This window comes from Medicago truncatula, chromosome 2 (assembly GCF_003473485.1).
Source record: "Medicago truncatula cultivar Jemalong A17 chromosome 2, MtrunA17r5.0-ANR, whole genome shotgun sequence".
NCBI lineage: Eukaryota > Viridiplantae > Streptophyta > Magnoliopsida > Fabales > Fabaceae > Medicago > Medicago truncatula.
In genome coordinates, this window is record NC_053043.1 from 12,474 (window position 1) to 84,562 (window position 72,089).

General features: G+C 34.7%; 2 protein-coding genes, 1 long non-coding RNA gene, 1 other non-coding gene and 1 pseudogene across 9 annotated transcripts; 3 read left to right on the top strand and 2 right to left on the bottom strand.

The window, feature by feature from the left end:
- Positions 1 to 12,167: 12,167 nt before the first annotated feature.
- Positions 12,168 to 12,249, top strand: LOC112419587 (uncharacterized; annotated as a pseudogene).
- A 4,048-nt stretch (positions 12,250 to 16,297) lies between these two features.
- On the top strand, positions 16,298 to 16,404 carry LOC112419576 (small nucleolar RNA R71). Its single transcript, XR_003009703.1, has one exon. It is a non-coding gene; the product is annotated as a small nucleolar RNA R71 (small nucleolar RNA).
- Positions 16,405 to 17,778: 1,374 nt separating this feature from the next.
- On the bottom strand, positions 17,779 to 27,743 carry LOC11430746 (uncharacterized). 5 transcript variants are annotated; one of them, XR_003009490.2, is made up of 8 exons: positions 27,627 to 27,743; positions 26,355 to 26,475; positions 25,441 to 25,493; positions 25,190 to 25,318; positions 22,729 to 22,879; positions 20,781 to 20,879; positions 18,341 to 19,163; positions 17,779 to 18,182 (listed from the first exon to the last, which is right to left on the bottom strand). It is a non-coding gene; the product is annotated as an uncharacterized lncRNA (long non-coding RNA). The 5 variants fall into 5 exon arrangements; XR_003009488.2 differs by having other exon boundaries at positions 18,324 to 19,163; XR_003009492.2 differs by lacking the exon at positions 17,779 to 18,182 and having other exon boundaries at positions 18,323 to 18,538; positions 18,851 to 19,163.
- Positions 27,744 to 37,643: 9,900 nt separating this feature from the next.
- On the top strand, positions 37,644 to 47,922 carry LOC11434316 (methionine S-methyltransferase). Of its 2 annotated transcripts, none has more exons than XM_024777352.2 (12): positions 37,644 to 38,067; positions 38,140 to 38,333; positions 38,412 to 38,618; positions 39,432 to 39,527; positions 39,810 to 39,998; positions 40,074 to 40,262; positions 40,352 to 40,588; positions 41,918 to 42,052; positions 42,880 to 43,203; positions 43,316 to 43,495; positions 46,162 to 47,130; positions 47,254 to 47,922. In XM_024777352.2, exons 1-12 carry the CDS (start codon positions 37,830 to 37,832, stop codon positions 47,575 to 47,577), a joined length of 3,282 nt encoding a protein of 1,093 aa, XP_024633120.1. In that variant the 5' UTR covers positions 37,644 to 37,829; the 3' UTR covers positions 47,578 to 47,922. The 2 variants fall into 2 exon arrangements, with proteins under 2 accessions (XP_024633120.1, XP_003592868.1); XM_003592820.4 differs by having other exon boundaries at positions 37,646 to 38,067; positions 42,883 to 43,203.
- A 3,343-nt stretch (positions 47,923 to 51,265) lies between these two features.
- LOC11424190 (protein NRT1/ PTR FAMILY 4.3) lies at positions 51,266 to 53,696 on the bottom strand. The gene is made up of 4 exons (XM_003592821.4): positions 53,335 to 53,696; positions 53,033 to 53,250; positions 52,516 to 52,944; positions 51,266 to 52,422 (listed from the first exon to the last, which is right to left on the bottom strand). The coding sequence occupies exons 1-4, from the start codon at positions 53,486 to 53,488 to the stop codon at positions 51,445 to 51,447; spliced, it is 1,779 nt and encodes a 592-aa protein (XP_003592869.1). The 5' UTR covers positions 53,489 to 53,696; the 3' UTR covers positions 51,266 to 51,444.
- Between the last annotated feature and the right edge of the window lie 18,393 nt (positions 53,697 to 72,089).

Genomic DNA, 72,089 nt, shown 5'->3' on the forward strand with positions numbered 1-72,089 from the left:
TTTTTGGTAAAAAGGGGTTGAAACCCGCAACATTTTCTGCATAACTATTAACGTTCGCTTAAGGGGTCGCTTAAGCGAACCTTCATAGTGTGTTCTGGGTTCAGTTCGCTTAAGCGTCCTGCAAGCGAACCGGTAAGCGTGCCTTTTTGGTAGCTACTGGAACTCGTTCGCTTAAGCGAACCATGTGGTCGCTTAAGCGAACTGATGAGCGACCAGTAAGCGACCAGCAAGCGTACCCTTCAAGTGGCTACTGGAACTCGTTCGCTTAAGCGAACCAGGTGGTCGCTTAAGCGAGCTAGCCCAGTTTCAGCCACTTTAATCTTTTGTTCCAAGTCTTAGGGGGCCAATCCGAGCTTTGTAAAATGATTCTCTCAACTTTTTTAACTACTGTTTGAACCCCTAAACCTACTAGAATATGCTTAGCTTACCTAAACTTAAAATTTTCCGTTTTGGGCTATAAATTGTACATTTGTGGGAAACTCCAATTTTGTCGAAAACAAACTTTTGCAAACTATTTGAGATTACAAGTTGAACCTACAACTCATATAGACTTAGGTAAGACTTGTAAGGCTGGTCAAACATCTTAATCATGTTAAATGTGAATTTCGGGTGGGAATGTGAAAAAGGTTAACTTGGGTTTTATCATATGAACTTAAGTTATTCTTTGACTAATGTTCAATGGTTTGTAAGCGGCTTAAGCTCTTGATTACATGAATGATTAAGATTGTGTGGTGAGTTTTTAAACTTTATATTGTTACCTTACTTGAGATTTATCAAGGTTGGTCGTTTGCCACTTGATGCGGTTTTATCGGAAATGATTTCTTAAGTTAAATAATTTATGATCTTTGGTGACTAGTTTCATATAGCTACATGAAGATGTGTGAATGACTTGTTATGTGGAGATATGGTATTTATCATGTGATATTGAACGATGTTAATGATTGTCGAGGATTATGGTGATAATGTGATGTTGACTCTTATTTGAATTATGATTTGAATGTTGTGTGGACGTAATTTCTTGATAATGCAATGTTGTGGAGATGATCAATATATTTGGAAGTTGTCCTTTATATTGTTGTGAAAATTGAGGTGATTGCATTGTTGAGTCCTTACTTGTACGTCCATCCATCATAGTCATGATGAGTCTTGTAGTTGTAAAAGGGTTGAGCTCTTTTACTTCGGAGATTATGTAAGACGGGGGTGAAATCTTACATACAATGTTTTTGTTGCATCGAAGGTGACGACCTTGAGGTGATTCGGTACCACATGCATTTATGTGTCATGGTTAGGAACATAACATTTTGTTGCATGAGTCCTAAATGTAGAATGATTGACATACTTGTGGTTGTGAGTGATTGGTTGTGATATTTGGATGTATCATTATGTATTATTGTTGAGATTAATTATCCATGTCAATTATTTGGAACTTGAATTGTTTTATTCATGTCTAACTGCTATGTGGATTATGATGATGTAATACTTACCCCCAGTGGTTTTGACCGCCTACCTGCCTGTATGGATGGGTAGACGCTGTGCAGGATTAGTTGCTCTGGTGAGTTGATTGATGCTTCGTGGATATCGGGAGCTATCTCCGGTATCGGTTTAGTTGAGTCTAGGATGGCTCTGATCTAGGTGTCTGTTAGATTTCATAGATTTATCTGTTTGGATTTTATTCATATTTGGAGATTTCCTATTTGTCGGGACTTGGAGAACTTTCATGATTATGTATTTTCGTTATCATGGCATGTATGCTTGATTTATATGGTTTATATATCCGCTGCGACTGTTGAGATTTTTATGCATGCATGTGAATTTGAATTTTGTATGATGACGTAGCGTCTATTTCTTGAATAAATGTCTTATTCGCGTGTTTTACCGTTTAAATAGAAATAGGGCGTTACAATAACACGTAAGGAGTATTTAAGGACATTAGGACACAAATGACTCATTATTTCTGTTGTTTTCTCTCTCTAAAGTTTAGAATGTTGAACTTCCTCCCCTCTCTCTAGAAGTAGCGCTCCTCTCCCTCTCATTCACTATCTATCCATTCCAAATCCTTCCTTCATGAATCAAGATGCATGTTAGCTTTAAATGCAATGCTAGTAGAGTTTGTTGGCAAGAACTAAGCATTGGTTCCATTCCTTCTCCTTGAGACAAGATTGAAGCTAGGGTTTGGTGGTGTGAAGTAGAATTTGTAGCTTGAAGCTGTGATGTGCAAGATCAATAATGTGAGTTCTTTAGATAGAATTATCCACCCTTGGGTTTATGTGTTTTGATTATGTGAGATGATTGCATGAACTTATGATTTTTACCCCTTTGTTGCCATTGATTGTCGAAGTTGTGTAATTGTTGCCATGCACATGTTCCATATTGTTTTCCATGTGTTCTGGGTGTAATATGAACATTAGAGACTCGATTTTGAGGTTTTTGGATCAAAAATTCGAATTATGCAGGTCTGGACTGATGAATGTTCACTTAAGCGAAGGAATGGCAGAACCAAACCAGATTTGTTCGCTTAGAGCTCGCTTAGAGCTCGCTTAGGATTCGCTTAAGTGAACTGGGTCAGCACAGCATGTGTTGACCTTGTTCTGAAATCCAATTGTGGCCGTTCGAGGCCCGTTTCTTGCGGTTCCTTTCTAATGTTTAAACCCCTCAATATTGAGAGCCTAATGTGCATTAATACTTAGAGTTTTATCAATAGAAATGCATGGGAATTATTAACAAGTTCAACGGTGAATGGCATATGAGAGAAACATAAATTATGCGGGTAGCAATTAAGTCTAAGAATGGGATAAATCCTAGAGCCTCGACTTAGGTAGTCGAGAATTAGTATGTTACCATGTAACCTAAGTACGTTAGGTATATGTCATGTATGATCAAGATTATGCACGAAATGGTTCGCCGGTAAACGAGTAGGTTACGGACTCGTGGTGACCATTTAAGTAACGTATAAGCTCTTTATGTATGAACAAGACTTTAAGCAAGATGTAGGTGTCGTGTCTCTTGCTATCCACGCCAGGGGGATACAAGGGATTCACGCCAGGGGAACGGGATAAGCTTCGCAAGGGGGGCCCGCACGACACTGAGGGAGTCTGATGTGCCTTAGCTAGGAATTCATAGGTCATGTATGGGATTGTACTCAGGGTTACTCCACCCGATACACTCCATAAAATGAACTCAGATAATATTGTTTGTTCAACGCTAACCTCTAACATAATGAATGAACACGATTATGATATGTTTACGTTTATGATATAAGACATGTGCAAGCTTATGAATCAGGATAAGACTATGAAATTACGTCGTTGACGATCCTAGTCTACCGAATTAGGGTTAAGATGAGAATTTGAGGATTAATTGATGTAGAATGGTTAGATTGAAGTAGAAACTATTTACAGACCTTAGATAATCCATAGAATGATTACAGAAATTAGTTTTGAGCTTTAAACCATGTGAATAGGTGAATTTTCGTGAAAACTGCACTTCTTCCCGAGCCAACATTCATCGCTCGCCTCCTGAGTGATGATCCTCGCCATAGCGAGTGATGAACTTCATCGCTCGCCTCACGAGCAACTTCTTCTCGCCTCGCGAGTCATACCCTGCAGCTCGCCATAGCGAGAACTTCACTCGCCATAGCAAGTGTGACCAGTGAGTAAACATGATTTTGTAGTTTTGACCCTTAAGTTGATCTTTAGATGATTCTGAGTGCCTGAACAAGTATAATAATGATTCGGCAAGTTTTTAGATTGTGATTGAACCTAGGAAAGTTTAAAAAATGGATTTTTGGGTGAAAAATGACAAATTCCCGAGAGCACCCAGTTCCTAGTTCGCCAAGGCGAATGCCTTTTTCTTGAACTCGCCATAGCGAGTAGAGGCTCTCGCCTCACGAGCTCATGAGAGACAGAATACTTGGTTAGGTTTAATGTGACCTTTGTCGCACGAGTTGATGTGAGTTGATCTTGGAGGTAGGAAACTAAGTTGTTTATCATGTTGTTGTTGTTTCAGTAAGCCTGAATTATATGATTTAATGTTGTTGTTAATGTGATATAATTGTATATACATTACTTGAATTATATATGAATGTTTGAGATGTTGATGACTTGCATTTGATATTGTTATATCATGTTGTTTTGCATACTGCCTATGTTGCTGTTTGTTTATTAACTAAGCTGCATGATTCAGTCTAAGATGAAAGAAGATGTTCCAAATTATTGGATTTATATAAGAGGTCGTTGTTTCTAAGAGGTTGAGTTGTTGAGTCCATGCATTAGCATTCATTGTTGGGGGCTTGATGCCCTGGAGCCTATGCTCACCACGTTGGGGGTTTGATGCCTTGGAGCTTTAGCTCAACTAAGTTGAGGGCTTGATGCCCTTGAAGTATATTAATACTTATTACGTTGAGGGCTTAATGCCCTGGATTGGTACCACATGCATATAAGAGGTTTAAGTTGCATAGTCGAGTTGAAGTCGCATTGTCGAGTCAAAGTTGTTAAGTTGCCAAGATGTTAAGTTGTGATTCTTTATATGAACTGTTAATGAAGTAATATATGATATATTATTAGCTATGATGATATTACGATGTTTTCATGTTGTTAAATATAATTGTTGAATTATATGTTTAATATTATTGTTTTGTGAAATCTCACCCCTTCTGCTTGGAAATGTTGCTCTTCGTATGAGTAACTTGCAGGTGATCGAGAGTAGGCTACTGTTGTGAGTGGCTATCCCTCACTGATTCGTTTAGGTGCTCTGATACGTAACGGGATGGGATCTTTTGTGGCTATTTTCTATTCCTTACGTATTTGATTTAAGATGTTAATTGATTAAGTTGTTTAACTGAATTTTATGAGATGTTTTGATGAGGCCTACGTGCCAACACTTATTTATGTTGATGAATTAAATCCGCTGCGAAGTTTTGAATTAATATGTTGAAGGATAAATTGTTATTTATCTCATTTATGATTTTAAGAAGTGTAGCATTCCGTTTATGTGTTGATTACTCTAATAAATGTTATGAAATTTTTATGTTGGGAAAACGGGGTGTTACAGGTAATCCCTCAGGGATGGTGATATGTGTATGAAGCCAAGGACTTGAATGCTCACAGTGGACAAGGTTCTATCTTTTGGAATATTAATGAGTCGGCAGAGAAACAAGTTAAGTTGCTGGGAAGCAGATGAAGTTAAGATCTTATGAGATAACCTTGTAACGAGTGTTGTGATGATTATGAAATTAGTTACCGTCGTTGTAACACCCCGTTTCCCAAAATCAATTAAAATAATAATATTACATCAATAATCAGAGTAATCACAACGGGCATGCCACATTTCTTCATTTAAAATCTTCTAAATAGAGTGTATATAAAAATCTATTTAATCAAACGTCATTCATAAAATTGTCATTAAACTCGCAGCGGATTTATTTGCAACATCAATAAGTCTTCAATAAATATTCTTGGCATAAGAGCCATTTCAACATAAAATTCAATCACCAAAGGGCTACATCATCAATATTTCAAAATTGATACATAGGAAAGAATTCAAACAATAAAATCCCATCCCACGTATCAGAGCCCTAGACACTGTGAGCCACCACCTACTACTCAGGATCACCTGCAAGTTACCCATAGGAAGGGCAACATTTTCAAGCAGAAGGGGTGAGATTCTCAAACAATAATAATAATATATAATAACACAAATGAGTCTAACACCCTATCATCTTAATCATTCATCAAATATAGTATAGCATCATTAGCAACTTCAACATCCAACAGTAATAAAAACAGTAAACAAACGACTCATGCAACAACCCAACTCCACCTCTAAGACTCATGCAGGACATGACAACTCCACTAAGACTCCTCAAAAAATGCAACTATGCATGTGGTACCATAACAGAGCCGAAGCCCTCATCGTTATAGAATGGTTAAAGCATTCTTTTATCAGGACATGAGTCCTCATCGTTAACATCATTTTGAACAACATAGTGTTCCATCGTTTTGAACGACAAAGCGTTCCAGGACCGAAGTCCTCATCGTTTTTATGCTTATGCAACTGACTCCACTTGTGTATATCTGCATACAACTCAACGACAAATGCATATGTACTTATATGACTCACCACCTTTTTCATGCAACATGTACATTCACTGGATTCAAATACATCAACATCTTCAAATTCATAAAAATACCCAACTAATTAACATCGTGAATTTTAAGTAGGATTTCATGTCTATACAAAGTTACACAAGATAAGAGAAACACCTAGAAGTACTCAAAAGGGTCCCCTAGTGTACGAAGCGAGATTCAGAAAAGGCTGTCTAACACTCAGTTTGCTTAAGCGACGGCTAGTTCGCTTAAGCGACCAGCTTACAGTAGGTCTGGGTTCAGTTCGCTTACGGGTCGCTCACGGCTCGCTTAAGCGAATTCTTGGCAGAATCAAACTTAATTTTCGCTTACCAGTTCGCTCACTGTTCGCTTAAGCGAACGGGTAAAATCACATTCTGGGTAGTTCACGTGAATGTTCGCTTAAGCGACGGATGCTTCGCTTAAGCGACCAATCATCTGGGCAGGGTAAAAGCTACGATTTTCAGACTTCTCCTCACTCCAAAAACCCAATTTTAATCCCCTGATCACCCAAAACGTTTTCCTGAAATGTTTACGAGTCCTATACACAACCAGACATTAAGGAACGGAAAAACTAAACATCAACAACATCAATTCGGTTCATTCAAGCATTCATGCAAAGCTTCCAAAATTCATCCATCATATTCTATTTTCATTCCAATTACGATCAGCATCAACAACATAGATTAAGAAATCATACTAAACATCAAAGTACAACAATATAAACCTTATCCCTATACCTTTTCTTTCAAAATCATCCTTAACCCTAAATTTCCCAATTTTACCTTAAGAACAATTCAATTGATTAATTTTCAGAAATTATATATTATGACTATTGAAAGATAATCCCACCCTTACCTTAGAATTTCAAAGACAAAAAGCACAGCAAATCAGTTCCTAAGTCCTTCTCAAACCAAACTATTAAACTTATAACTTTATGTTAGACCTAATTTCTCAAGACAGTTTCTCTTTTGTTCCTCTAGCAACCAAGCCTATTTCGCTGACTTGATTGTTATTAGTTCCCTTGAAGATCGAAACTATATGTCTCAAAGATTGCAAAGCCTATTTCGCTGACTTTGCAATCCTTGTCTAAATTCACTTTTTCGAATATCAAAGCTCCACTTTCGTTTTATGAATTGATATTTGAGATGATGGATAAACAATTATCAAACCCTCCACTTTCGTTTCCACAGTTTGATAATGGTTGATCCATGTTAAAGCGGTGAATTTAGATAAGGAATTAGGGTTACATAAGATTAAGGTTTAAAGCTTGGTTTGATTAGGATTATGTCATTAGACTTATCCAACAATCGCAAGACAAGAGAAGTCTACTCACTGACGTTCATCGTAGACAAGGGGAAGAAGAGAGAAAGCATAAAGATAAATAACAAGAAAGTAAAATGAACTTTTATTAGAAAGACAATTGTCACATATTGTATTCCCAGAAAAGATGAATATTTGTGATGGATGGCTACTCTATTTATAGCATTCAATCGACTTAAAATCTAAGCTATTACATCTGGGCTAAAAATAGAGTAGCTTAAAATCTAACCAAAAGCAGCAAAAGCGACTCGGGAGGGTGGCACGGCCGTGCCAAGGCTAGCACGGGCCGTGCCAAGCTTCTGACTTGGGGGAGACATATTTTTGTCTCTCAATCTTTATATTTTTGCATCCAATCGGCTCCAAGTCCCTTTCTTTTGCTCCAAGACTCAATCCATCCAATATTCATTCCTGAAATATAATAAAATGCAATTTAAAGTAAAATATCCTAAAAAGGAAATAATACTAATATAAAATCAAATAAAACTAAACTAAAAAGCATATTAAAATAGTCAATAAATGACTCATCAAACTCCCCCACACTTGCCTCTTTGCTTGTCCTCAAGCAAAAGGCATAAACGTAGTAGCTCAAACAATTTTATCAAATGACAATTCGATTAAAGCACATATCTCCTCAAGGGCTTAAATCCCAAATGTACACTAATCACAAACTCAAGCATTTCTTGTAATTTTTATTCAACCCAACGATCAAGTTTTAAGTGAGTGTGTGTGTGTGAAGTCCAACCCTTTTCTTGCTCCTGTATAAGATAGGCATTATGAGGAAACATGGTCTAATCCTAGCACTAAACCAACCAAGAAAGATTCCTTCTATAATTCATATAAGAAAGATGGGAGTATTTGAGAATCTTTGTTCTTTGCCATTTGCACATTTAAGTTCTTTATTTAAGGAACAACATCTTCACCTAGGAAGTCGGAGGGCCTACCCCCTTCCCCAATCTAGATTCAATGGTATCCCTTAAAACATCATCTTCACGTAGGAAGTCGGAGGGCCTACCTCCTTCCCCAATCTAGATTCAATGATGCTTTTTAAAGTTTTTCCTCAAGATAACAATCATCTTCACGTAGGAAGTCGGAGGGCCTACCTCCTTCCCCAATCTAGATTCAATGATGAGATCTTGGAATTAATTTGGCTTTCTGGCTTTTTATGAACTCCCTTATACTAATTTATACTACTGGCACTTTGAGAATCTTTAAAGGTTAATGCACCACTAAGATTAAAACGCGTTTCCTTAAAATACCTATTCATACATTTACTCAAGGGAAGCAACTTTGTGTTTTTCTCATTGGAGAATTTTATTCACTTTAAAACAAGATGTGGGTATATCAAGAAGACTTAAAAACAAGAGTTTGCTTTCATGTACAAGAATCAACCAAATAAGAGGAGACAATGAAAATTTTGTGTCATGATATTTTCAATAAAAATTAGCTACTTAACCATGCCTTTTACAATAAAACAAAACAAAAGAATAAAGTTCAAGGGAGTTTGGAAACACTACGACTAAAGACACTTTATTAGACTCCCCCCACACTTAGGAGAAGCACTGTCCTCAATGATTCAAGATAAAAGAAAAATAAAAGAGAATGAGAGGTAGAAGAGTGAGATAGAGATTGAAGAGATAAGGAGAAAAAGAGGAAGAGGAAAGCTCACATTTTTATTGAGGTCCATAGGGAGGGCCTTGGAGGTTGAAGTGTTGCATCATGTTCCGAAGCATTTGGTTATTTTCTTTGGATATGCGGTTGCCCCTTAGGACATCATTTATTAGCCCGGATAATTCAACACCTTGTCTTTGTTGCTCGGTGCTTATTCTTTGTACCTCGGTTTGCATCCATGCCCATCTTTCATTGTTGTCGTTATGGTCATGGGGCTCCTCTTCATGGTGCATGTGTGCACCTTCTTCGTCACCTTGATTATGCTCTTCATGTACCTGTAATCCATCACCAACATACAACAAATTTTCCTCCACCTCGGGGTTAGTCCGAGATGGGTTAGGAAGTAGAAATAAAAGAGGTATGCGAAGTTGAAGTGCATAAGTCATGGGTGGGTGAATCTTAATGAAATTCATAGCAACAAGGGTTTCAATATTAAGCCTATTGTTTCCCTCAATTGGATTTATCCCATCTTCCTCACCCACTCCAAACTTCCTAGCGATGAAGGTAATGATACCACCGACTACTATCTCAGGTCTAGCTCCTATGGAGGAAAGGTAATCAAGTAGGTAGAAACAAGTATTAACGGGATTGTTACTAAGCATTGCCCAAAGCATAAAAAGTTCATCCGTCCTAGTTGTTCCTACCTCTTTTCTACCCCAAATGGTACAAGCCATGACTCTCTGGAGGTATCTAAGTACTGGGTTGTGAATGTTACTAGCCTTATTGTTGCGAGGATTATATTGCCTTAACCCGGTAATGCGTTTCCAAAAGAGAGCGGGGTCATAGTTTTCCGACTTTAAATTTGGATTCCAAGAGTCATGGATGAACCCCGCATTTGCGAAGTCCATCTCTAAACATAAATTTTCAAGAGACATCTCATAATCCATATTCAAAAGTCGGAAAGAGACTCTATGGTCGGGGTTGTCAAAATTCACTTTATCCTTCGTAAATTCAATAGAACTTAAGAATTCATAAGTGAAATTTTCGAAACCTTTCATAGGTCTAAGCATATCAACCCATCCTAAATTTCTTAGTAAGCTAAACACATTATCCCTTAGTCCTAGCACACTCAAAGTATAAGGATCTGGATATCGACAAGGATGCAAAGGTTTAGAGAGAAGAATTTTATACCTATCCCTTTGCTTGGTGTCCTTGAAGATTATGCCATGATTCTTGGCTTGCGTTTTCTTCTTTGATTGTGGTCCTCCGGAAGAGCTTGCTCCGCCTTTCCTAGATGCCATTATCCTTAACCTTGGTTGACCTTTTGTGATGGTGGTAGAAGTTGGTTTAGTGATGGGGTTAAGGCTTAAGTTAGTTTTAAGAGTTGGGTTGTGGATTTGGATGATGAATTTGTGGGTTTTGGGTTAGGTTAATGGGGGTGACGGATTTGGGTGATTTTGGTTTGGATGGATGAAAGTTGTTTTTGAATGGTGTGTTATGATTGGGATGGTGTTTGTGATTGATGGGGCAAAGAAATGGTGTGAATTGGTGAAGTTTTGAGGGAGATATGGAGTTGTTGAGGTTTTGTGGTTATGGAGGTTTTAGAGAAAAATGGAAGGATGAGAGATGTTTGTGGTTGAAAATGGGGGATGAAGAAGATGAAAGGTGAGATAAAATTAAACCTGGGATCGGGCACGGCCGTGCCAACCTTAGCACGGGCCGTGCCAACTTTCTGAATGTGAACTAGTTTTTTGGAAGGCAAGGTCTGGCACGGCCGTGCCAGTGTGAGCACGGGCCGTGCCAAGGTTCTGGATGAATTGGCTTCAAAATTTCTCCGTTTTCTCGAATCATACTCGGACAATTACCTACAAAACAATTAAAAACAAACAACAAAACAAAACAAAAGCGGTTAAATGTGTGGGTTGCCTCCCACGAAGCGCTCGTTTAAAGTCATTAGCTTGACAATCAAGAGGTTTCTCTACCCGATACCCAATCTTTCCCAAAGGGATAACGGCGTCAACCTGGCATTCTCTCCCAAATTACACATGGCTTTCTCAATGCTTTCGGATCCTATGACACAAGGTATGGGAAAACTTTCTAGGTTCATAAGTTTAGATGGCAATTTGTTTGGAAGTATTTCAATAAAAATTCTAAATTGGTCATCTAACTTGGATTTGACAAAACCTTGTGTTAATGGATTTTTAGGCTCATGAGGTGGTGAAACAAATGGCTTTTCATTCTCTCCTATAGTTTTCTCACTTTGAGGCTCATCACTTCCTATCTCTCCCTCATTGTTCTTAATTTTCACAACGGGGTTCTTTAATTGGTTACCATCACTAAGAGTAATAGAACTTATATGGCCTTTGGGGTTGGTTTCAGTTTGACCTGGAAAGATCCCGGTGGTTTGAGAGGAAGCAGTCACGTGTTGGGCCACTTGAGAGATTTGGGTTTCAAGTATCTCATTGTGAGTTGCTATGGAGTCTACCTTGGATGTGATTTTGGCAAGAGAGTCATTCAAAAATTCAGCTTGGTTTTTAAGTTCTTGGAGTTGCTTGGATTGATCTATAACATAATTTTCCATTAAAAGTTCCAAGCTGGATTTTTGAGGGACTCTTTGGTTGTTTGCATAACTGGGTGTTGTTTGTTGTCCAAAAAGATTTTGAGGGGTTTGATAAAAAAAATTGGTTGTTTCTAAACCCTCGATTATATTGAGCGTAGTTTACTTGTTCAGGACCTCTAACAACACTACTTAGTTGGCAATCAATGCCAATATGGCCAAATACACCACAAACTTCACAAGGAGGTGATACAGGAGCAGGTGTGACAACACTAGTATTCATTGTATCAAATTTTTGTGTTAGTGTGTCAGCCTTAGCAGTTAGATGATCAAGGGAGGAAATTTTGTACATACCTGCCTCCTTTTTAGAGGGTGAAGAAGCAGTGATGACTCTCTCACTTGTCCACTGATAGTGGTTTTGTGCCATGCCCTCGATCAAATCATATGCTGCTGTGTAAGTTTTATTCATCAAAGCTCCACCTGCAGCTGCATCAACATAAATTTTTGTGGTATACGAAAGACCATTATAAAAGGTGTGGATAATAAGCCACTTCTCTAAACCATGATGGGGGCAAAGCCTAAGCATTTCTTTGAAACGCTCCCATGCATCGTAAAGAGATTCACCATCTTTTTGAGTGTATTGAAAAAGCCTCGCCCTTAATTGAGCGGTTTGAGAAAGGGGAAAGAATTGGGCAAGGAAAGTTCGCCTCATTTGGTCCCATGAAGTGATAGAACCAATTGTCAATGAATGAAACCAAGCACTAGCTCTATCCCTTAAGGAAAAAGGAAAGAGGTGCAGCCTTACGGCCTCTTGGTTTGCCTTCAAAGTTCCACTGAGTCTTAGAAAAGTTGAAATATGAAAATTCGGATCCTCAGTGGGTGATCCGAAAAATTGATTCTGCTGCACTAAGGAAATAAGTGCAGGTTTTATTTCAAAATTATTACCCTCAACCGTTGGGTACACAATAGCATCGTATGGCTCATCAGAAGATGTGATTGCATACTCTTTGAGAGCACGTTCCTCAACCATATCATTATAATATCCCACTCGTTAGTTATTGGAATATTACCAGCCGAACGTATCAGAGGATAAATGTTTAGGAGATTCTTTTATGACGAAGAATGTTTAATGATGCAATGTCGGTAATTACACGCCCTTCTCTCTCTAGAAAGAAGGAGCAGATTTTGCTCTCTCCCTTCTCTCTACCTCACGCCTTCCCTCTCTTCTCCAATCCATCCAAGAGCTGCTCTAGTCATGATCCATGTCCTAACAAGGTTTCTTCACGATCAAAGAAGTATTGGAAGCTTGGATTTAAGTGTTGGATCATCCCTTTCCTCATATGAAGAGCTCTAGAGCTAGGGTTTTGTTATTGGGAAAGTTGGAATTGAAGCTTGAGGCTGCTACTTAAATCATCATGTGAGTTCTCTAGATAGATCCTCCTACCTATGGCTAATGTGTATTTGTGTGAGATGATGAAAATGTTAGAAATTATGAACTTATAGTTTTGATACCCCTTTTGCCATTGATTGTTGAAATTGTGCTGTTTGTTGCCATGTGTCGCGTCATTTTTTGGAGATCAAGGCTATTTGATTAGCTTTTGACTCACTAATTTATTTCACGACTGAACATTTAATTTTTAAGAAAAAAGGGAAAAAAGTTCAAAACACCCCATATTGAAAAGATTTAGGGTTCGGGGGTTGGTTACATAAAGAGAATGTGTTAGCACCCTTTATGTCCGTAGTACTCTACGGGAACCTCTTGGTTTTATTTAATTTAATGTGCTATAACTTGCTTGCTTTTGAAAAAAAAGTTAATGCGATGATCAAAACCTCGTAGTTCGGGGTAAAAATTGACGTTTGATTTGTTGAGTGTTTTTTATTAGTTTTGAAAAAAGGTTTTAAAATGAAAAGCCAAATGGCAAATGAGTATTTGTTTGTGTTTTTTAATATTGAAAAAAAGAGACTTAAAGTAAAGTTAAATTGATTGAAGTTTGATTAAGAAAAGAAAATAAAAATGCGGTCACTTGATTTGGATCAAGGTTTATTATGAAAATATTTTTGTGATTTTGATTATTTGCATGTTTTTTTTTTTTGTTTTTTTGGAATATTAAGTAAAAATTAAACTAACGGAGCAATAAAAGTAAAAACGAGTGGATTTTTGTAGTGTCGTTTGATCACCACAAAATCCCTAATCTATTTTTTTTGCATTTTTGGATATATCTAAGGCGGTAAAGAAATAAAAGGACACACACACCCATACACTTTTCTCATTTATATTTACATTGGACCTAAATACATTCTAATTGCTGGAAAATAAATAACAATAATTAAAATGCTAAATAAAATAAAATAAAAATGCTAAAAAGAAATAAAATGCAAGAAAATAAAAGAAATGGACAACCGAAGGGACAAAAATTACCGAATGGACAAAATTCCGAAGGGACTTTTCCGAAGGGACTTATTCCGAAGGGACAGAAAAAAGAGGGAGAAGAAAAGAATAGCTCGTCAACACAAGCTAAGAGGGAGAAGAGAGAAAAGTTCTTTGACAACTCAATAGAACTTTTGGTGTGTGAAATTGTGTGGAATGAGGGCTCTATTTATAGGTGAGGAGGTTGATGAAAAATGGAAAATTGGTTTAATGGAAATGATGGACAATTATGGTGAATTTTGAAAAAGGAATGTTAAAGTTGACACTTGACTTGAAATTTTTTTTAGACCTTGTACATTTTATTTTGGACCTATTGACACTTTGTTTTTTTTTTTGACACTAATTAATTAAAAAGAAATAAAATAAAAATAAAATAAATCTAATACGAAATAAAATAAAAACAAATTAAACTAAATTATGTAAAGAAAAATAAAATTAAAAGATGGAAAATAAAAATTATTAAATATAAAAAAAGTAACTAATCTTAAAATTAAAATTAATAAAAGATGGAAAGAAAATAAAAAGAGAAAAGAGGGTCCGACTCGGAATCAAAAATGAGGTATTTTAAAATACCTCCCTGCCGAATTTTTTCACTGAAAAATCAGAGATCGATCAGAGTCAAGTGACATGTCTCAGTGGGGCCTTAGGTCAAAAATTGGGGTATGACACCATGCATTTGTTCTATGTTGTTTTAATGTACTCTGGATGAATTATGAACATTAGGGACTTGGTTTTGAGGTTTTTCAGTCAAAAACACGATTTATGCAGGTATGGCACTGATAAACTTCGCTTAAGCGAGAAAATCTCGCTTAAGCGAAATGAACGTCAAACCAAACTGAAATCTCGCTTGGCATCTCGCTCAAGCGAGATTCCACTACACAACATTTTTTTTTAAACTTCATGTGGTTCAGTAGTGTCGACGAGGCCATTCCTTGCAGTCTTTTATCACTTTAAAAATCCCTTAATGTCAAGTAACTAATGTACATTATACCTTGAATTATCAAGGAAGAAATGCATGAACAACGTTAACGGTTTCAATGACGAATGGCACACGAGATGTTATGCTACGATCAACATGTGGGTAGGAATAACTCTAGGTATTGGGGAATCATAGAGCCTCGACTTAGGTAGTCGAGAACAAGCATGTTAGCATGTAACCTAGTCATGTTAGGTTAAGTTTTATATGAGCAACTATGTATGCAATTACCAATAATCGGGTAGGTTACGGACCCGTGGTAATCTTTCAAGCAAGTATAATTTATGCGCTCACATGTATGTATATAACTAATGTATGACTATGTTAATAAGTAACTTGTAGGTGCCGTGTCTCTTGCGATCCACGCAAGGTTGGGATCTCAAGAGGTTCACGTTATGGGGACGGGTTACGCACCGCAAGGTGGGCCCGCACGACACTGAGGAAGTCTGATGTACCTTAGCTAGGAATTCATCGGTCATGTATGAGATTGTACTCGGGGTTACGCCACCCGATACACTCCGTAAAATGAACTCAGATAATATTGTTTGTTCAACGCTAACCTCTAACATAATGAATGGTTATGAACTGTGATATGATATGTTTATGTTAGACTATGAAGTATGTATAAGCTTATGTACCAAGGCAAGACTATGAAGATGAATTGTCGACGATCCTAGTATCTCCCCGATCGTCCAGTTTAAGACCATGTCATGAATGATCTATGTTTAGGCTTTGATGCGTTTATCGTATCCTAAGTAGCGATCTTAGGTTCCCTTGACCGCCATGACATGTAGAAGACGACAAGACTTGTAACCCATGTTATGTACAACCTTATGACGGTTCTAGTATGCACTACCGTCTAGGTAAGAATGCTCCACACACGTATAATCAACCGACAGGTTGTATTGTAGACACGTGGTGACCCTAGGTTTTCCCCGAGGTTACCTATAGCCTAGGATTAGGTAGAACTCACTGAGACATTATGTCTCATCCCAATCCTATTTTGTTTCAGATCAGCAGGATTTAGCAAGCTTGTAGCCGGATGGATAATCAGCAAGTGCTCGTTCGTACCCGCTGCAGGATGTTATGGACTTTAAGGATGTATTTTTTATATGTTTTGGACGCGTAGTATTGTATTGATGATTGTACAAACGCACATTGTTGTATAAAATATTCATTCGAAGTCTTTATGTTGTAAAGTTTAATGTATCCAGTACTAAAGATAATTCACATGCTAAACTTTCTAGATATGTTTAGTATGGGCGTAACAAAGCCACTTCTCTAAACCATGGTGGGGACAAAGTCTAAGCATTTCCTTGAAACGCTCCCACGCATCATAAAGAGATTCCCCATCTTTTTGATTGAACCGTGTAATTTGGTCTCTTAGTTTAGCAGTTTTAGAAGGGGGAAAGAATCGGGCAAGGAATGCTTGCCTCATTTGATCCCATGAAGTGATGGAACCAACTTCCAATGAATGGAACCAAGCACCAGCTCTATCCCTTAAGGTGAAAGGAAAAAGGTGCAGCCTTACGACTTCTTGATTCGCTTTCAAGGTTCCGCTGAGTCTTAAAAACGTTGAGATATGCAGATTTGGATCCTCAGCAGGTGATCCAGAAAACTGATTTTGCTGCACCAAGTTAAGTAGTGCAGGCTTGATCTCAAAGTTGTTACCCTCAACCGTTGGGTACACAATAATAGCATGTGGCTCATCCGTAGATGGTAATGCATACTCTTTGAGAGCGCGTTCAGCCATAGCGATATTATTTCGTGTGTCTCTCTTTCTCTTATGCAAATACCTTTCGATCTCGGGAACGAATTCACCAAGACTCTTAGTTCTTCGCATAAAAGAGCAAGAACCCAAGAAGTTAACGGTAAAAGAAAGAAGTAGTAGAAGAAAAAGAGTAAAGAAAAGAAAAAAAATTATAATCACTAAGAAAAAGTTAATCAAACTAGTTAACTCCCCGGCAACGGCGCCAAAAACTTGATGAGGTAAAACCGCAAGTGCACAGTTCTACCGAAGTAGTAAAAAGAGAGTATCGTTCCAACATGGAGTTGTTTAATTCAATTAACTTTAGTTGATGATTAGAAAGAGTTTAAATTGCAAAGTTGGGGTTTTCAAACGATTGAAAATAATAATAATAATAATAATAATAATAATAATAATAATAATAATAATAATAATAATAATAATAATAATAAAAGAGCCTTGGGATCATTGGTCCGTCATGGTGACAAACCCTCTCAAATCAAACCTTAAATCTAGAACTTTATGTTAGACCTTCTTTCTAAAGACAAGTTTCTCTTTACCCTATCACATCTCCTTTCGGTCTCAGTGAGTGTGTTTCTCTAGCAACCACGCCTATTTTCATGGTTGATTGCTATTGAAATCCTTGAAGCTCGAAACTTTATTGTCTCAAGGTTCGCTAGACTATTTTCATGTTTCGCAATCCTTGTCTATATTCACTTGTTCCAAATATTAAAACTTCATCTTTCAATCCATCGCTTAATATTTGTGATAAATCAATAACAACTAATAAACTTCATCTTTCGATCCATCGATTAATTTAATATTTGTTACTGATTATAAGAACGGTGAAATAGATTAGAAATTAAGGTTACATAAAATTAGGGTTTAAGGCTTGGTTTGATTAGCATTACGTTATTAGACTTATCCAACAATCTCAAGACAAGAAGAGTCTATTCACTCATGTTCATTGTAGACATAGAGAAGAAAAAGAGGAAAGTAAATAAAATAACAAGAAAGTAAAAGAAAGAACTTTTATTAAAGAAGACAATTGTCACTATTTAATTCCAAGAACAAAAGATGAATCGTTGTGATAGCTAGCTACTCTATTTATAGTCTACAATGACTTAAGCCCTAAGAAATATAACACTAGAATGTTCCACAAGAATAACACTAGAATGTTCGACAAGAAACTACGGGCTTTTAGATCAGAAATAAACTAATAGCTAACTTGTCTGGGAAGCAAAAAGCAGCAAAAGTGGATCCTGAAGGTTGGCACGGCCGTGTGGCTGGTGGCACGGGCCGTGCCAAGTCTCTGACCTTGGGGAAACATATTTTTGTTCCCAATCTTCGTATTTTAGGCATGAATGAGCTCCAAATCCTCTTTCTTTTACTCCTAGACTGAATCTTTAGAATATTTGTTCCTGAAATTAAATAACTTGCAATTGAAGTAAAAGAGTTCTAAAAAGGAAATAAAACTAAATAAAATCAAATCTAAATAAAATGGACTCAAATATTATATTAAAAACACTAATTATTGACTCATCCCATAACCCAAAACATACCCCAGAAGAGACATTACTATTTTTATTTTATTTTCTTCTCAGCGTTTGGGATCCCAACTCAAATCTGGAGAGAAGCACCCAGTTGATACCAGGTGACTACTGGTGGAGTAGTAAATGGTAATGATTTGCCATCTTTTTCTTTTTTTTCTACTCTTTATCCAACCATGTTGCTATTGCCAAGTAATGTGATATGTAAACCATGTTTCAGCTGGAATCTACAAAGACAGCCATGGTCATGAAGGTTATAAAATATATGGTGTATGGTGATGATGATGACAACCATGGACCACGAGATTAAAAGCCAAATGAAATTATAGAAGAGTGGCTATGTTAGAGTACAGTTAGAATACTTGCATAACAGAGATAAATGCCAGGTGGCAAAACAATTTTAGAACTGTTTGGAATTGTTTTATTTATTGGGAATATTGCGACATTCACCTTGTATCATACTAACAAAATAATTAAATTTCCCCAAGATTCAAAGCCATATAGTAGCAAAAATAAATAGAAGGTTGTGTGTGTGATACATGGTAGATTTGCCCATGAATTGCAGGTTGGTTAACAAGATGCCGCAATGGAAGGGCTCCATCAATTCCACCACATGAATCATAAGTATAACAGAAAAGCAGTCCATATGCAATCAACTTCCAGCGTATTCTCTGTAAAATTCTTGACGAATCATTCATGGATTTTAATAAAATGGTTCATACTCGCGTCAGGGCTTGTTTGTTTCTTTTGTATCAACATGTCTCCAAGGGTTGAGAGCTTCTCTAATTGCTTGAGCTTCTGGAGAATTCTCCAAGGCGCGCTTTTCTGACTCCAAAACAGTTACTTTGTCATCTGCACAATGCAAAAAAGTGAAACAGATTCAAACTTTCTAAACCTAAATCCTTTGATGATGCAGAATTCAAGAGAGCAAGCAAAATCCTCGAGAAAGCAATTATTGAAAACAAATATCCTCAACATATGCAAAATATCGACTTAATTGAGCAATTTGACCAAAATAAATTATGTAAAAGACACAGGGGACTTTGTTTAAATTGATGTAAATTCATTCAAAAATAACTTTTTCAAGAATATAATGAAGGGGATTCCTCAGTATCTTTTTAAAAAAAAAAATGTTTGGCTAAAAATTAGTGTGTGGAGTGTAGAGGCAGTTGTAGAAATTATAAAAAGAAATTTTGCGAATAAAATTTTTCCCCACCTCATGGGAATGTATTTTCCCAACCCTTCCCTTGGGAATAAAACCACCAAAATGTGAGTTTTTTATTTTTTTCATGGAAAACTATACTATATCCAATAATGATCTTTTTAACCAACATAGGAATACATAGTCTGTTTGTCAAGCTATTACTGCAACTACTGAAAGGGTCTTAAAGTTTATTACAGAAAGAAATTTAGGAATATATATAGGCCTCTGGTCGTATAGTTTGAGAGGAGGTAGTTAGGGGTCAGTTAGAGTAGTTGGGTTGCTATCTCTTTTGTTATTTCTGTTAGTCTTTTCTTTTATCGTCAATCAAGGAGGAGGTATTGTGTTGCATGCTGCTGCATTTGGGGCATACAACAGCACACCAATTTCAAATGGAGGAGGTCGTTTTGGGATGAATGGCAACAGAGCAAATGTGCAAAATTAAGGAGCTAAACCAGGAGATGCAACAAATTTTGGTTCAAGAAACAGGAGTACTCGCTGTCCCTTTTACCTGGAGCATCTGAAACGAAGAGAGGAGGAAGGTGTGTCTGTTGTGGCTTGGCTTATAGTCCAGGCCATCATTGTCCAGGGAAGAATATATGGGTAGTCATATTGGCCGAGGATGAGAAATTAAATGATGAGAGAAAAATCACAAAAAGTGAAGCAGAGGAGAATGCATAGGAGGAAATGGAGGAGCTGATGGAACCATAATGCAAGTGGATGGACTTTGTTTAAGCTGGAGGATTCACTCAAACATACACTATGGGCAATCTATAAATAGATTCTTCTGTTTCTAGTGTGAGTGGGAATAGTTCCTTTGTGTAATCTTTTCTTTATCAATAAATTCAGGGACGAATAATTCCTTTTCTGCTTGTAACTGTTCAAAGTAACCTAACACAGTCCCCACTATATATCATGGGAGAGTGTTTAGATGACTAAAAACTAACACACTATATGATGGGGTCCATGATATTTCCCAAAAAACCCTTACCATTGAAAGACATACTAGACAAAACTAAAAAATTCACTAAATTAAGGAGTGGTGTATCTAGTTGTATTGGTAGTAATATATTTTACTTACGATAGCATCTAGTAACCAGAACCACTATCCTGCCACTGTACAACCCAACAGATCATATAATAACCAACAACAATTTGAAATTATAATAGATTTTTAAAGTCAGTATCAATGAGAAAATGAGATGGAAAATTCAAGAAAATGCAAAGGTGGCAAGAGTGTTTAAATAATGAGAAATGAAGTTTCTCACACAGAAGCCTGTTTTGACCATGAAAAATTCCATAGAAGCTCCAACCAAAGCTGACGCAACCCCAATCTTAAAGTACCAATCGAGAAACATCGTTTTCAACTGGACGAAATTGCAAAAGTGATTATTGAGTAAGATTTGAAAAAAGTCAATAAAGTTCGATCTAGACAATTAAAACAAAATTTGAATACATAACTGTAAAATCCACAAGACTAATTGAATCAGAGCAGTAGATCGCTTAAATTATAAGTGATGATTGAACTTATGATGGAAAACTACAATCACAACCTATCACTAATTTACTTTTAAATTTAATCATTCACGTGCATTTGATATAATTACTGCCAGCTAAGTAAGTACAATGAGTGAGTCAAAGAATGCAAAAGCCACATTGACCTGATGGCTGACACCATCACATGGTAATTGAACATCGGAGTGTTTTTCAGTTCAGCAAAACCAAACGGATTCAGGTTGTTGGGTTTGGTGTTTCGTATTTTCAAGCTGAACCAGTTTCAACCAAACTGCTAAACTGCAAACCAAGCTAAATTCCAACATTATGAACTGAACTTCCCTACCTGTATGAATCGAACTGTTTTTTGGTGCTGAACTTGTTTTTGAACTATGAACACCGACACAGTGAAGATTGTTATTTATTTATTTTTACAAAGATATGAAATTTATGGCCTAGTTGATCTTAATTTAATGTGTTCACTAGCGAGTATAGGTATGACAACTTTCTATCATCAAACAGCAAAGATGGACAATGCATAGTTTCATTGCTAAAATCACGTAAGTTGGCAAGAATCAGAAGAGTTGAGATGGGACACAGACGGTAAGATAAGTTTAGACCTATTAATTAACGGTCACAACTCTTCCTAAATTAAGAACATAAACAACAAGATTAAAGATTGAAGGAAGAAAAGATCCAGGCATCATCACCATGAGTAAATATAAGGCTTAATAACAGTTTTTGCCCCCTAACTTTCCCAAAGTTACGATTTTGGCCCCCTAAGAAGAAGAAAAAAACTACAAAACCGCCCCCTAAGTTTTGCACCTGTGGCAGTTTTGACCCCCAAGGCCAATCTTCTATTAAGCCATTATATAAATAAATAATCAAGAATTGCATGTCGAAAATCAAAATACAGGTTAGATTAGTAAGGTATTTTGTATAGCAGTAGAACTGAAAATGCTACATACTTTCACTAATCCCTACAGAATGAACTAAAAACTATACTCAAGGATCCAATTTTCAAACCACATGACTAGTTGCACAGAAACTCTTTGATCTTATATATGTTTCACAAGGAAGCTAAAAACACCATATGGTCAATCAACTTGCACATAATATCATAGCTAAAATCACCAAGCAACTTACATTGGTCATACAGATATGTCTGGTTTCTTCTTTGGGTCATGCTAACAAGTGCCCCTGGGGAACTAGTTAAGGAAGCTAAAAATAGTAGATTTACATTGGAAATAACAACTTTAAAACTTTTATAAAGTTGAATTCACCGTTTCCCAACACATTATGTCTATATCTACTTCCTTAAACAATGCCCCAAGGGTACTCTTTAACATTTTCCTTAAACTTTTCCTACTTTGAAATGGTTAGGTGTCATTTTTGTTTTTGTTGTTGTATTCAATGAACAAGAGCAATAGTGCATCATTCATATTTCTTAAATCCATAGAATGAAGACATTACATTGAAGTGAAAATGAATCGAAAGAAGCACACAAGTGTGAATTAAAGGTAGAAACCTTACATGGCAATACATATAGTCAGAAACAAACAGAAAAGAGATTAAGAACTAGAATTCAAAACGTTGCTTCTCATGACAATAAGGGAATCTATATGCTTGTTATTTTTTACTAAAGATAAAGCAATAACTACAAATCGAAAGTAAAAAAAAAAAAAAAAAAAATATCAGGAGTAGAATAGTTAGTCAATATACCATTGATGAGAGCCTTTGAACCTCAAAGCGTTGCAGTAATTTCAAGAAAGTATAGAGGAAGTTTCTGTAAACCAACAGCAAGCTGATATTGTTCCAGTATAGTGCAGCAACAATGAAGGTGGAATAGAAACTAATATTACTTAAAATTTACCTACACAATAAAGATACATTAGCAAGTGCTGAAGGATAATAAAAAATAATGTCAGATAGGTAAAAGTTGAGTTCTGTCCTAGTAGTATATAAATTAATCATTCCCTCAACTAACACCCGCATTTGAATATCAACCGCAAGGTTTTATTATTAACTCATCAGAGTATATAAATGAATCAAATTTGCATATAAACTGAAATATAGAAGGCTGTAACACAGCAAAAACAACAACCCATGAACTCAATACATTCCTTTCATCCAACGGCAGCAAACAAAACACGTCCATACATAGAAATACAATGCAACAAAAACCAAGCATGTTGGACATAATGTAATGAATCATCAAAATCTTCTCCAAGAGTAGGGCAGAACCAATATGATAACCAAAACCCAATATTGTTTGACAGAAAAATGTCCACAATATAACTATAATGCAAAGTTAAGTTGCCTACATGACCATACAAGGACTCCGAATGCATTAATGCGATGCAACTTTTAATGCAGGGGGTACAATGGAAACTAGACAGACTCAAACTAGGAAAGTTTTACACTATAATAACATCCTACCACAGCTTGATAAGAGTATCTCATCCAATGCAATTTCTTTTGGAGATTCCAAAAGAAACCATCAGTGAAGCTTAACCTAACGCGGCAGCTATAAATAATTATTACCATATTATATTATAACTAGTCTTTACTTTTATAAATAAAGTGAGAATATTGAAGGGCCAACTGAGACTTAGCACAAGGTTTGCCAAAGATCATAGCCAAAAAATCACAACCAGGAAAACTCAAAGCAATAGGAACACATGTCATAGTTATTAGTAGCAAGTGGGCAATCCCTATAGATATATATGCTATGTTTGGATAAAAGGCTTAATTAAGGACTTATAGCATAACACATATCATATAAGTGCTTATGGATAAGTTGTTTCTGTAAGAAAAGCTCAAATAAGTCAATTAAAATATGCTCATAGTACCACTCAAATTATGATTTTAAACATGTAAGAGCAAGGAAGGAATTACACAAACTTGGATGCAAAATGAACCAACACGCAGAGTAACAATCGGAGCAAAAAGAGAAATTGAAAGAAGAAAATTGTAAATAGAAACGAGAGTTTGAGAATAATTATTACCAAACAATGGCGACTCGCAGATCGGAACAATTGGTAGGTTCTCATCGAACTTCCTACATGTTTGTGTATAGGAAACCTGCTTCCTTTTCTTTTTTCAGTCGATTTTTTATTTATTTAAAGTGTAAGAATTTATTGTTTTCAGTTAATTTTTTTTACTTTAATTAAAAAATATTAAAAAAAAATACTTTTAACTTTTCTAACTAGAATCAGATACACTAGTTAGCATAACTATTTAATTAATCCTCACTCGCTCTTAAAAATTTTAAAAAATGTCATTGAAATTTTAGAATATATATTATAAAATATGTTTTTTTTCCTATATACACCGAATAAATTAGTACTTGAATTTAAAAATTGAATCACTCTATTCATGTTTCAGACCCCTCCTTATGGCAAAATAAGCAAGGTATAAAATGAAAAATTTAATTTTCACATAAGGGTTGTTTGCATTATAAAATCTGAATTGTTTGTTTTATTGTATTATAAAATCCAAAACCTTATACACCTTTTTGTTAAGAAAACAAATAATGGAAAAAACATATTCATATTACATAATTCAAATTGTATTAACACAAAAACTAAACGAGTTTGTAACATGAATATCTTGTGTAAGAATCATAATAACCATTCTAATCCCATGCTCAATTTGTGCTTCTTGTGTTTTAGGTCTTGGAAGTGCATATTTCTAGTTATAAAGAAAGAAGGTTTTAGGCTCTAAAGCTTTCTACACATTTTAGGTGAAGTTTCAACACGCTCCGAAATATGATCAACTTCAATATTTTCAAACACTTAAATAAAATATTTTTCCAACAAGTCATTCGTTTCAAAATCCTTCAAAACCATCAAACACAAGTGACGTAAAAAACTGAAGGTAGAAAAAGGGCTTGAGATTAACAAATTTGAACTTCATCCAACTTATTTTAAACACCCAAAGGTTAAGACCAATAACAAACTTACTTTAACCCAAAAAGGCACATGACTAAACCACGAGAATAAATATAACTAAAGTGTAATCAGCCTTTTGAAATCATCAACCTTAAAAGAAGAGATAAATAAAAAAGATAAGCTTTAGATTAAAGAAAGAAAAAAAAAAAACTTCAAGTAATTTAACAAAGACCAAAAGCTTAAAGATAAAAAAAAACTGTAAACAAAGCAATTGATTAAAGAAAACTCACCCTTAATAGAAGAAGATAAACACCACACCAGTAGTGTGGTAATTCCTAAAAGTAACTAGTTTATAGTAGCTTTTTTATTTAAGCTTTCTAGATTTAGATCTCCACTTGTATTTGATTAAATCTCCATATCTGTTCCAAAGAAACATACGTATATTAGAAGAGAGAAAAAAACTTGAAAAAAAATTGTGATAACAAAACAAGCTCATATGATTATCAACTAAATTTTTAAATGAAAATAAATATCTACATACCGAGACTGGAGTGTAAATAAAGGGTAAAGAGCAAGGAATGGGGCGAGTTGGAACTAACATTTGGTGTTCAAAATCCACATAAGAACAATCAAAACAACAATTAAAGCCATCAGAACCAGGACAAAACCAAAGAATGAGAGATGAAAAGGAGAAAAAACAACATTAAAATATATTTGAGAAAAACTAATTTCATTTTTAAAAAAGAAAAATCAAATGATGAATACAATTTAAATGTATAAACATAAGACACACAAGCATAAAGATGAAAATTTTAAGGGCAGAAGCATATGGATGGAAGACCAAGTAGCTCGAAATGAAATTTTTTGACCAAAAACATGAAAAAAGAAAAAGAAAAAAATATCAAAGAAAGCATGGTTGTCTCTTAGACAATAAATAGGAACCATACGACCCCTTCTCTCCAATAGCTTTAAGCTAATTGGTTCACAATTCTACAAAAATAACAATAGGATAGAATGAAACATAGAAAACAAGCGATTAAGAAACAGTGTAGTTTCAGACTATCCAAACATCTCAATCGAAGAAAATTTAGCTTTCGAATGCAATCAAAGCAAAATAAGAAATCCTTTTGGAATGAAAGATAAAAAAAAAAATTAGTACTTTGAGAAGAAGGAATCCCCAAAAATAAGAAAAGCTGGGACTTTCTCACTACTGTGTTTATGGTTCAAAATCCAAACTTTCTCACTAATTTATAATTCAGTTCCGCTCCTAAAACCTGATTAATTTTATAAGCAGTTTCACAATTTCAATACAGAATAATTCTCTCTAATAATTTGAATTGAAATTAAGCGATTGTTAAATGGCTTTACCCACTAGGTTGGGCATAAAAATCAACTCTTTAAAGTAATTTAACAGAGACAACGCTTAAACAGAACAATTAATAAAAGAACACTCACCCTTGAAGAAAAAGAGAATCACCATAGCAAAAGGGAAGTAATTCCTTAAAAATATGGTTCTTTTCTTTTATTTAGAATTTCCAGTTTAGATCTCCACTTGCCTTTGATTAGAACTTCAGATCTGCAAAAAAAAAAAACACATCACAAAACCATAAAAATCAATACTTTTATACATAGGAAGATAGGAAGATTATCGTATTGCATATCACTTCCTAGGAGGATTCAAATTGTTTCGATCTTCAACCTTTTGGAAACGTATGACCCATAAGGTTGAAGCATTCATCTGTTTTCAGATGTTAAAAACAAATCACAAGGATTCAAACTGTTTTTGCATCTTAGGTTTATCGTGAGACCCATAAGGTTGAAGATCGAAACTTTAATTTGAACAAAGACCCATATACGAAAATCAAAACTTTAATTTTTAACAAAGCCTCAGAAGTATAAAAATCAAAACTTTTTAACTTCGTAGGAATGTAAAACTGTGATTTTGTTTTGGTATCTTTAGGTCTATTGTGAGATCCAGAAGGTTGAAGATCGAAACTTTAATTTGAAAAAAGACCCATATACATAAAAATCAATCATCTGTTCATGCCTATACCGCCATTGATAACTGAAGTGGCCAATATGTTTCATACTTTTTCATTAAACTGAACGCAAGCATAAGTTTAAACACAAAGTTCCATACGTTAAAATCAGTGGTAGTTACTTTTTTCTCGACAGCAAAGAGATCTTAATTATTGACATCATTGCGCATAACTTGAGCTAGATAATGAGGATTAATTAATTAAAAGATCACCCTTGGATAACTCATCCAACCAAAAAAGGATAAATAATAATGCATATGCATATCTCAAACCATTTGATGCATTATACTACAAATTCTAATCTTAGCAGCTAGTCAAAACAAAAACAAAAAGGTAATCAAGGAAGGATCCTGCGTCGCCGGCGTGGAGTCTCTCGTCTCACATACATTTTCTCCATCTCATTCAGTGGTCGGGTTGATCCCATTTCCTCGACAGTGAAAGTCCATCCATCTTCAGGGCGTCACTCAGAATCATAAAAATCAAAACTTTGACCTTGAAAAGAAGACAAGCAGCATATATCTGGTCGCAGAAGGCAAAACAAACGTTTTTGGAGATACCGGCGGATGGGATTTATGTTTAGTTTAAGGAATAAAGGAAAAGCCATAGCCAGAGAGAAAGAGAGATAAACCAGAGAGAGAGTAAAGAAGTATTGAAAAACTGAAAGGAAGAAAATGACAGAGATTCTTACTGTTTGTGGCTGACGACGAAGAACTCCGGCGGCGTTGAGTTCAGTGAGACTGTACGAATTCCCATCCAACGAGTTTGTGATGCAAAAAGGATGAACGGGTTGTGATTGAAAATTGCTTTTTTTGACATAGAACACTTCTATTGACACAAGTAAATGACCAAATTACCCCCAGCGGTAGTTAACTGCCTCTGACGTATGCGCCGGCAGTTAACTGCCGCTGGCTTGGCTGCTTTTTATTATAATTTTACGCATTTTGGTCGAAAAATCAAAATAAATCGAAACTTATTCAAAATTCTACGAAACTTTATAGACCCTCTATATATATTTTTTTAGAGTTGTATGCAAAAAACCAGATCAAAATTCAATTTCTAGGTTACATGTCCATGCATCATAGTCGTGTTGAGATTTTATATGATGTTTTTGTTGAATCATTGGGCTCCGGCCTAGTAGAGATCATTTAGTGATCTAGTTTTGTGGACTTCGGTCTTGCAGAGATCCATTAGTGATCTAGATTGTAGGCTTCGGCCTTGCATAGACATTTGGCGGTCTAGATATATGTGACGACCTTGAAGTGAAATGGTACCACATGCATATATGTGTCGAACTAGGTGCACATCATGACATGAGTCTTATTGGTGAAATGTGATTGATGATTGTGCATGAATAAATGTGATTTGATGATTGTTCATGACATATGTGACTGGTGATTATTTGATGTGAGATATTGAAATTATAGTATGAATATATATGTGATATTATTATCGAATTAAGTACATGATATTTGAATTGAATTATTCATGTTATTTGTTATGTGGATTATGATGATGTAATACTTACCCTAGTGGTTTTGACCGTCTACCTGTCTGTATGGATGGGTAGACGTTGTGCAGGATTAGTTGCTCTGGTGAGTTGTTTTTGCTTGGTGGATATCGGGAGCTATCTCCGGTATCGGTGTTAGTCGAGTTTAGGCTGGCTCTGATCTAGGCGTCTGTTAGATTTCCTAAATTTATCTGTTTGGATTTTCATTTATGTTGGAGATTTACCCGTTGTTGGGATTTGGAGATTCATCTATGTTGATGTATTATTGATTCATGATATGCATGTTTGAAGCACTCTGGTTTATATCCGCTGCGACTGTTGAAATTTAATATGCATGCATGTTGGATTTGAATTTTGTACGAGCATCTATTTCTTTAATAAATGTATTATTCGCATGTTTTATTAGAGACTGTTTTATTGCTTTATTAGAGACTATCAGCCCATTGATGTTCAGTATCAATGAATTGTATATCTAAAATTCTTTTTTGAACACAGTCTCTAATAAAGTGGTGTTTGATTTCAATATGTTTGGCTCTTGAATGTAAAATAGGATTCTTTGACAGACAATTAGCAGCAGTAGTATCACAGTAAATGGGAATACTATTAGCATTAATCTAATATTCTTCCAACTGATGTTACATCCAAACCAGCAGAGTAGAGAGAGACATGACAACTAAACTTCTATGTTTATGTTTGGTTTCCTTTGAAGCTTTCAAATCATGCAAACCAACGGCGAAAAAAATTGCAAGAGAAATAGGCAGGGAGAAGTGAAAAGGAGGATGGAGTTGTCCTTGACGACAGTGATATTGGAGCATAAGAGAGATGAATATGGATACAAAAGGTAAGAAATGTGCAAGCCGACGCATTAACATCGATATAGAAAGCATGACACTGGTGGTGTTGGCATTTCCAATGAGGGTTTCTATTGGCTAAACTTATTCACGAATAAACATATCAATACGTTAGCGTAGTAAAAAATGCGAATAGACGGGCACGAGAGTGCCCGTCTGGACGCTAGTAATAATAAATAAAACAAATTACTCACAATTGATGCAAGTTAATAAATAAATAAAAAAGTGGATGAAGTGGCTAATTCTTAGAGTGAATCATCAACTTCGTCCCTGAATTTTCACGGGTCGGCCAACTTCGTCCTTCAATTATGTGAAATATCAATTTAATCCCTGAATTTGTTAAATGTCAATCAAGTTAGTCCTTTTGTTCAAACGGAGCGTTAACGGGGCTGACGTGGCCGTTAACCTTTGTAACACCCCGTTACCCAAAAGCAATTAAATAACAAATATTCATCAGAGTAATTCCACAACGGGCATGCTACACGTCATTTCAAAATTTCTTAAATAGAAAATAAAACTATTTAGTCAAACAACTTGATATATATGAAAACATAGCAGCGGAATAGTTTTCAAATCCATAACCTCATGAACATCCAACAACAGTCTATGACATTAAAGGCCTTAGCATAAGTCAACATCATTGTTCAAAAGACAATAAAAGGCTCCACATCACAATTCCAAAATTTGATACATGGAAAGGAAAAACAACAATAATATAAATAATGATTCTCATCCCACGTATCAGAGCCCTAGACACGACATTGAGCCACCACCAACTACTCAGGATCACCTGCAAGTTACCCATAGGAAGGGCAACATTTTCAAGCAGAGGGGGTGAGATTCACAACAATAAATATAGATATTAAATCTTCAATTGAATTTAACACCCTATAACGTCAAATTACATCATCTTGCAAATATACATAATTAATTCACAAGCAACAACAACATCATCATAATCCACTTAACAAGTATGTAAACAATGTACATATTCACCAACAACATCATCACCATCAAGTAACAACCACAATCAACAACTAAGACTCATGCAAATGACATGACAACACTGCTAAGACAACACCTTAGACTTCTCAATGGATGCAAATATGCATGTGGTACCAAACAGGACCGAAGCCTTCACCGCTTTTGAATGGTTAAAGCATTCATCAGGACTGAAGCCCTCACCGCTGTTGAGCAACTAGTACTCCAGGACATGAGTCCTCTCCGCTGTTTTATGCATATGCCATGGACCTACTTGTGTATATCTACATACAACTGACCATGCAATGCAAACTCCATGTGACTCCACTTAAACAACATGTATGATTAATAGTTAAAACATACAATGCATTCCTCAACATTAATCAACAACCAACAGAGATCCAACCATTCAGAATTATGCACAATTAAATATAATTATGCTTAAACAACAACACTCAAACATTACCATTCATGCAAGCAAAACTGCACTCAAAACTACACAGCTCGCCTCGCGAGCACATCTGCTCGCTATGGCGAGTTCAAAAAATCACTAGCTCGCCATGGCGAGTTCAAGGCGAACTCGAGGCGAGTGAAAATTAGGTGCTCTCGGGAAAAATGACATTTTCTCACTCAAACTTCTATACTAAGCTCCCTAATCATCTTTTTAACCTGAAAATTGTTCCAGTCTTCATTAATATCATCTAGGTACCTTAATCCATCCCCAAAACATCTTATAACAACTTTTCAAAAATCAAGTTTTTATTTGGCTTGCTCGCCATGGCGAGTTGGACTGCTCGCGAGGCGAGCCATGATATTGTTCACTCGCGAGGCGAGACATGAATGCTCGCGAGGCGAGCGATGAATATCAGTACGGGCAGAAAACAGGTTTTTCCTAGAAATCCCATTTTTCTTCCAATCACTCCCCAAATCAGTTTACAGATACATAATTAAGTGTTCTATGCAACCAGAAACTAATTCTAACATCAAAATCATGCTTACAACTTCAAATTCCTCATTTTATCATAAAACCCCAAAATCCCAATTCCTCACCAAAACCTGTTAAACTCAAAATCAGAAATCAGTAACTACACTATTGAAGTAAACCTCACCCTTACCTTAGAATTGCAGAAAGAAATGCACAGCAATTTGGTTTCTTGAGTTCTACTTGCTCTTCCCTCCTTTCTCCCAAAACTGTCAGTTTCACGTAAAAATGTTTCTGACTCTAATCTTTCTATCTTAACTGTCTTCTCAACTCCCCAATATTACACTTAACTCCCTTTAATTTTAATAAATTCTATTAATTCCCAAAACACCAAAATAATTATTATTTCACACTTATTCTAATTATTATTAAATAAATCATATAATAAAATAATACACCACATAAATCACCCAAAATCACACATATATATAAATATATTTATATATATACATATATACTCCACATAAATCACCAAACATCATATATAAATATATATATATACCCACATAAATCAAAATAATTAAATATAACAATTAGGGCGTTACAACCTTTCACATGTCAGACGCCACGTAGGCAGGGACTAATTTGGTCGATAATAATAAACATTTCGAAGGACTAAATTGATTGATTTGCAGAAAATATTTTGGCTTTCTTCCCAAATGGCTCTTTTCTTCCCCAATTGTATAAAATTCGAACCTTAATTACACAATCTGCAATATACACTCTATAATCATGAAAATTTCCTCCAATAATAAGTGGTTCAGTTCTGCCCCAATTCAAAAAACTTCAAACCCTAATTTTTTTCGTAGTGAATCTGAAAGCCAGAATCCTCAAAATTTCTTGAAGCAAAACTATTGAAATTGAATCTGAAATGATGTGGAGTGGGAATATGGAAAAAACGGTTATGAAAGTTAAGTTTCATCTTCAAGCTCCAAGTTTAATGGTGTTGTGAGAGTGCTTGAATGTTGGTGTCCTACAATTTGTGTTGTTAGATAATTCAATTCTTCAAAAAACCCAGGAAGGCCATTTTATGCTTGCCCTCTGCCAAAGGTTGGTTTAACTAATCAAAAGAGGTTGAAGATGATTGAGAAATGTAATCTTTCTATAATAATATTGCCATCAAATTAGTCCCTGAATTATTTCTCTATCTATCAAATAGATCCCTACGTTATATAAAAAACCATCAAATAAGTCCCTGAATTATTTAATCATATATCAAATTGATCCTTGAAACATATGTGTACAAAATAAACTAAAAAAGGCAGAACACGCAAATTGAAACTGAAATATTACATAGGCATAAGTCATAGGTCATAAGTCATAAGTCTGAGATATTACATAGGCAAAGCAACCCAACTATGAGGCATTAACAAGTCATAAGTCTTAAACGGCAATTTAAGCAAAAAGAAACCCAACTATGGGGCATAATTCAAATAAGCCTAAATATTACAAATCCAAAACATCTATTAAACTCTAGGAAGCACCACTTCTTTGAAAATCTGATAATTGGTATAAACTCCATGAATTTAGTAGGTTGAGTCGAACTAGATGGACCATAGGTTGGATATGGAACCCTAATTATGCCAGCAGGAGTTGGATGAGCTGGTGCAGGACCCCTCATTGGTGTTTGCCTAGGCCTATCAACTGAAAGAATTGGTCCTCTAGGGCCATGCCTCCTTGGTGCAGAAACCTGAAATTGCAAATTCAATCAAATTAGTCCCTAAAATCATAACATAATCAATCATATGAGTCCTTCAATTAATATTACTAATTGCCAAAACGATCCTTAAAAATTAAGAGTCATACCTGTCCAGCATTTGCAACAACATTTCCTGCAGTTTCTGCATTCCCAGACACAACATTATTCTTGTGGCTAACTTTCTTGAGCCTCACTTCAAAAACCCTAAAACGAATAATCAAAACAACTGTCTCAAAAACGCAACAAACACAAACAAAGAACAAGGCAAGCATCAACGATCACAAAAACAAAATAAACAACATGTTCAAAACTTAAAACGAAAACACAAAAAAACGGACAAAAACAGAGTGAATACTGTAACCCCCGTTTCGAATTATTTAATTATTTAATTGAGTCTAGTAGTTACTTAGATGAGTTTATATTATATTTATATAATATATGTGTGATTTATATGATTGAGGTGGTTTTATATGATTTTGTGAGGAGTTGTGACTTATTTTATTGTTTAATAAAATAAGATTTGAAAATAAAATAAATATTGAGTTTAGGGGCTGTTTTGAGATTTTAGAGAGTTTTGGGGGAGAAAGAGAAATAAGTTAAGATAATTGGAGGAGTTATAAATAGGGAAACCTAGTTTAGAAAAACATAACGTACGTACAATCAGTTTTGGAGAAAAAGCCAAGAGGAGGGAGAAGACCTAGGAGTGCTGCGATTTTCATTTATAAGATAAGGGTGAGACTAATTTTGCAATTTTATTAAGTCTATGAATTAATGGTTACATTTAACATGAATTAGGATGAGTTTAAGAGGAATCGGAAATTAGGTTAAATTGATATAATTGATGATTAAACGATGAGAAGTTGTTAGATTGATGTAGAAACTGTTCCTAGACCTTAGATAATGTGTAGGATGAATTCTGGAATCAATGTTAGGCTTAAAACCATGAGAAAAGATGAATTTTCGTGAAAACTGCACTTCTGCCCGAGCCTACATTCATCGCTTGCCCTCGCGAACGATGATCCTCGCCTCGCGAGTAATGAAGTTCATTGCTCGCCTCGCGAACCATTTTCCCTCGCCTCGCAAGTTGCATGTCGCAGCTCGCCATAGCGAACAGATGAACTCGCCTAGCGAGCTAGACCAGAAAGCATGCAAAATTTCGTATTTTTGACTTTTGAGTGGAACCTTAGATGCTTTTGAGTGCCTGAACATGTCTAATAATGATTAGGAAAAGATGTAGGATGAGATTGAACCTGGAATTAAACTTGTGAGATTCTAACCTGAACTCGCCACGGCGAGCAGAGGCTCTCGCCTCGCGAGCGACCCAGAAACATAGTGACTTGTTAGACTTTGCGACCTTTGTTGCACGAGTTGTCGAGAGTTGAACCTTTGGGTAGGATTAAGACTTAACAATGAGGTTAATTATAATCTCTGAAGCTGTATAAGACATGTTGTTGTTGATTATGATGTGATATAATGTTTATGCATTACTTGAAGAATGTTTGTATACATAAGATGATGATGAATCGAAATTGATATTATTATGTCATGCTGTTTTGTATACTGCCTATGTTGCTGTTGTTATTTAACTAAGCTGCATGAGTCGGTCTAAGTTGTTGAAGATGATGATGTTCCAAATTATTGGACTAATATAAGAGGTTGTCGAATTTATGTTGTTTTAAGAGGTGGAGTCCATGCATTAGCATTCATTGTTGGGGCTTGATGCCCTGGAGCTTTGTACTCACCACGTTGGAGCATTAGCTCAAAATTAGCGATGGGGGCTTGATGCCCTGGAAGTATATTAATACTCAAATAGCGATGGGGGCTTGATGCCCTGTATTGGTACCACATGCATATAAGAGGTCTAAGTTGCATAGTTGCATTTGTCGAGTCGATGAAGATAATAAAGATTTAAGTTGTGATTAGTAAAGAATGAAGTGATTTATGATATATTATTATCAATGTTGTTTAATAAGATGTTTTATGTTGTTAAATATAATTGTTGAATTATATGCTTAATATTATTGTTTTGTGAAATCTCACCCCTTCTACTTGGAAATGTTGCTCTTCGTATGAGTAACTTGCAGGTAATCCAGAGTAGGTTGCTGTTGTGCTGTCGTGAGTGGTCTTGCCTCACAGTCTTAGGTTGCTCTGATACGTAACGGGAGGGGATCTATAGTGGCTATTTCTCTTTCCTTTGCGTATATGCTATGTTTTCATGTTGCTTAACTGAATTTATGAGATGACTTTTATGAGGCTTGCGTGCCAAGACTATTTATGACGTTTGAATTAACTTCGCTGCTATTTTGTTGATGAAGGATAAATTATCATTTATGTATTTGAGATTTTAAGAAGTGTGATATCTCGTTATATGTTGTTTACTCTGATAAATATGTTTGAAATTTTTATGTTGGGAAAACGGAGTGTTACAAATACGAACACAAAAACTTGATAAACAACAGGAAAGGTGTTACCTTTAATCACAGCCGAACACACAAACTTCAAAAATTTCAGAATCGTCGGACATGATGATGATTTTGGAGGGGTGAAAATGGAGGAAGTATTAGCGAGAAGAAGAAGGGTCAAGGACGTTTTTTATGTTCTGAAATGTGAAGAAGGAGGTATGGGTAATGCAGGGGCAAAATGAGAAAAGCAGAAAAAATAAACTGAAAAGTGAAAACTCAACATTTTCCAATTCAATCAAATTTGTCCCTGAACACGTGGCTTCCTTCTTGCCACGCGTACAAGACAACACAGCATGCAAGACGACATATCAGCATGGCTAACGGAACACTTGGACGGGGGGACCTTTTTGATGAACGTCTGACAAATTCAGGGACTAAGTTGATATTTCGCATAATTGAGGTACAAAGTTGGCTGACGCGTGAAAATTCGGGGACAAATTTGATGGTTCACTCCTAATTCTTATTGGAGCCCTAGCATTTCTCTTTTATTGGAACCATCAATTTAGTCCCTGAATTTTTACGGGTCGGCCAAATTCGTCCCTCAATTATGCGAAATATCAATTTAATCCCTGAATTTATCAGGCGTCGATTAAAAAGGTCCCTCCGTCCAAGTGCTTCGTTAGCCATGCTGACATGTCGCCATGCGTGCTGTCATGTTCAAGGACTAATTTGATTGATTTGGAAAAAGTTTACTTTTCACTTTTTAATTTATTTTTTCGTGCTTTTCCCATTTTGCCCCTGCATTACATATTCCTCCTTCTTCACATTTTAGTCAGAAACATCAAAAACATCCTTGACTCTTCTCCTTCCCGCTAAAACTTTCTCCATTCTCACCCCTCCAAAATCATCATCATCTCCATCAATTCTGTGTTTGTTTTGAAACTGTTTTTGTCCGTTTTTTTGGTTTTAAGTTTTGATCATTTTGTTTGCGTGATCGTTGATGCTTGCATTGTTCTTTGTTTGTGTTTGTTGCATTTTTGAGACAGTTGGTTTGATTATTCGTTTTTAGGGTTTTGGGTTAAGTTGTAAAAATTTGAAAATTAAATTTTTTTTTCTGGTTGGTTACGAAATTTGATGAACATTTAACTTTGTAATGAAGGAAATTACACGTTTGTATTTTAGGTTTGTATTTTGTTGTTGTTTTGTTTGTGATTAAAACCAAGCTTGCCGAAATCTATAGGATGGAAGACCATATAACACTAATACTGCATCATGTTGGTGATTTAGTGCGAAATGAGAATCGGAGGCTGCAATACATTGGCGGTGAATTCTGTGTATGGGAAAAGATATATGTTGATGAGTTGTGTTTGTGGGACATTGAGAAGATGGTGAAACATTGCAGAAGCTACTTCAAGGTATCTAAACTAGGGTACATGAAGCCGTATGAGGGTGTTGCAAATGATCTGCACATCTGCTTGACTCCATTGACAACTGATCAACATGTTTTGGATATGGTGCAAGCTGCAAGGTCTAATGGTAATGAAGTTGAAATATATGCACAACATTTGGTAGATAGTGATGAGGTTGAAATTGTTCCATTAACAACTGAAGAGAGGGAGGAGCTTGAGCGAGAAATGGAAGAATCTATGTAATATTTCAGTTTCAATTTGTGTGTTCTGTAATTTCAAGGATCAATTTGATATATGATTAAAATATTCAGGGACTTATTTGATGGTTTTTAATATGACGTAGGGATGTATTTGAAGGTTACATTTCTGAATCATCTTCAACCTCTTTTCATAACCATTAAACTTGCAGCTTGAAGATGAAGCTCGACTTTCCCATATTCCCACCCCCATCATTTCAGATTCAATTTCAATAGTTTTGCTTCAAGAAATTTTGTGGATTTTGGCTTCAATACAAAAAAAATTAGGGTTTTAAGGGAAGAAAAGAGCTGTTTGGGAAGAAACCAAAAAAATTTCTGCAAATCAATCAATTTAGTCCTTCAAAATGTTTGTTATTATCGGCCAAATTAGTCCCTGCCACGTGACGTATGACTTGTAAGAGGTTAACGGCCACGTCAGCCCCGTTAACGGCCCATTTCAACAGAAGGACTAAATTGATTGACAATTAATAAATTCAGGGATTAAATTGATATTTCGCATAATTGAGGGACGAATTTGGCCGACCCGTGAAAATTCAGGGACGAAGTTGATGATTCACTCATCTTATATTTCATTCGTCAATCCAATCAAACGGCCGCAGCACATAGCGCAGCAGAGGATTCCGCAGCAGTGGATCCAACTCCTGTTTTGTCAAAGAACAGAACGCGTATTTAACTGTCAAAAAAGAAAAGAGAATAATAATCTCTTCTCTTGAAATTGAGCATCTTCTCTCATTAACTAACTAACTGTGACTTTTTCATTGATTGATTGATTCATTCTCATCGTCCACCGCAAGTGTAGTAAAATGGGTTGGACGACGCCGACAGTGGATGAGTTCCTGCAGAAGTGCTCGCAATCTGGCGACGCTGCCTATGCCGCCCTCAGATCATTGCTGGAGGGTCTTGAGGATCTGGAAACCCGTTCCCAGGCTCGGATCTTCCTTTCTCTCCTTCAGAAGCGTTTCCCCACCAAGGACTCCTGCGATCAATGCTTTCAGACTTACCATTTTCGTATTGAAGACATCTTATTGGATCAATACGAGGGTAAGTAATATTATATATTTTATGAGATTTGCTTTCTTTTGATTCATAAATGAAAATTGCATTGCATTGCAGGGTACCAAGGTAGAAATAAATTGACTATGATGGTGATTCCTAGCATTTTTCTCCCTGAAGACTGGTCCTTCACTTTTTATGAAGGGATTAATAGACACCCTGACTCCATTTTCAAGGACAGAATTGTTTCTGAATTAGGTTGTGGAAATGGATGGATATCCATTGCCATAGCTGAGAAGTGGCTACCTTCCAAGGTGTTTGTTTGTTTGATATCATCTTCAATTCTTACGTACCCAATCCAATTTCTATGCTAATACAAATCATTTCTTCAGGTCTATGGCCTTGATATCAATCCTAGAGCTGTCAAAATTTCCTGGATAAACCTATACTTGAATGCTTTAGATGAAAACGGACAACCCATCTATGACGAGGAGAAGAAAACTTTGTTGGACAGGATAGAGTTTCACGAATCTGATCTTCTATCCTATTGCAGAGATAATGGAATTCAACTTGAAAGAATCGTAGGATGTATTCCTCAGGTAAGTAATTCCATAACTATCACACATCTATCTATGCAGGTTATTATAACTGTTAGGTAAGTAATTGATTTATATCTAACATTCCCTTAACATACAAGTCCTTTCGGCTTGACGCTATACAATGCATAGACACTACGACAAAACACTGCCTTGTACTGATATTTAATTGAGTTAAAAGAATAAGGGTAACAGGGATTGAACTATAGATCCCATGTCTTTAACTATCTGAAAAGCTTAAGATGTTGAGCGAAAGTACGCAAATGATTTTACACTATGTTATACACATGCACACATTAATATACGTGACTACTTTAACATATATGCACCTAACACAAGTAATTTTGTTGTTATATGCCACATTAAAATATGTTTGAAGTTAATACAAATTACATTAATTGATGAAATATATTTAAGAAGTATCTCTTAAACTGACTGTATTCAAATATACATAAAAAATAATTTTTTAAACAAAAATGTTTCCATAAAAATAATTTTGTAGGAAACTAGTTAATTTTTTTAAAGAAAAACAGTATTATGATTATAAACAAACACAAATTAGATTGCGTTTTAATCTAGTGATTAATTAGTATCAAAACAAATTTTTATTAAAACAAATGGGTCCTATATCTCAAATAGTTAATCCATACAATCATTTTCAGTTTTACAAAATTTTAATTTTCTCCCTTTCTCTCTAAGAATCTGAGGTATTCTAGTATGGTATGACATTAGCTTCTTGATGAATTTGGTTTATCCAGTGATGTTTTAGCTTAATCATTTGATTAATATGCATTCTTGTGGTTGGATCCCGTGCAGATTCTTAATCCAAATCCAGATGCAATGACTAAGATGATAACAGAAAATGCAAGTGAGGAATTCCTTCATTCTTTGAGTAATTATTGTGCACTTCAGGTAAATACAATCTTATCTTTTTAATACGTCACCAGCATTCTACTAGCTATGTTGTTGTTTCCCCAGAGATACTTTTTTGAAGTATTCATATTTGTTTTATGAATTCTATGTGCGAAGCCAAAAATAATTTTTAATTAAAGTATCACTTACACAATTTATCCCTTCTTCACCGGTCGGTCTTGGCAGTTTTGAGCCTATTTATGACTTTTTTTTGTTGACAATAGCCTATTTATGACATAAATACTACATTTTCATGTTTATTCTTTATTTTGTTGTGTGTAGGGTTTTGTGGAGGACCAGTTTGGGTTAGGTTTAATTGCAAGGGCAGTTGAAGAAGGGATATCAGTAATCAAACCTAATGGAATTATGATCTTTAATATGGGAGGTCGCCCAGGACAAGGTGTTTGCAAAAGATTGTTTGAGCGTCGGGGTTTTCGCATTACAAAGCTTTGGCAAACGAAAATCATTCAGGCTAGTAATCATATATGTTTGACTAGATAGTATTTCTCCAGTGAAAGTGTAGCTTATTGAGATGTACTGGTACAGGCTGGTGACACAGATATTGCAGCCTTAGTTGAAATTGAGAAGAACAGCCCGCACCGTTTTGAATTCTTTATGGGGCTTTCTGGAGATCAGCCTATTTGTGCACGGACAGCTTGGGCTTATGGAAAGTCTGGTGGCAGCATTTCCCATGCTTTATCAGTTTACAGTTGTCAACTTCGTCAACCTAACCAGGTCGGTTGTTCACCAAAACTGTCAATTTCTTACAAGAATATTGTTATCCTGAAGGAATTTTGAAGCACAATGCAATTTGATACTTGCAGGTTAAAGTTATATTTGAGTTTCTGAAAAATGGATTTCAAGAGATCAGCAGTTCTCTGGATTTGTATTTTGAGGATGATTCTGTTGCTGATGAAAAAATTCCTTTCCTTGCTTATCTTGCAAGCATTCTAAAAGATGATTCCTATTTTCCATATGAACCACCGGCTGGAAGCAAACGCTTCCGCAATCTCATTGCTGGATTTTTGAAGACGTATCACCATATTCCACTCACTGCCAGTGTAAGAAGAAACCAGCGCTTTATAATTATAATATATAGTCATGCAATATTATGGGTATACATCATGTTATACATCTAGCATAACATGATGTGCCATTTGGTTTTATCTTTGCTGTAAGATCTATTGTAAATATCTTCTGTAGTTAATAGGTATGTCATCGTGTAAGTATGGCTCTTTATTGCAGCCAAACAAAATTCCACGCATTAATGAATGAATAGGGCAGTATATGTGGTTCAAGAGCAGTAGAAAAGTTAATATTAAGTAGCAGAGTTGTTTTTATAATTTCCACATATTTCTTCTGGTTATGGGTGGCACAATTTCATTAGGTCAGATCTGTTATTTATTGAATTCTGGTATTTTATTCACAAATCTCAAACATTCATAATAGGCTTGGGTTAGTAAGAGTCATGGAGTACATTTTGGAGGTTGTTTATTCTAACTTACTTTCTCTGGAAGGCATATTATTTTGAGGGTGTTGTAGTTTAATTATTGTAATTAAGAATTCCTAAGAGATACAAGCTGGAAGTCTTTTTAACCTTAAAGGTCTTCTAACTTGCATTACTAAAATACACCTCAGCTGTTGAATGGCAGAACTTTTTCCTGAATCTTAAATTTATTAATTATCAAGAACTTTCTTCTTTCTGGTTTATTACACCAGAATGACCAAACTATATGCTGCGTTCAACTCATCCTCCTCTTAATCCTTCTCTTCTCCTTGTTAGTATACACAAATATGTCAGTAGGGCCAGCTGTCATCTAAGTTATAGCTCAAATCATGTATAATCCTACATGCTCTTCTGATTCTATATCACTTAGATGTAAGCACAAAATCTAAGAGAAATAAGGGATAAGCTGGCGCTATTTCATGTGAAATTATCTTTGAAAAACAGATGTTATCCACAAACAAATAATAAAAAAAAAATTGAAATACGAAAAACTAGAAGAAAAATGGTCTTATTCTAAATTGGTCACCTGGTAGACTATAGATGCTTCCCACTTTAAGTAACCTTTTTCCATCATGCATTTGAATGGCGGGAGTTTCCCCGTCAGAAATCTTTCTATTTTGAGTTAATAATCTGGGAACTTGCATTGTGTATATATTCATACTTGCTGTGGCTAATTGGTACAAATGCTTTCCGTAGAATATTATTACTAATATCATAATTTAAAAGTAAAATATATGCAGTGCTCTACTTGATTTTAATCTTGCTGATACGTGTAAACCATTCTACTCAGGCTAGTGATTAGGAATTACATGCCCCATAGTAAATTTGTTTGGTTCATATAATATATTACAATATTGACATATCTATTGAAATTCTGTGCCAGAATATTGTCATTTTTCCTTCAAGGAATGCAGCTATTGAGAATGCTCTTCGCTTGTTCTCACCTCGGCTTGCAATTGTTGATGAACATCTGACTCGACACCTACCTAGGCAGTGGTTAACATCTTTGGCACTGGAGGTATGAATGTCATGGCAGTGGTCTTTTGTATTATCATGCAAATATTATAATTTCCTACAGCAGTTATATAATAATAATTAATTAAACTGCCTACTTATAATTATATAATGTCTACCCCAAGCCTAATTGTATATTTAGGCTTCTTCCTTACATAGGTCCTTGTGATTGGAGGCCTACTACTAACACAATCAAATTAATAGTTGTTGACACAGTACAGGAGAAAATCATACCATCACTTTTCAATGTAAGGAACCCAATGTTTCAAAAGCATATATACAACAGCAACAACCAAGTCTTTTCCCATTAGGTGGGATCACCTGCATGGATCAACCAATGTCATAAAATCGTATCATGTATTTGAACCAAATATAAAATTAAAATATTTATTTTTAAGCAATCTTAAAGATTCGGCCTGTAGTTTTCTTCCGTATCCCCCCTGCCTTAAATTTAACTACCGGATCACCCTCTATCTGGTTTAATCGCCTTACCAGCGCTTCAGTTCCATACAACACAGCAGATCTTATAACTTGCGAAAGAAATTTTTGTAGATTTGATTTTTGCTCACAGCAAGGACATATATTTACTTAGTTGCAATTGGAGACTGGTTGGTTGGGAGAGGCTAGGCTCTCAAATTCCTTGTGCATCTTTATCTCCTTTATCCTTTTCTTTGTAATTTACGAATTGTGTTGTATACTTGTATTCCCCTGTTTTGAGGATTGCTGGAAGTTATATAAATAATAAATAAATCTTTTCAGTGTATTTAATTTAATTTTCATCCAGTTTTATCAGATTATTGCATGTACCATAACAAGTTTTTATCATTTTAGCAGAATATGGGATCTATTGACTCTTTAGATGATACAATAACAGTAATTGAAGCCCCTCGGCAATCAGACTTAATGATAGAACTAATAAAGAAATTGAAGCCTCAAGTGGTGGTGACTGGAATTGCTATTTTTGAGGCTGTTACTAGTTCAGCTTTTGTGCACCTCTTAGATGCAACGCGAGATGTTGGATCTCGTCTTTTCTTGGACATATCAGATCACTTTGAGCTATCCAGCCTTCCGGGATCAAATGGAGTCCTGAAGTATCTTTCAGGAAGTCCTCTACCCTCTCATGCGGCAATTATTTGCGGACTGGTAAAGAACAAGGTAATATTCCATATTAACTTATTAGCTGACTTAGACTGTATGGTAGGCTTCTGTTCTGGCTTGACTTTGATCAATTTCGTATTAATGGCACTAACAACCAATGTTTTTCCAGGTTTATCCAGATTTAGAAGTAGCTTTTGTCATTTCAGAAGAAGAGTCTCTCTTTAATGCATTGTCCAAAACTGTTGAGTTACTAGAAGGCAATACCGCATTAATCAGTCAGTACTATTATGGCTGTATTTTCCACGAGCTTCTTGCTTTTCAGCTGGCCTGCCGGCGTGCACCTTCTGAGGTCTGTCTGCCTGTCGTTTTCATTTTCTTTTAGTCTTGAAAATTTGAATTGTTTTTAGCGTGTAACATCTGTTCCTGAGATGCATCTGTTCTTTCATTTGTGGCTCCGTATATATCTGGACCACGGTAATTTTGAAGAAAGAATACGTTTAAAAGCTTGACTTGAGAACCTAATTGCATGAAAGAACTTCCTAATTCCCTGTTATCCCGTGCCTTCCAAATTCACACAAGGAGTTGTATCGCTGTCATTCATGGGGGCTAGTAGCTGTATGCTTTCACCAGTTATTACATGAGGTTAGGGTCTGAATTTCGCCAACAGTGAACCAAACAGACTGTCATTATCTGCTTTAATAGGAGAAAAGGATAACTCGGGTTCCATACATTTGAATGAGAGAAAATAAGAAAGGCATATGATGAAACTGATGAGAGAGATGTTGTTTTAACTAGAGTATGCTCTGTTGATCACTACCAGTTATGACAATATCATCTACATAATCAACCTGGTAAATGCACCGTTGGGCTAAGTGATGATATAAAACAAAGTGATTGGCTTTGCTGCGAATCATACAAAACTACTGCAATATGGCGCTGAATCGACCAAACCTAGCTCGAGGGAACTGTTTAAGGCCATATAGGAACCTGTGAAGTCAACAAACCATGGTAGAGGACTTCTCCTGAGAAACAAACTCAGGTGGTTGCTCCATATAGACTTCAAGATAACCATGCAAAAATGTAATTTTAATGTCAAGTTGATGGAGAAGCCAGTGTCAGATGTCTGCAATAGAAAAAGACGAGTGTCAGATGTCAGATGTCTTGCAAAGGCCATTCTGGCAACAGGTTAGAAAGTCTCACTATAATCCAAAAATATGTGCATAATCCTTAGCCACCAGGGGAGCCTTAAGTCGATCAATCTTACCATTAGGACCAACCTTCACCATATAAAGCTGAAGAGGAACAATAGAAGGCATAGCAATAATAATTGTAGGAAGAGACCTTAGAGCTAAGCGGGTCACTCAAAGTATGGAACAAACTCGAAAAAGGTAACATTAGCCGATATGAGATACCTTTGAAGTGTAGGAGAATAACAACGATAACGTTTTTGAGATTGAGCATAACCAAAAAAGACACTTGAGTGATCGAGCCCAGAGTTTGTCAAGATCGGGAGAGTGATTGTGGACAAAACATGTGAACCCAAATACATGAGGAGTAAATGAGTGAAGGCATGCAATTTATAAGATAGGACATGGTTAGGACAATATCCTCCAAAAAAATGAGATGAAACATTACCATGAAGGAGAGTTTGAGTGGTTTCAATGAGATGCCGATTTTTGCGTTCAACTGCCCTATTTTGTTAGGTGTATGAACACACGATGTTTGTTGAAGAATGCCATTAGAGGCCATACAATTTTGAAGTTGATGGGACAACTATTCATGTGCATTATCACTGTAAAGTGCAAATGGACACACCAAATTAGATTTTAATTTCCCTATAAAATTGCTCAAAAATAGATATAATTCAACCCTGTTTTTCATTAAAACTAACAATGTAAAACTAGACGATTATCAATAGGTAACAATATTTAGACTTAAAAGTGGAAATAGTTCGAGAAGGATCCCAAACATCAAAGTGAACTAATGCAAAGGGGGAAGATCCCATTTATTTACTTGACCGCATAAGTGACTGTGTGTTTCCCAAATTGACACGACTCACTATGTAAACTAGATAATTTGGAAAGACTAGGTGCCAACTTTTGAAGTTTGAGAAGACTTAGATGACCGAATTAAACATGCATAGTAAAAGGGAAATCTTTGACATGGCATGTCAATGGTTTTACAAGAGATAATAGAGGCCATTAGACGCACCCGACTCCTTGATCCATCCTGAAGTCCGACCTTGCAAAGTAACATCGCCATTAGTTAAAGTGATGACACAATCTTGAGAATGAGTCAATCGGCTGATATAGATTAAATTGAAGGGACAACCAAGCTCATAAAGGACAAATTCAGCATTGATTACTGTTATGACAGGATCAGGGTTAAGTTGGATTCACTGTGGATCTAATGAAGACAACCTTACCTTATATTTGCAAAAGATTGAGTGCGCGGCTCTAACATGTGACCTCCAATTCACATGACAATAGCTCCAACCTTTTGTTAGGATCTAATATGATAGAGTTTTTTAAGTAATTAGTAGGTGGTTAATTATAGGTTTAGGTAGATTATTAGTAAGTGGCCCATTAGGATTAGATAATAAGAGGCCTGTTTGGGTCAACGACTAGAATGTTCTCTTTATTTGTATATAAAGGGGAATTCTTTGGAGTTCTAGAGTATGACAGATTGGGTTTTGTGTTTAGGGCCGGAGTAAGATTTCTCTCGTCTACTATTTTACTATTTTCATTACTATCAATAAAGCACCATATTTTCTTTAATCGCCACATCTGTTTCTTCTTGTAGTTTGGTTGTGTTATTGTTAATTCGATTGTAGGATCCTTTGGTTCCTATCACCTTTGCACTAAAGCCCCTCTTCATTATTATGGGGAGCATGCCATGTAAACTAAAAATTAACTCATATCTTCTGTATAGCTAGCTATTTATGACATGTTCTTGAATTAGTTTATTCTCGTGGTTAGTTTTCTCATTACTTCAAATTTAACTTCTGTCCTCCAGAGAATCTGTGAAAATGTCAAATCAGTTGATATGATAGGATTTGCTAAATCAGCCGTATCAGTTCTTAATAATGCTGAGCTAGCAATTGACGGGGTAGATAATGGTTCCCTGATCCACATGGATGTTGATCAAATCTTTTTGCCTGTTCCATCTCCTGTCAAGGCTGCTATTTTTGAAAGTTTTGCTCGACAAAACATGTCTGAGTCTGAAATTGATGTCACCACAAGTATAAAAAAATTCGTCAAAAGCAACTACGGTTTTCCAACAGATACCAGCACGGAGTTTATATATGCTGACAATTCAAAAGCTCTTTTCAACAAACTGGTCCTCTGTTGCATTAAAGAAGGTGGCACCCTCTGTTTTCCAGCTGGATCAAATGGGAACTATGTTTCTTCTGCTACATTTTTGAAAGCTGACATAGTGACAGTTCCTACTGATGCCAGCGTAGGTTTTAAGTTCACGGAAAAGACACTTACTGGAGTCCTTGGCACTGTGAAAAACCCATGGGTGTATATTTCTGGACCTACAATCAACCCCACTGGCTTAGTTTATAGCAACAAGGAGATAGGGGAGATTTTGATTACCTGTGCTAGATTTGGTGCAAGAGTTATAATTGATACTTCATCCTCTGGTTTGGAATTTGACAGTAAAGGCTGGGGTGGCTGGGATTTGGGGGAGTGTTTGTCTAAGCTGAATTCTTCATTCAAGCCATCATTCTCTGTGTCTCTGCTCGGAGGATTGTCTCTTAAGATGCTCAATGGTGTTCTCAGATTTGGATTTCTTATTCTTAACCAGTCGGGTTTGGTTGACACATTTTATAGTTATCCGGGATTAAGTAAACCTCATAGTACTGTTAAATATGCTGCAAAGAAGTTGCTGGAGCTTAGAGAGCAGGAATCATCAATTCTATCAGATGCTATTGTTGAACATACACAGATTTTGAGAAGTAGATCCAAGTGCTTGAAGGAGGTAATTTCTGGTCTGCTTAACATTTCTGTTTGAATTTTATTTTAATTTCTTTGTTTTTTATGGTTGGATTTTTTTCTTTTATTAAAAGAATGCTAAACAATTTTTGGGGGAATACTTCCCTAGGCACTTGAGAAGAGCGGTTGGGACGTGCTTGAATCGTGTGCTGGCATTTCTGTTGTGGCCAAACCTTCCGTCTATCTCAAAAAGACTATTAAGCTAAAGATTTCATCAAAAGGTGAAGTCAGCCAAGGAAATGCCACTGTGGAAATAAAGCTCGACGACTCAAATATTAGGAATGCCATTCTCGAAGCCACAGGTTTATGCATCAATAGTGGCTCTTGGACTGGAATTCCTGGATATTGTCGGTTCAATATTGCACTTGAAGAAAATGATTTCAAGAAAGCACTGGATTGTATACTAAAATTTAGAGAAGTTGCACTAGGTTAAAACCCGTGTCATCTGATATACAAGTATACTTAGATGATTTAGCTTCAGTGCATGTCATTTGTGTTTTAAGGAATAAGGAAAGTTTGGGTGTTTTGTTCCTCTTGTTAACACGGTCTATCGTCCGTTTTTTATTTGCATGGTGTGCAATAATCATAGAATGCGAACTTTTAGTTCAAGAAATTTTCTCTAATCATTTGTTGCATTACATTTATGATTTATGTATCTATGTATGTTTCTGTAATTGAATCATGGTGTAAGGTTTAGGATGAATCTGCGCGTAAACAACCTAGTACTATCTGCAGGACAGGATTTAAAAAGTCGGCTATTTTTTTTTTTTTGTGGTGACCGGGATTTGAACCGTACATGTCTTCACTATTTTTTTTTACAATAAATAACTATCTCGTCATGCCTTCACTTTTTTATTGTCATTAGTTTTTTTACAATCCATCTCTCCACATCACACTGTATATATAGACACATACATACACACCGTAGTTCACAATTTTATGGTTAGCGTTTTTTTTTTTAAATGTACCATAAAATTTGTAGTCTGGTGTATATTTTTTAAATAAAATGTTCATCGCAACCTATAAATTCATGGAACACAAGGTAAATATAAAATTTTCATATATATTTATAAATTGTGGAATTTTATGGTGCAACGACAATTAAGAATTTTTTATAAATTGTGGAATTTTTTATGAAGACATCATGTTCAAGCCATTTTGTGTTTTAGAGAGATGAGAGGAAGAAGAGGGAGAATCAGATTTTGGAACACGATTTCTTTCATTTTTTTTCTTTCTTTTTTATTTTTTTTAATTATTTGTTGTTTTTATTATTTATTTAATTCTTTAATTTATATGTGGTTTTTTTAATTTATTTTTAATTAAAACAATGCACATGTGGCGGCTTTGAAGTGCCACGTCAGCGTTGACCGAGTCAAAATTGGTCTAGGGGGCCAAAAGTGCCAATGATCCAATATATAGGGGGCTCTTTTGTATTTTAATTAGTTAGGGGGCCAAAACTGCCAAAGATCCAACACATAGGGGGTTGTTTTGTATTTTAATTAGTTAGGGGGCCAAAATCGCAAATTCTTAAAACATAGGGGGCCAAAAGTGCAATTAAGCCTATATTTTTTAAAAAGAGCGATTATCTAAAAAGCCCCTCACATACTAAAAAAAATTATTAAAGAAGAGAAAAGGTAAAGAAAAATTAATTAAAAAGAGAAACATAGGTTCTGAGGTGCGTTTGTTTTGCAAAAGGATAGATACTAGACAGAACAGTACAACACAAGTGTCTAAGTTACAGGACAAATTTTTGTACTCTACTGTGTTTGATAAATGGTGCACAAAACAAGCATTGAATGTAGTACCCTTTATGATGTGAAATGTTTGATTTGCACTCTGTAAAGCTTATAAAATTAACATGCATTCATATATCACTAACTTGGTTCTCAATTGTTTCATTTCCATTTCCATCATCAGCTCCGAGGCCATTTGCAAGATCTTTGCCAAAAATACCTTGCAATCTCTCAAACTAAAAAAAGGAAAAGAAAAATTAACTAAAAAAAGAAACATAGGTTCTGAGTGTGGAACGAAAGATCTATGCAATGCAGATTCCCATTCTTACCACTCAACCATTTAGACATACTTGAAAATTTTCCACGCCACATGTATATATTATTTATTTCCATGCAGCATATATAAAAAAAATAAAAATAAAAAAATGAGCCCCCAAATTTTGGAGGCCCAGCTCAGTAGAGCTGCTTGCACCCCCTCAGGGTCGGCCCTGATCATATGGATGAATGAACTCATATTTAAGGAAGAGATTGTTGGTGTATCAAGTCCATTAATAGCATAAATGCTGAATAACATATAATCGAGAAGGCACATATACCCAGCACAACATATTAAGATTTTTGATGAAGATGTATTGTGTAAGTCGTTTGTTTGATTATCTTTGGTTCAATGCGAAGATTTCCGAATATTTTAGCAAACAATCATACATAATTAATTAGAGGTGGGTGAACTTATTGTGAAAACATAGCGGGTGTGGAGTCTGGTTAATAACATTCCTAATTTTTTTTTTTCTTTTCAAATGACATACGAAAATAATCTCACACCGAAAGGTCTCTATTTTTACATGTTTACGTGTTCTTCTCATTGTAAAGACTTCTCCTATAGCAATCATGCATAAAATCTATGTTCGTAAAGCATCATGGCCACATTATTAGATTTATGTGTCTTTAATATTATTAAAAAAAGAAAATAATATGTATAAGAGAGGAAACTAGGTCAAGACTCTCAGGAAAAAATACGTGTTTCCTTGCGATAAATGAGGGCAAATAGTCTCTAAAAATTACATGTCATTTTTAAATAATTAATTATGTGAGTAATTTTTTTATTTAATTATAATAAAATAATGATATCATGTTTATTACATATTGCCTTTATCTAACTTCATATCCTATCATGTGTATATCATAATATGACCATCAGACGGGTTATGTATGCGCTAAATCTGGTTTGCAAATCGAATATTGCTCTTCTCCCATCAAAAATTGCTCACTCACATACAAACTTCTCAAAATACCTATGCGTGGGTATTTTGAGAAGTTTGTATGTGAGTGAACAATTTTTTATGGGAGAAGAGCAATATTCGTGCAAGTCTATAAGTTCACTATTTCTTGCGATAACTTGCATAAGACATTTGGAAGCTACAACATAAGTGCTCATTAAAGCATTCTATCATCATTACATATGAAATGTCAAACCTAAAAAAAAATAAAAAATATATGATAAACAGCAACGAGGGAGCCGGAATAAAAAATTGGTGACTAAATGAGGTCATATATAGTGGATGTAACAGTGATAGTGCAAGAGCAAAGTGGGCTCGATGCCACTAGCTTTTTTCTGTATTGGTTTGGGTAAGTGGGGAGTTATGTTAATCTTTTAGCCAACATTTTAATGCACCTATATATTGTCTTTGTAGGATGACAATTTTGAAATGGTTTTGCAATTGCAGGGCCCCTGGCTTCAACAGTAAAACATGTTTGAGACATGTCTCATCAAAACAAAGGTGCATGATTGTTAAAATAGAACAAATTTTTTCACATGTTTGTTTTTTTTAAGTGCAAAATTTTTTAAAAGGTGAACTTAATGATGCAGAAGAAATCCTCTGGTCACCCAAAAGAAAAAGAAAGGTACTTTATTAATCTATCAATGCAGAGACAGAAACATATGTGCATAATTTCTTGTTGACTTTTTAGTTGAGCTTTCATTATGTTTCATACGCACAAGCATCGCATCATATTAGTTGGATCTCCTCTGAAAGTCATCTCCTAAAAGTGCGAAAGCACTGTTCTGTCACTTAACATGTTTGCTTTGAATATTTGATAGAGAGAAAAATGACACTCTAAAAGGAAAATAATGATCCACCCCAAAGTGAGGGAAGGAGAGAATGCAATGAATCTTGCTACCTACCGACTAGTGCCTCCTTGGATACCTATAACAACAACTGTGTATCTTTCTTTTATATATTTTGAGTTTTTCCTGCATGCACAGTTGCTTATTTATGACTATACATAGATGTGGGTTAATTTGTCTTATACATGTCTCATATTATACTTAATTAGGATACGATCAAACATCAAAGTATATATATAGATTAAGGCACTAAGCTTCAAAAGTAAGATACCCCTAATTATGACATTTTCTTATTACAATTCTTTCTTTGTAGAATATGTCTGCCCACAAAAGAGACCTTACATACATTAATTTTTCTTTTTATAACCAGCTAGAGCTTTATAATTATAATAAAAAGACTAATTAATTAATATACATATATATGCACGGTATAAGTGGAATGCTATGGAATATTGTCTGCTGCTGATACATAGTAGTGTTTAGATTCCATGGCATGAACCTCACCCTCCTGGGATATGGTTGAAAGGGATGGATTATAAGAATACCATCTGGACCAGAAGAGATAGTTGATGAAGTTGAGGAAGCTAAGGACAGCTAGTAACCAATAGAAAAGGTCAAGTTTGTCTTTGTTCAGATTGTTGTCATGAAGCCAACCACCACCACCACTAGAAGTTGAAGTGATTTTATTCACCAAAGAAACCAATAGTGAGCTGAGATAAAATCCAAATGAATAGGAGCAATATGTGATGGCAGTGAAGAATGTCTGCATCCCTTTCAAGGACTGTTTGTAGAAGAACTCAATGAGGCCAACTGCAGTAAACATCTCTGACAAACCAAATATTATGAATTGTGGTGTAATCCAAAATATGGACAGAGTTTGGTTCAGGTTCACAGCTGCATCCCTTCTCTTTTTCTCCATAACAGCTGCTGAAACCATAGAAAATGTAGCCAGAAAAAGGCCAATCCCTATTCTCTGCAAAGGTGAGATTCCTGACTCATGACCTGTTATTTTTCTTGCAAAGGGAACAAATAAAGTATCATAGAGAGGGACTACAACGATGAGAAAAATGTAAGGAATTGACTGAAGTGATGCTGGAGGGATATGAAATGATTTTGTGACATGTGTGTCCATGGCACTTCCTTGCTGGACCGAGAATGTTTGAAGTTGTGCTAAGATAGTGTTGAAAATTATAGTGCATGCAAAAATTGGAATAACCGAAAGTAATATCTTTGCTTGTTCAACTTGTGCAACACTACACAATCTCCACGGGCTTTCCTTTGTGTTGTTCCCGGCCTCTTGGACACAAGCCTTGTCCAAGAACCTCAACTTATCACTATGTTGTCTGTTTTCCCTTCCGTGTAGGATTTGTAGGCTAGATGGACAAATCTTCTTCCTTTTTAATATTGCAGCTACAAAAACCTGATCATACGTATTATTAATATTTACAGAAGGCAATTGATTGATATATACTATATTTGAAAAGATAAATTAGATATGAAATGTTGATCATACTTGAGCAATGGGGAGAAAGATGGTTGGTTGTGGAGGCTTGTTCCTATAATATAGGGTTCCACTTATGAAGCTTATGAACCCCATTGCCATGGCAGCAGCTGATACAGCAAAGCCCGCATCCATCCCGGAATGAGTTTGAACCCAAATAAGAATTGTTAGAGCAACAAGTTCACCCAATGAGAATGCAAAATATGCTGCATTGAAGTAAGTTGAGAGCTTCTTTGATTGCTGGTCTTGATTGAATTGGTGAGCTCCATGAGAAATCATGTTGGGCTTAACACAACCACTTCCTAATGCCACCATGTATATTGCTATATAGAATATCAACGCCTTCAACCCATTTGCTTCTATGCATTCTCCTCCTAATTTACTGCATGGTGGTGGCTTCAATTCAGGAAAATGAGCTTGTGCTGACAGCAAAATGAAACCCTGTGCAATTATGCATAGTATATATTTATTCAGTCGAATTAATTAATAGATATGTGAATGTGATGATGAGATGAGTACTACTACTTACAGAAAGTTCTAGTAAAGCAAATATGAGGATAGTGGAGAAGGTGCCAAGAAAAGAGTCAGATAGATAGCCGCCGAGGAGTGCGATGAGAAAAATAGTTCCTACAAAGTTGGTGACTATGTTTGCAGAATGAGGCAAAGAGAAGTGCATCTCGTTTATGAGATAAGTTATGAGGTTGTTTCCAACTGCAGCTATTGCCATTATTTCAAATGCTTGTAGCCCTGACATATATATATCATTCATCAGATCATAGTTATTGTAAGATACAAAGTAAAAGAGAGAGAAAGAGAGAGAGATATACATACCAAGAACAAAAGCAGCTGCTCTAGTTCCACCGTGGTTGTTAGGATTAGAGGGTCTCCCTCTCCAGTCAACAGTAGTATTCATGATGCCTTCATCTGCAGATTCTCCCTTTGGAATTGGAATATTAATATTATTAATACTTCCTCCCTCATCCATTCTTGTTGTTGTCTTGTCTTACTCTCTTGCTAATGCTGAATTTGAGGGAAATTGGTCCGCAATTTATAGACAGTGTCTAGCCTACCACCACTTGCAACTTGCTTGCTTTACAATATTATTTAGAGAAATTAATTATGAGACTCCACCTACGCCCCCCGCACTTATTCTTTACACGTGTACGCACCACATTCCCACCAAGATGAGAATAAGATCAATTCATTTCATTCTTGCCTAACTATGTTTAATAATTAATTAATTTAAAAGGGTTACACCACTTACGTATGCTATCAAGAGTGGCATGGTTTAAGACGCTTTTACTCTATAATATGTGGCGGTAATTTTCATCTTACAAGCTTATTGTTATTGTAAGAGTTAAAGTTACAGTCAACCTTTCGTAACAAAAAATAAATAAATCACCAACTATCAGGAGTATTCTGACGCTTGTTTGTTCAGTCATGGACATAATGAGGTATCTTATGATTTAAAATTCTCATATTGAATTATATAAGATCTAAAAATGGGAGGCATTATTCCTTATCTATATGAGAAAGAAAAAATGATCTCAAAATGACTTTATAAACGAAAGGCATTCACATTCCTTACCTATATAAGACGCTTGCCAATATAAGACATGCGGGCGCTTGATTTGCTCAAAAATAATTGGTTAGACAACACATGTTCGATTTGAAAATCAAAGGGATGAGGCCATGAGTCAGATGTTTGTCTTAAGTACAAATTATCCCAAATAGATTATCACTCTCATTATAAGTGATCTCATTTGGAAACTGAGGAATAATGAAGTATTGATTATTGTTTGTTCACTTATATATTCTAATTTATAGTATCATAGTTACATGACTATTTCATTAACTACAATTATAAAAATGGAAATTCTATGGTGAAATTATGAGAATGACTTTTTTGATGAAGTCATGAGAATGACCAATCATTTAACATATCTGTATTTAATTCATGTCAGATCAAATTATATGGTGTATTGCACATTTGTTCATACGGTGTGCCACAATATTTTTACTTATTGCAATTGTGTCCTGATTAAATTAAAATAATTAAACATTCTTATTGTTATTTTATTTTTTAATCGTAAAAATTGGATTACTAGACACTTCCATCTTCCCCATTATCGCCCATCACTGCTTGCTTGATTGCATCATAACAGGTTCTGCAATCATAACAAAGCAACCCATTATTAAAAAAATTCAAACTTTAATATCAAAAAAGGATTTTGAACAAAACCCAATATTAAAAGATGGAAAAAAGTAAAGAAATCGTACATGATCATATTGATGAAGAGAAAGGAGATTGATGGGGCAAGCTTTACCAGTTTAAGTTGCGTATAGAATCAGAAGCTTATGATACCATTGTTGTTGAATCTCTTTCATTCTCTAAGTTCTAAAAATGATTCAAAAGGGTTTTTTCACCTTTTACTGGAATCAAAGGCTCACAAATTTTTATTGAGGTTTTGAGGCTCACGAATCAATGTTCTCAACGCTTTGCTCGAGATCTCAGCTGATAACGATACCACAATCCAAGAAACGATGGTGCCGTTACAAGAAGAACATGAACCAAAATGTATAATTTAGGTTAGTAAAGTCCCCTTCTGCAGATGAAGAAGAAAGAGAGGATGATTAAAAATGATTTAATTTGAGCATGAAATCCCCTTCTGCAGAAGAAGAAGAAGAAGAAGAAGAAGAAGAATAAAGGACCAAGAAGAAGCAAAATAAATAATTTGCAGATGAAGAAAAAAGAACCAACAAGATAAGGCAAAATCTATGGTACACCCAATAATTTGAGTGTATTGGTACATCAAATCCTTAAATTAATAGTTAAATGAGTTATTTTTTGTATGAAAAAATTATTTTCTATCATCTATGATTATAATAACTAAATCTTATTCACCAATATCGTCAACGCAATAAAATTTGATTTTTTCGAATTCTTATTACTCATAGACAATTTTGATTATTTTTTACAATAAAATGTAAAAAAAAATTAGTATGATTTTTATAAAAAATGAAATGATATTTTTTCTTATAAAATTATATTTTCTAAAATATATATGTCAACAAACACCTATTTTCTTCATAAAAAATTATAGTTAATTTATAAAAATTGTAAGCGAGAGTACCGGTACATCATAAATTTGCAGGTGTACCGTAGAAGTTCCCACAAGATAAACAGATGAAGAACAAAATTGATTTTATTTTAAATAAAATAAGTTAATAAATCAAAAGTAATTAATATTTTGTACGATGACTGATTTATAATAAGATAAAATTTAGTCTTACGTTGGTCCATCAAGAAGCCATTAGCTGACATGGCATCAATAATTATGCAATTGGCTAAATAAAATAACTTTTTCAAAAAAGTCATTTGCTTAACTACACCATAAAAGGCCCCTTATAAAAATATTATCGTAAATAAAACTGATTTTATCATTAAAATCAACACATATATCATTTTAAGCACCACACATAAAGAGACATTTATAATGAAATAGAGGGAGTACCATTTTATATTCTACTCAACATATTCTCTCTCCCTCATCTTTTATTTCTCCTCTCTTCCATTTCTATGTCTTTATATCTCAAATATGCTCTCTCTCCCATTTTTCTTCTCTCTTCCCATATCTCTCATTTTTTTCTCTCTATGTCTATTACTCTTTTTTTTTTTTTTTTGAGTGAATACCCAAATTTGTCCCTGAATTTGCACGAATCAGACAAAAACATCCCTCAATTCATCGAAATGCACGCTTTGTCCCTGAATTTGTCATATCTCAATCAATTTAGTCCCTACGTCCATTTGGGACGTTACCGGTGATGACATGGCTATTAACCTCTCACATGGGTTGCCATGTCAGATGCCACATAAGTAGGGACTGTAACACCCCGTTTTCCCAATATGAAAATTTCTTAAACATTTAGCAGAGTAAACAACATAAACAAACGGGATATCACATTTAACATAATCCAATAATAGTTAAATAACAATTTAACTAAATAACTTAAACGTTGCAGCGGAAAATTGTTTCATAAACCATAAATCGTTTTTGGCACGTAGGCCCCATTAAAATGTTTCAACAGTTAATCAACATCAAAAATGACATAATTGTCATAAATGTTCACGTAAGAGAATGAAGCATGCATATCAAACACCCCATCCCGTTACGTATCAGAGTGACCTAGACGACACAGTGAGGTAAGGCCACTCACAAACAGCAACTGCACACTAAGCACGATCACCTGCAAGTTACTCATACGAAGAGCAACATTTTCAAGCAGAAGGGGTGAGATTTCATAATACAATAATATCAATCATTATAATTCAAAAATCATAACTAACATCATAATCCGTCTTAATCAACTTTGCATCTTTGATAAACAAGTATCACATAATCACAACTTCAATCTTCATCAATAACATAAACACCTTTAAACCTTGACAATGCGACAATGCAACTTAGACACTTATATGCATGTGGTACCAATCGTCATCATAAGTATTAATATACTTTAATCGTGCGGAGGACAAAGCTCCTAAAACGTGTGGAGGACAAATTCCTATCATGGTGAGGACAAAGCTCAATGAATGCTAATGCATGGACTCTAACAACAAAACACCTTAATCAACTTATCACTTATGCTTCCAATAATTTGGAGTTCATCAACAACTTATTCATATTCATGCAACTTAGTTTAATAACAATTGCAGCATAATCAATCACATCAGGTTAAATAACAAATCATTCTCAATAGTTTCTTGATCATTCAACAATAATTCAAGCAAGTATATTTCAATCCATAATTCACTTCATAATCATTTGACAATTCATAAAGCTTCACAGTTCTCGGTCAATATCATTATTAGGTCTCATTAGCACCTAAAGTTCCTTTCCTAACTAATCCAAACAACTCAAGTCTCACAATCCTCAAAAACACTCAGTTCTGGAAGTGCTCGCGAGGCGGGAGCATCAGCTCGCCATGGCGAGTACAAGCCAGAATTCCAACTAAGGTTGTTCCAGGTTCAATCTCGTTCTAAATCAATCTCTAAACAATAGTAGGCACCTAAAGGTACTCAAAGGTATCTAAGGTTCAACTCAAAAGTCAAAAACTCAGAAAACAACTTGCTCTCTGGTCAAGCTCGCTATGGCGAGTAAGGTTGCTCGTCGTGGCGAGCTACACCAAGTAACTCGCGAGGCGAAGGGTTAAGGCTCGCGTGGCGAGCGATGAACATCATCCATCGCGAGGCGAGGATCATAGCTCGCTATGGCGAGCGATGAATTTTGGCTCGGACATAATGCAGTTTCTACACGAAAATCATCATCTAACATAGTTCTAAGCCTAGTTTCAAATCCAGAATTCATCCTAAACATATTCTAAGGTTATAGGACGGTTTCTACATCAATCTAACACAATTTTACCGTTTGATCATCAATTTTTAGGGTTTTGACCTAATTCCAAAACTTCTCTAAATCAATCCTAACCTTGTCACTTAATCATCAGAATTACAACAATTAACATTACTGAATTATTAGTCTCACCCTTACCTTATTGTGTAGAAATCGCAGCCCTCCAAGGTCTCTCTTGCTCTTCTCTTGGTTTTTCTCCCTTTTCTCCAAAAACGTACGTACAACAATTTTTTTTCCTCTAAAACTAGGTCTATCTCTTATATACATCTTCCTAATATCTTATCTTATCTCACTTTCTCCCCCAAAACTATCTAAAATCTCAAAACAGCCCTCAACTAAATATTTTTATTTTCTTATCAAATCTTATTTTATTTAACAATAAAATAAGTCTCATAAGCTCATCAAATCATCAAAACACATCAAATCATCTAAATCAACCTAAATCATCTTAACTCAACAAAACTCACACATATATTATAAAAATATAATATAATCGCTTAAACTCGATTAAATAAATAATTAAACGAAAGTGGGCGTTACAGGGACTAAATTGATCGATAGTGACGAAAATTTCGAAGGACGAAATTGATTGATTTCAGAAAATATTATGCAATAAAGTCCCTGTTAATTTTTACATATTATCAAATCGATCCCTAAATTATATTTAAAAACCGTCAAATAAGTCCTCTAATTACATAAACATATATCCAATTTGATCCTTGAAGCGTATATTTGCAGAACAAAGTAAAAATGACAGAACACACAACTTCATCCTTGAATATAAGATTAAATAAGTCATATGTCTTAAGTTTAATTGAAATATTACATAAGCAAAAACAACCCAACTATGGAGCCTTAACAAGTTAAATATTACATAACCAAAAAGAAACCCAACTAGGGGGCATAATTTAAACAAGTCAAAATATTCTAAAAGCATAATCTAAACATGCATCAAGTATCACTTCTTTGAAAATCCGGGGGTTGTGATAAACTCCATGAAACTTAGATTGGGTTTTAGCGGGAAGGAGAAAGATCAGGGACGTTTTTTATGTTCTAACTGAAATGTGAGGATAGAAATTTATGGGTAATAGAGGGATAAATTTGAAAAAACATGAAAAATTGAATTTAAAAAGTAAAAATGATATTTTTAGCGTTTCCATCAAATTGGTCATTGTACACGTGGCTTTCCTTGTTGACACGTGTACAAGGCAACATGACATGCATGACGACAACTCAGCAGCACTAGCGGAGCATTTGGACGGAAGGACTATTTTGATGGACGTTTGTTAAATTCAGGGACAAAGCGTGCATTTCGATTAATTGGGGGACATTTTTGTCGGATTCGTGAAAATCCAGGGACGAATTTGGGTATTCACTCCCTTATTTTTTAGGCTTAATTACACTTATGGTCCTTCCATTTTGACCAACTCACGAAAATGGTCCTACCTTTTTAAAATCGAACAAAATCGTCCTTAAACTATATGTTTTTTGCAGTTTTAGTCCTATCTCCCTATTTCCAACTCAAGAAACGCACATAAATGACAGTTTTAGTCCAACCACCTATGCTCAACCATGAAATAAACAAGGAATAAAACATGTGGGTACAAGAAATCTACTTTATTCAGCACACTAACCTAATTTCTGAGACATATTACATACCTGAAACATGTCTTAGAAATTAGGGTTTTTCTTGTTTGTGTGATGAACAAAGTAGATTCCTTGTACCCACATGATTTATTTCTTGTTTATTTCATGGTTGAGCATAGGTGGTTGGACTAAAACTGTCATTTATGTGCGTTTCTAGAGTTGGAAATAGGAAGATAGGACTAAAACTGCAAAAAAAAAAAACATATAGTTTAGGGACGATTTTGTTTGATTTAAAAGAGATAAGACCATTTTCGTGAGTTGGTCAAAATACAAGGACCAAAAATATAATTAAACCTATTTTTTATCTCATTTACATCTCCTCTCTCCCACTCTCCCTCTGTTCTCACTCACTCTATGTTCTTTATTAATATTTACATTCATACACTTGTATAGATAATAGTCTATTAGGCTTATGAAATTGGACCTTTATATTTCTAAGTTAGTAGTTTATTTAGTCCTTCTACATTTTACTATAATTTTCATAAGTTATGTTATTCGCATTATTGAAACCCTATCATTTCTTTCGTCTCTATTTTTTTTTTTTTTTTGAAGCAATCTCTATTATTAACATGGTGGTTATTGGTATTTATTATAGTTGGAAAGTCAACTAAATTTGAAATACAGATAAATATTTAATAGATCTTGTTAACGAGTGTCCTAAGGGCATTTTTTAAAAAATTTTAATAAAGAAATTATTCTTTAAAAAAGTCAAAAATTTTAATTTTTAATACATTAATTTCATAAATTTTGACAAAAACTTACTAAAAGTTACTAAACAATGTCTAAGAACACTTGTTAACATCTTCCATATGTAATTAGTGTGAATGCGGCAGCCTGAATTTGCACCATGCAATAAACAAACTCAAAAAATTCTTTATGGAGTAGCGTGAGAAAAATAAACACAAGTAACACTAATTTGTTTGGTTGTTGTTTCTGTTGTTGTTGTTGGGTTCACCGGTTCAAAACAAAATGCCACCTTGTCCCGGTTGTCAAGCCTTCTATAGGTCTTCTAAGGTGATGCGTTGAGTATCTTTCATATCGGATTTGCTGTACGAAAATTAAATTTGCAAGTTTTACTTGATTGCATAAAAAAGAGTAAATTACATTTTCTTTCTCTTAAAGATGTTTGAATTACACTTTCTTTCCTCTATATTAAAATATACACTTCCCTCCCCTCTTATTCAAAACATATTAGAAAAATATTTCACTCACCTCCCTTGAGAGAAGCTTGAATTACATTTCTCTCCCCTCTTATGTTAAAATCTACGATTTACTCCCTCAATATTTTTTTTTATTTCTAATAATCAAGCAAAAAAAAAAATACAACTCGATTTGAAGAAAAATAGTATTACAGGTTCATTATAATATATCAAAATTTGATATTTTTCTCTATTTTTTATTCACAATTTCATTAACATGTAGTTTTAAACCCTATTATAAAATATGAAACAACCCAAAATAAAATTAAAATATGTAAGAAATAATTAAAGTCATTTAAGTAATGCTTATTTAAATGTGAATTTTAAACTCTAAATTATAAATTAACAACAAAATATTTATATTTAATTATAATTGACATTTAAATTATAAAAAAATAAATTGATGTTTTTTAAATCGTGATTCAAAATTAGTATATATTATAAAAATATTTATTTTTGTTAAAATAGATTAAAGTGTATTGTATATTTAATTATTAAGGGAGCGGATTGAAATTCAAGCATCTCACAAGGAAGGGGACTATCAACTTTACTTTTTAAGGGAGGAGAATGTATATTTTAACATAAGAAAGGAGGGAAGTGTAAGTGAAGTATCTTTGAAGAGAGAGGAGTATAATTTACTCTAAAATAAATTATTGGTTTAATTCAGAGTTTTAAAAGCAATTAGGATTCTTCATATTTATTCTACCTTTTTTGTTGGATCAATACAACATACCTTCTAAGTAAGACCTAAGGATCTTTAATAATAAATTAAAGGCTCTTAAGAAAAAAAAAATTATTTTCCCATTACAGTTAAAGAAAGGTAGGTTGTCAATAAAAAAAATAAAAACAAGGTTTGATTGGTTTATTTTTTACGTATTTAAGTATATGCCAACCAATAAATTTAGAGCATCCACAATGGAGACTTTCATCTTGGATATTTAAATGATTCACATATGTAAATATTATTCTTTATAATTTTTTAATTGTAGTACATAATAAACACTTAATCCCTCCAATCCAACATCTCACACAAATTTATTAAATGAGAACCATTAATCAACTATCAATAAGTTTGTATCATTACATTTCAATTTTTTTATATTAAAAAGTGTAAGTCCCGTTTAAGATTAGAGTCTTAAGTGAGACCTTATATCTTATAAGATCTGAAAAAATCTCCATTAAAGATATCTAATAGGTTTCAAATCTTCTAAGTTTGACATCCATCATTGAGGATGGTCTTAAAAAACACAATGAAAAATAGGAGGTTTTTGTGTGCACACCCTCGCTGTTGTGGCTACAAGAAATGATAATGAGCTCAAGAAACATAATTTTTAATAAGTGCTTACTGAAATGAAGTTTGTGTGTTTCTAACAAAGGAAGGAAACCAAAGTCAAAAAGGTTGTCGGTGCTTAATCTAACAACAAAAGGATTGCTCATATTTTGAATTCATTGTCCAATCTACTATTTCTGTTGAAATGTTAGGTTGCATTTTAATCCCCTTTAATTTGTTCATATAAAATGTACAAAAAAAATTCTATTCAAATGTAGGATTTGTTGTAAAATTAAGCGTAAAAATTATTCTCAAATAAAAATTAATATATGCATATATACATCAATTGAATATAAGCAAAAGAGAAGGATGGTTACACTTATGTATCCTTAATATTTTTAGATAGCTAGGGTGCTAACATAACTCTGTCAATATCTTTCACCAACAACTCATATGTAACTTATAAAATAATAAATAGTTGTATAACATGAGGCGTGATAAAGTCACTATATTTAAGGATTTATCCACCTAACTGTTCCTTATAATCGAATAACCAAACATGGTCTAGTTGTTCCTTATAATGAGGAAATCAGTTTCTAATATATTGATCACATCCACAACATTTGTATTATCAAGAAATTACGTCCACACAACATTCAAGTCATACATCAAATAAGAGTCATCATCACATCATCACTTAATCATCAATAATCATCAACAATCATCAATAATCATCAACCTCATTCAAATCATTCAACATCATATAGTTTCGTCACTCCGATCATTTCTCATATTCCAAGTAAGAGAACATACAACATCTTATGATAAATATCATATACAACACATAACAATTCATTCACACATCTCCATTTAGTCATACAAGGCTAGTCACGAAAGATCGTAAGATAATTGGCTTAAAAGAATCATTTCCGATAAAACTGTATCAAGTGGCAAACAGTCAACTTTGATAACTCTCAAGTAAGGTAACATAATCAAGTTTGAAAACTAATAAATCAATCTTAATCAATCATACAGTCATGAGTTTAAGCCACTTACAAACTATTAGACATTAGTTCAAAGAATAGCTTAAGTTCGTATGAGAAAATCCCAAGTTTACACATTCCACAATCCCACCCGAAAATCAAGTTTGACATGATTAAGTCATTGTACCAACTTTACAAGCATTGCCTAAGCCCATATGAATTGTAGATCAAGCTTGCAACCCTTTTTGTTCATAAAATTCCAAGTTCTGACAATTTCCGAAAAAATCGAAACGACACAAACTCAAGTTTCAAACCATTTAGAAAATCCAAGTTTTGACCATGTAAAATATGTTCCAGCAAAAATATGAATCAAAACAGCAAAATAACACATCATTTTCAACTCTAACATCTCAAGTTCAATCGCCAAAACATAGCTTATTTCACGTGATCACTTAAAACGACATTTTAGTTAAAAACCCGTTTTCACCGATTCAATTCCACCCAAAATATTTCTCAAACCATCAACACATTCACATTCCCAAATACATAAATGCATACTCAATTATTCACTCTAAGTACTTCATTAAACTCAATATCAAGTTTGGAAAAGTTCCACGGCTCATAGAAAAAGTTATGATAAGTTTTCACAAAAATCCACATGACCCATGTGTAGTAATTTGATCATAACTCAAGTTCTAAAAATCATTTGGAAGTCAAACCAAAGCCATTAGAAATCTAACATCTTAACCTACAATTTTCATGTTAACAACTAAAGCCAACTCAAAAAGGAAAATGGTGAAAAATGACAAACAAGACAGGTCTGGGCGCCAGGAAGCTGCATAAGCGCTGGCTCTCTGGAACTGGGCACCTAGCGCCCCAGTTCAAGCGCCAGCCCTGCGAAAAGTGCGAATTTGGGTTGTTTGGCCTCGGGTTTCCTTCAAAATCACCCCAAAAGTGCTTATTTTGATTCCCCATTCACCCAAAGTGTTTAACAACTTATCCCAAGGCTCAAACACATCAAATAAGCTCTTTTCACAACACTCAAAATGGCTTATACAACAATTAAATTGATTTTTCTTAAAACACCAAAACTTTAACAACAACAACAATTCATTTTTTTTCAACAATTCATTTCAACAAAAGCAACTCAACATAACTCATACCCAAGCCATGATATGAGATTACCAACAACAATTAACCACAACGACAAATTATAATCATACATTCCATCATATTACAACAACAACATGTCATAAATCACCAATTGAATATAGTTCACAAACTACCCATTTTCACAAAACCAACAACAACAACTTATTTCTCATCATCAAATCATGAATTATGAACACGCAAGCCATGAATCACCAACAACAATATCACTTAGCAACAACAACATCAATTGAACATGAATCTTACCACAATTCAACAACAACATAGCATAATTCAACAATTTGAGCATATTTCAACATATATCACTTTCTCATACTTTGAACATGAAATTTCACCAACAACAATTCAATTATCAACAACTTCATGCATTCAAACATAACATCATAATTGGAGCACGAATTCTAACAATTATGAACAATTAATCTATTACTCAATTAAGCACTTATTCATACAACAATTGAAAATTTATACTAAAAATGATTATGATGAATTCTAACCCCCTTACCTTAGTTATATTAATTCCCTAGCTCAAGCTTCACTTTAGCTTCTAGGTCTCTCCAACTCTTGAATCTTCAACCTCATCTTCTCTCTAACCCTTTCTTCCTCTTTCTCCCACTTTCTCTCTCTAACTCTCTCAAAATATCTTGTAAATGAAAGTGTGTAGGAAATTTCTTCTAAGACAATGTTTATATAGGATGTCCCCTTAATGGGCCAAACCCTAAAGCTTAGTGGACTTAACCCACTCCAACTTAAATCTAAAATGTTTCTACACTCTGAACGGTAAAACACTACAACGGTCACTTAACGGTAAAATTCTAATAACTAATCACTACGATAGTAACTTAGCAAAAATAACGGTTCTAACTAACCACTAAAAGTAATTCTCACCAAAAGTTACTAATTTACTCTTACACTCAAAATGACCAAAATACTCCAGAGTCCAAAATGACTAAATTACCATTCTAACACAGAAACCCATGAAAATGCACCCAATGATGAATGATCACACACAAGCACATTTAAACACATAATAAAACAATTAAAAATAAATCTAGCGAAAATCGGGTTGTTACAGTAATCATTAAAAGCCTTTAAAGCTTATCCCTCAATTTTATATTATTTAGCACATCTCATCCTATATCATACACTATAGGAAAGAGACAACAATCTTTTAGTGCTAACAGAACTAGCAAGTAACTTGTTTTTGAAGTGAAAATAATAGTTACAAGGAAGGGGTTTTTGAATTGTACCATTTTAAAATTAAACTTGTAACTTAAAATTGATTCTCAAGTTGTAAATTTGGAATGGTTAAGTTACGAGACTGACTTCAAAACTTTTTGAAGTGTTAGTGCAAAAAAAAAATTAAATAAATAAATGTGTTTGTGTGTGTTGTGTATACTGTAAATAAAGAGTGTATGGAAGAGAAGAAGAACACACAGAGATTTATAGTGGTTTATCCAATGTTGGCTAGTCCACTCCTCACAATCTTGTGAGAATTTCAACTATGATGTTTGAGATAACCTCTCAAATCATGCACCTTAAAATATTATTCACCTGAACAATTACAACAACTGTATTCTCTAAGCCTCAGCAGGCTTGCACCTTCTTACTAAGTTACCCACTTAGAATTTTACACCCTTTGCTCAAACTAACACTTTAGTACCCCTAAAGCTAGATGAGACTTTGATTACAATTTGTATGGAGTTTGAATGTTTGAAATCAAACAAAAGAAGAAGAAAGGAGGGAGGAGTTTATCTTTGAAAAGATAAGAGAAAGAGAATTGATTTACGCTAAAAAATACTTCTTGGAATCTTTGTGATGATCAATTTCAAATGCTAAAGCTTCAAACATTCTCTGTTGTTTTCTTGTATGATTTGCAATGGTGCAAGTAATGTTGATCCTTTGATCTCTATTTATAGAGTTTTTGGGCTCATATAGCCGTTGTAAGGTGACCAATGGTGTTATGCCACGTGTCTTGGGCTCCGCAAAACTTTTAATTGAAATTCTGGATAAACATTCTGACCATCAGAATGTTGTTATGTTCTTCATCAGAATGTTGATGTTCATCATGGTCTTCATTTGGGTTCATCATTTATGAATTAACACATGAGTTTATGGGTTTGTCATATGCGTTTCATATGATTTTCTGGGCAATATCCATAATTAGTAACTTTTCCACATACATCATAATGTTGCTGGATAAAGTTGCACCAGATCTGCATTGGATTGTGTGCAGGAGAGAGAATAGTGGATCTGCATCTTCAGGCCCATGCTTTAAGAGATTTTCTGATACTGAACAGTACATGCTCCCTTATGTGTCTAATTCTTATTGAATATGACTTTGAGCTTGCTTTTTGCTTTTGCCTTTTACCTACTGTAATGTTCACAGTTAAAGCATGTGCAGAGCTGAACATTCTGATCATCAATGTAACGCCCTAGTTATTTATTTAATTATTTTATTATGTGGAGTATATATATATTATTATATATGATGTTTGGTGATTTATGCGGAGTATATATATGCATATATTTGTGTATATGTGATTTTTGGGTGATTTATATGGTTTATTTAATAATAATTAGAATAAGTATGAAATATTAATTATTTTGGTGTTTGGGGAATTAATTGGAGTTATTAGGAGTTTGGGGGAGTTAAGTGTAATTAGGAGGGAGTTACTCTTAAGTGGGAAGTTAAGAAAATAGAAAGTGGGAGTCAGAAACAGTTTTACGTGAAACCAAGCCAAGGAAGAGAGAACCAGGAGCAAGAGAGAAGAACCAGAGGAACCCTTTTTGCTGTGCATTTTTCATTCTGAACTAAGGTAAGGGTGGGATTTACTTCAATAGTGTAGAATTTAAAGTCTGATTTTGAGTTTAACAGGTTTTGGTAAAAATTGGGAATTTTGGTTTTGATGTTGAAATTGTAGTTTTTGGAGTTGTAAGCATGAATTTGATGTTAGAAATAGGCTCTAAGTGCATACAGAAAGTTAATTTGCATCTGTAAACTGATTTGGGGAGTGATTGGAAGAAAAATGGGATTTTGGGGAAAAACCAGATTTCTGCCCGTACAGAAGTTCATCGCACGCCTCGCGAGCATTCATGCTTCGCCTCGCGAGTGAGCAACTTCATCACTCGCCTCGCGAGCAGTCCAACTCGCCATGGCGAGTAAGCCTGGATAAAACTTGATTTTTGAAAAGTTGTTATAAGATGTTTTGGGGATGGTTGAAGGTACTTAGAGGATATTAATGATGAATGGTGAAAGTTTTAGGTTAAAAAGATGAATAGGGAGCTTAGAATTGGAGTTTGAGTGAGAAAATGTCACTTTTTCCCGAGAGTACCTGATTTTCACTCGCCTCGAGTTCGCCTTGAACTCGCCATGGCGAGCTAGTGTTTTTGTGAACTCGCCATGGCGAGCAGATGTGCTCGCGAGGCGAGCTACTCAGTTCCTGAATGTTGATTTTCGTGCATGAATGGTAGTACCTTAATGTTGTTGTGTTGAGCATAGTTTCATGTAATTATGCATTATTGTGGTTGATTTGATTGCTGAATTGATGATTACTGATGATGAATGAAATGTATGCAAAGTAGTGAATCATACATGTTGTTTAAGTGGAGTCACATGGAGTTGCATTGCATGGTCAGTTGTATGTAGATATACACAAGTAGGTCCATTGCATATGCATAAAACAGCGGTGAGGGCTTCGGTCCTGATGAATGCTTTAACCATTCAAAAGCGGTGAGGGCCTCGGTCCTGATTGGTACCACATGCATAATTGCATTTCATTAAGAAGTCTAAGATGGTGTCTTAGTAGTGGTCATGTCATTTGCATGAGTCTTGGTTGTTGATTTCGGTTATTATCTGATAGATGATGTTGGTGTTGAATATGTGTTATATATTTATATCCATTGTGATTAAGGTGTATTGTTGATGTTGTTGTTGCTTGTGACTTATACATATATATGTTTACAAGATAATGTGTTGTTGATTAGGGTGTTAGATTCAATTGATGATTTTAACATCTATATTTATTGTTGTGAATCTCACCCCTTCTGCTTGAAAACGTTGCCCTTCCTATGGGTAACTTGCAGGTGATCCTGAGTAGTTGGTGGTGGCTCATTGTCGTGTCTAGGGCTCTGATACGTGGGATGGGAATATCTATATTATTTTATTGTTGTTTTCCTCCTATGTATCAATTTTTGGAACTTGATGATGTGGCCCTTTGTTGGTTGACTTTTGTTGTTTAGGCTTAATGCCAGGATATTGTTGGAGATTTAAATCGTTGTGGTTGTTATTGAAATGCAAAACTTTCCGCTGCATTATTTTGAAGTTATGACTGATGTTGAATTAAATAGTTTTATTTTCTATTTAAGAATTTTGAATTTGCAATGTAGCATGCCCGTTGTGGAATTACTCTGATGTATTTATGCTATTTTACTGTTTGGGTAACGGGGTGTTACAATCAAAATGTTCATTTGTTTCACTTAGAATGATTTGTAAGACTACCATTTGATGTAATTAAATCCTAATAGTGAAACAGCAACGAAGAGCAGTGATTGCAACATCTAAGATGATATTCTCTTTGAAATATCCCTAGTACTTCAAGTGTTCATAATCTTAAATGAACATTGAATATTTTCTTTGACATTAATCCTGTAAATGTCTTTATTGCTTGATTGATCCATGCCAATGTACTTTACTGGACATTTATTCATGTCATGTGTACCTTGCATGTTCTTGATATTGTTCTTGAGATTCTGGGCTTGTATAAGAACAACCTTTTGAACTCTGCTTGAACATTATGAACTAACTTTCTGAATGCAGTGTTAGTTCATGAATTCAAATGTCCTTTGATTTCTTGTATCTTGGTATGATTTAAACTTTGTTTGTGTCTTGGTTAATCACTCAAGAACGCACAAATACCAAGAACTATCAAAGTCAATTAATCATTTAATCGCCATAGACGTCTTTAATGATTTCTTGATCCAAAGTCGAAATCATTGTCTCATAAGATATGTTCATGAACTCCATTCATATGAACATTCTAAACTCTGTTCATACGAACATTCTGAACTCTGAACTTCTTATCTTTCGAAGCTTTGGAAGTGTTATACTTTGAGGAGGTTTTGAGAATCTTCCTAACTTGTACGCATATTTCCCTTTATCTTGTTTACCCATGGAGGATCTTCAAATCATATAACACAAAACTCAATGTGAGTTTTGTCACATAACTTCAAGCACATTCTTGTGTAGCTTGTGATGTAAGTTATTCCATAACGATTCAAGTTCTTCCATCATGATTCTTGAGCTATGAATCTTCATGGAGATATGATATTGGTGTTTCAACTGATGATATACTCATTCTTTCATTGTTGAGTAGATATAATGCACTTATTGATGTGGGTGGCTTCTAGCTTATCCACTTGTGTGATTCATGTTCTTTTAACAAAAACTCAAGTGCAACCATCAGTAGATCACCATTCATAAAACTTATTATTTATTCCACGAGGTTTGTTATCATTAAAACATTCATCAAAAAGATTTTGCTCCAACAGTTTTTACCCATTGAACATTCTTCATGGGATCTCCAATCACAAAGGTTAGGTTCTCATTACTTGTCGTTTTCTAGTGGCAAAGTATCATTTCCCTAAATTTCTTTCCAAGGGGTTTTATACACGAATCCGCTAAATTCACAGATATTGACTAAGACGTCTCTAAGTCAATTACCTCTTATTTCATCAAGTCTATAATAATAAACTTGGATTACACACTAAATTTACACAGCTTGCTTAGTGGCTACTAAACGACATCTTATTCATCCACAAGATAAATCTACTTATAGATTTATTCTCATTGGATTCATATCTATTTAACATCTTTGTAATATTTTAATACAAAGGTTTATCCATCTATAAACAATATATCATATGTTATCAAGCTAATTTCCATAATATACTTCATCATGTCTACTTAGATAAATAGTAAGCAACAACATCTTCACAAAGGAGAAATTATATTCACGTGTGAATTTATCAAACAGGTCTACTTGAACAATTTTCAAGTGACAACACCCACGGTTAGAAAATAATTCAATATTTAGATTTATTCTCATTGTCTCATATCTAATTATCATCATTGTATTATTTTAATACAATGGTTCATCCATAAACTCCCACATTGGATAAATATAACTTGATCTATTGATTTTCAAGTGACAACACTTCCACAATGAAAAAATAAATCTCATGAATATATATTTTTTCATAAATAAATTTCATTAAACATCATTGTATTATTCTAATACAATGGATAACCCATAATATATTTTTCATAGTTTTTTCAATAAAACATCTCATATGGATTCTATTATACAAGGTAAAATTTTCAAAACACTTAACTCATACATACACATGTCAATGAGTGGTCTCGGTATAAACATATATCATATGTCCCCCTCTCTTTTTTATCTTGGTTTTTCTCTTTTTAATATATATTTTGGAGCTTGCTTCTTTGGCAAGACTCCTTTGTTTAAAAATATATATAAGAAGGGATTCATTGACTCTAAAAGTAACTCTATTGACTTACTCTAAACCTTATCCCTTAATTTTGTTTTAATCTAATAGTCAAAGCTAATTAATAATCATCTCACGTGACCCCTAAATTATACTCTCCCACACTATTTCTCTACCATACTTTTAATTTGCTTTGTTCCATTGATGAAAAAATTCAAACTCGCTCTCAAATATGGTTTCACTCTTTCTCATACTTCGGAGCCAATCACTCATTTCTATTAATTAATTCTAGTATTCACCTTTAACATAAAAAATTATCCAAACCGGCCTTCTTTTGTTCTCTCCCAATTTTTCTTCCATCGAATGGGTAATACTCCAAATCTTCCATCATATGCCTTTAACATTGTCTCAGCAACAATTTTTTATTTGATCCGATTGACGAGTGTGATATTAATTGAATCATATTTCATTGATAAAAAAACTGCATCAGATTTTTGTTTAGACTTAAATGCACTTTTGACCTCATATATTTGTCATCGTAGCAATTTTGGCTCCTTAACAAAAAAAAAATGTAATTTAACCCCCTAATTTTGTCACCTTTAGGAAAATATGCTCTTTTGCCCTTTTATCTTTACAAAAAAGTTGCGATTATGACCCCTTTTTGAGACACGTGGCAGCTTCTCAACATATTTTGGAAAATTAAGAGGTCAAATTTGCATTGTTTTTGTTTGGGGGTCAAAATTGCTACGGTGGCAAACATAAGGGAACCAAAAGTGCATTTAAACCTTTTGTTTATTCATCGACCTAATATCAAATATGATTGTAACGTGTATTAAGCCTTACTAGTACAAAATTATGAATAAATTATTTTGTTTATTGTTTCTTACCCGTGAATTCTAATAGGTAGTTTAGAGAGAAGGCGTAGAAATTAAGATTAAAAGTATTTTAATAGTTTGTTTCTCAACATATTTGGAGTAACTTAAAAGAGTTACTCTTTGAAGTCAATAGAGATACCTTTTGTTGCTCGAGTTTTGATTCACCATGTATGTTCAGACGTGGCATTAGACTAATGGTTTGACGGTAGAAATGTACGATTTAATTAATGTTATGTTATGATGATAATAAATATTAGTAGTATAATAATGTTGTATGCGTGTGTGTTTATGGTGAGATTGTGTTTCCTTATTTTACAGAAGTCATGCTTAGATTTTCTAAGTACATGAAAATATTTTTTTCTAGATTACCCTCTTTTATTTAGAGGGTATTTTACCTTCTTATGATATCAACCAATCAAAATATAATATACATTGGCAACATTAAATATCATAAATGAGTCAAATTTTTTCTAAAAAAAGAATCAATTATAATCATAAGGTAACTTTTAATACTTTTAATT

Coding starts and splice junctions, on each gene's coding strand:
- LOC11434316 (XM_024777352.2), top strand. CDS start 37,830: ATGGGTTGGACGACGCCGACAGTGGATGAGTTCCTGCAGAAGTGCTCG. Junction 39,528..39,809: donor GTAATTATTGTGCACTTCAG/GTAAATACAATC, acceptor TGTTGTGTGTAG/GGTTTTGTGGAGGACCAGTT. Junction 42,053..42,879: donor TAACATCTTTGGCACTGGAG/GTATGAATGTCA, acceptor TTATCATTTTAG/CAGAATATGGGATCTATTGA.
- LOC11424190 (XM_003592821.4), bottom strand. CDS start 53,488: ATGGATGAGGGAGGAAGTATTAATAATATTAATATTCCAATTCCAAAG. Junction 53,251..53,334: donor AGCAGCTGCTTTTGTTCTTG/GTATGTATATCT, acceptor TATATATGTCAG/GGCTACAAGCATTTGAAATA. Junction 52,945..53,032: donor TTGCTTTACTAGAACTTTCT/GTAAGTAGTAGT, acceptor ATAATTGCACAG/GGTTTCATTTTGCTGTCAGC.